Source organism: Portunus trituberculatus, chromosome 37 (assembly GCF_017591435.1).
Source record: "Portunus trituberculatus isolate SZX2019 chromosome 37, ASM1759143v1, whole genome shotgun sequence".
Lineage (NCBI taxonomy): Eukaryota > Metazoa > Arthropoda > Malacostraca > Decapoda > Portunidae > Portunus > Portunus trituberculatus.
Genome location: NC_059291.1, coordinates 20141101 through 20213189, shown reverse-complemented (window position 1 = coordinate 20213189; position 72089 = coordinate 20141101). Strand labels below are relative to the sequence as shown.

The 72089-nt window shown below is 38.6% G+C and overlaps 2 protein-coding genes across 2 annotated transcripts in view; one reads left to right on the top strand and one right to left on the bottom strand.

Annotated features, from left to right (window-relative positions):
* The window catches only part of LOC123514378 (trafficking protein particle complex subunit 12-like), a gene marked incomplete in the record, with an annotated part of 139140 nt that extends 136508 nt beyond the window's left edge, over positions 1-2632 (top strand). Inside the window, 1 exon segment of the mRNA XM_045272261.1 lies at positions 1207-2632. Within this exon segment, the coding sequence (XP_045128196.1) occupies positions 1207-1455 (249 nt within the window).
* A 10027-nt stretch (positions 2633-12659) lies between these two features.
* Positions 12660-51098, bottom strand: LOC123514377 (H/ACA ribonucleoprotein complex subunit 2-like protein). The gene is made up of 3 exons (XM_045272260.1): positions 50892-51098; positions 35521-35593; positions 12660-12953 (listed from the first exon to the last, which is right to left on the bottom strand). The coding sequence occupies exons 1-3, from the start codon at positions 51028-51030 to the stop codon at positions 12722-12724; spliced, it is 444 nt and encodes a 147-aa protein (XP_045128195.1). The 5' UTR covers positions 51031-51098; the 3' UTR covers positions 12660-12721.
* Between the last annotated feature and the right edge of the window lie 20991 nt (positions 51099-72089).

Below are 72089 nucleotides of genomic sequence, written 5' to 3'. Positions count from 1 at the left end.
TGTGGCACCATTATTACATTGGCTGACTACATTAACAAATAGCAGGTTAATTATCACTGCTCATGAATAACAGTGACAGTAATGCATTCACGGTTACCACAGTTTTCTTTTAAAAGTGTAATCATTATCATTCTGACATACTGATCAAGTCTGAAATTATGCAGATCACAGCAAAAAAGATGAAGTCTCAGACACTGTATATGCCAGACTATAAGATGACCTTCAATTTTTTAAGGAAAAGTTTAGGTTTTGAGCTGTTACCAGTGTATAAGACAATCCCCTTAATGGTGAAGGGGGCATCAGTGATGAAGGGCTTACATGACCATCGGTTGGTTCTCTCACTTAAGTACATTAGTATCATGGAAAAATTCACTCCGAAATGGCAGGAATATGCATTACTTTCTTTTCTTGATGACTACGGTAATAATTGTCACAGGGTTATTGCTGCTGCCTCACAGACCCCTGGGGAACTGTAATATGGCTATTCCCTCACTACCACTGCTGCTAGTTTAAAAATACAGCCATCCTTGGTTTATTAATCCAACAATTAGCTCACAAACAAGTACATGTAGGTATCAATAGTTGAAGAAATTAAGAAAGCCATGATTGGATTAACACAAACAGTTTTTATCTACTTCATGGTTTCTGTAAGCCTAGCTAATCGGCAACTGATGATTATTATTATGGCATGGCTGGGTGCACCAACACGTGATGCTGTCAGTAAACATTCAACATCCTTAGAGACTAGTTCACCCTGTCATGGAGCCAATAAATTGTGTATCTGCAAAATATATGTATATTTATATATATATATATATATATATATATATATATATATATATATATATATATATATATATATATATATATATATATATATGCAGGAGGTAATGTACACAGATGTGTGTGGCTGCAGAATGTATTCCAAGATACTGTGGCACTTAATGTTCACTAAGGGATCAAAGTATTGTGTTTTAATCTTGGTATATAAGACAATCCCATGATTTAGGAGCCTCAAAATTGGCAAAAAAAAATTCTTATACTCTGGTGTATATACGGTACATGCTTCAAAACCAAGCAAAATTAGATTAAGAGATTTGCAACATAATTAATGCATGAATATTATTCTAATAAGAGATTATATCCCAGCTACTTTAAGTAGAAATATTGAGTCATTTCCTGGTACTGATAAGAATTTCCTTACAGGTTATCAACAACTATGGTGTGTGTCTCATGTACACTGGCCGAGTGAGTGAGGCCATTGCACTTGTTGAGGGTGCAGTCTTCTCACAGCCAGAACGCTTCCTTCATGAGGCTATTGTTCTAAATTTGGCCACTATGTATGAATTGGAATCATCCAATGCTCACCAGAAAAAACTCAAGATACTTTCTTTAATTGCCCAACACAAAGGGGATTCTTTCAATGTAGCAGCATTAAAACTTCAACCTCAGTGAACATTTGCACTATTTATGGCTTAACTAATAAACCTGCTCCTCATGTATGTGTGAAAATTAAGTTTCAGTTTTGTATCCCAAGACTGTATCATAGAATAAATTTCAACGTATGCCAAGACAACTTTTACTTACAAGTGAAATGTAGTATATATTTTATGAGTTATCATTGTATCATTATATTCAAGAAGTACTATTATATAATTACTTTTTAGATTATTGTACATAATGACTTCTTAATAATAATACTTCTTCCCTACAAAATATTATTTTAATCTTACAAATATATATGCTGATGGTATACCATTAAACATGCAGTGATAGAAGTGATTCACAATTTGCTTGTCCACAATAGGCTGGAAATAATTGCACCTTGTATGTCACTAAAACAACTGATAGGAATATTTTGAATATTTCAAGTCACATCATTAAGCAGAACAAGAAATGAGGCAAAAAAAAAAAAAAAAAAAAAAGCTAATTAAGTGTAGTATTTCAATTTTGGAATGTATTATAGATTTGGAATGGATGGTGCTTTGTTCCCATCTATATATAGTAAATCCCAGTTAAGGTTTGACCCAAGTAACTGGATATTGGGCAAGTTGGGCACTTTCAGGAATTTGTTTATTTTATTCTTTTCTTTTCCTATTTATTTATTGATTTATTTTATTATTATATATATTTTTTCACATTCTGTCTATAGCGCATTGGTAGGCATTTACTTCCCCTTTGAGTCAGTTAATGTTAAGCCATTACGCTGATTTTATTCCTTTAAGGAATACAAAGATCTGATTCTCATGAGTCCTGGAGTAGTCTTGTGACAGTATCACAGGTGTGGCAGGTGGCTGGTAACAATATCCACATGATTGATGATACACAGTATAAAATGTTAAATATTAACTAAATACTTGCAACTAAGTTCTTAGTGTTTTTGTATTATTTCTAGTCTCCAGCTACATATTTACTCTGAAACTTATGTTTTATCTGGTGGTTAACTGTAAAAATCATTGAGAAAAAATTAAAAGAATTACTTGTGTTGCAGAGATATTTTGATGACAAAGTATGACACACATACACACAAAACAATAAAGAAATAAATAAAATATGTGATATGGGAGTTACAAGTTTGGAGTAATGTTACAAAATCCAAAATTACAAATATATAATGAAGGAAGACACAAGGTGTGATTGTTTCTTTCACATACAGTGGTACCTCAACATACAATTTTAATTCATTCCGTGACGATCGTTGTATATAAAAAAAATTGTATATCAAATAAATTTTTCCCATAGAAATTAATGGAAATAGAATTAATTCATTCTTGTGATAAGAATTTATCGCCCCCCACACAAAAAAAAAATCAACATGTTTTAAATACCAACCAAATATAGATTCAATATAACATAAATCCAATGTTTATTGTATGCATGATATAAATGTACTATATTGCCCAAAATAACAACTTAACTCGCAAAACTCGGGACACATCAATAGACGTTCATCATGCAAGACTGGGGGCACGTCGATAGACGTTTAGGTTTTTTACGGTTATATCTTGGCTCTTTTCTTCCCGTTTTCTTTGCTTGTGAGCTGGCAACACTCATCAGGAGTAAACATATGCTCTATATCACAGTGTCATCAGCGATGAATGGCGGGAGCGACAGTGATTTCACTGTCTCTGATTCCGCCACCTCTCTCGCGCGTCTTACTTCTATACCTTGGGTCTCTTGCCATGTTACGGGGAGACAACTTTTGAATGAGAGTGGTATCAGAACAAGCAACAGGAGAGAGAGAGAGAGAGGATACAAGGGGCTCGTTTTCTCTCGCTCTAGCCAAGGCCGCTGAACTCGATCGGACGCAAGGCCACATAAACCGATGATACTACCTCATTCAACCTATGATATTTTGGTAACCATGACATCTAGAGACTTCTGGTTTTTTGCATTGCAAAGAGGAAGAATTGCTTGTGGGCAGAACACCATTTGTACTCACTTGTTTATTGAATTTCTAAGTGTAATCAGTATGTGAATACGGGCTATTTTGTGTGTTTCTTGCCAAACTTTTACTTTTGGGACCCATGATCACAAGGTCTTGAGTCCACAAAACTTAAGAAAAAATACACACTGCCGAGGATCACAGACACACACGTGCACAAAAGATGGACAACGATACCGATACCGATGGCTATTCGTATCTTAAAAATATTGTTGTATTTCAAGGCGTAAATTATATGAAATTTTTCGTCGTATATAAAAAAAAAATTGTACGTTGGGGCAATCGTATCTCGAGGTATTACTGTATATAGTTCCAGGATTTCTAGAATTTAATGTTATTGTATAATTTAAGTGAATAAACTAAACTTACATATAGAGAAAACATCCTTTCTAACGTGACAATACATCTCATACATGCCTAATATTTAGTTCATCTGTCTGACTTTCTGGTTGATGGTGGTAACTGAAAACTTTTTTTTTCCAAGACAGCTGGTTAATCTTGAGTTTTTCCTGCCCTATTAAAAAAGGCTGCAATATTTTTTTGCTGAAGGATCAATCTTTTCACACTTATTCCTTCATACACTAGTGTGTTCAAGTGCCATCTTTAGGAGATGGTCAGGTAGGTTACAGTATAATCAAATATGCACAAGCCATAGCACTGTAGTTTGCAGTAGAATCACACAAGCACATAAATATCATAAGAATTTATGTTTTGCTGCATTTTGTCAGAAAATCCTATTTAGTTTTTATCAATTAACATTTAGTTATGTCCAAGGTTTTGACTTGATTGATCCAAAGGTTCTCTGCTCTCTTGTGTACCATATTTCTCAATATGCTATATGACAAATAATCATTAAATACAGTAAAATCTCATTGCCATAAACAGAGATTAGTCTTTATTAAAAGATTTTTCAAAATTCCATGTGAAATATAACTAAAACTTTGGAAACTTTCCTTCAGGGATTTTTTATGTATACATGTATACGTATATGCTGTAAATTTTCAACAAATATGCACTACTTGTACATGAGATTATGGCCAACCAACAGCCCAATACGTGCAGGCCATGCAAGGCAAAGTTTGTCTGAGTTTGGAAAAACTTATCATTCTGCTCTTGGCAGTTATTGAAAATTTTTCTTTTTATGTAAGAGGGGATATCTGGCCAAGGGCAACATAAAACAAAAAAAGGCCCTCTTAGTTGCCAGTTTCCTTGCAGGTCTGAGAGATAGCCAAAAGAAAGGGGCAAAGGTCTTGAAATTTACCTTTTTTAAAATTAAGTCGAGTCAGAGGAAGTTAAAAATACAAAAGCAGGTAGGGAGTTCTTGAGTTTATCAGAGAAAGGTATGAATGACAGAGTACTGACTAACTCTTGCATTAGAGAGTTGGACACAGTAGGGATGAGAGGAAGAAGAAAAAGCCTTGTCCAGTGAGGCTGCAGGATGAGGGGAGGCATGCTGTTAGCAAGATCAAAAGAGCAATCAGCATGAAAATAGCAGTAGAAGATAGCAAGAGATGCAACATTCCAGTGGTGAGAAAGAGGCTGAAGACAGTCAGTCAGAAAAGGAGATTTGATAAAATGAAAAGCTCTTGATTCTACCCTATCTAATAAAACTGTGCAGGTGGAATCCCTTATACATGCGAAGAATATTCCATACATGGGTGGATAAGATCCTTGTACAGAGTTAGCAGGTGGGAGGGAGGGGGTGAGAAAAATTGGCGGAGATACTTCAGAATGCCTAACTTCATAGAAGCTGTTTTAGCAAGAGATGAGATGTGAATTTTCCAATGACACTTAACTGTCTCCCTCTTCTACACTGAATATCCTCAGTCTATCCTTTACTCATAATCTTAAGGGCATGCTGTGGTCGAGATTTAGTAAATTATGACGAAATTTTTTTTTTCAATTCCTGCAGATTGTTGTATGAAAAATATTCAGAATTCATATGGTATATGAACCATGGGCCTATGCATACAGCAACACTCATTCTGACACATTTAAAGGGACATGAGTGGCGTACATCATAAGGTGGGCATGACACAATAAACTCTCTCTAAGCATCGTAGTATACTGGCTGTTTTTCCTTGTCATTTTACCATTAATATTGGTCTCTGTGGTGAGGCTCCACCCCTCAAATCATTTGCCTTCTTCCCGCCTTGCCATACACCACCCTGCCAGTACGGCAAAGAAAGGTGAAGAGAGGGGTTATGTCACTCTTGCTTTGCAGGCTCTCTCTCTCTTTTTTTTGCTGATCTTCCTACTGCAACATGAGGAATAAACAAAATAGGCTGCAGCAGCTGAAGAAGATTCAAGATTCACCTCGGTCGCCTGCTGGTCACCCAGCCAGTCTTCCCCATTACAGAGCGAGCTCAAAGCTTATAGACTGATCTTCGGGTAGGACTGAGACCACATAACACACCACACACCGGGAAAGCGAGGCCACAACCCCTCAAGTTACATCCCATACCTATTTACTGCTAGGTGATCAGGGGCCACACATTAAGAGGCTTGCCCATTTGCCTCACTGTTTACCGGGACTCGAACCCGGCCCTCTCAATTGTGAGTCGAGCGTGCTAACCACTACACTACGCGGAGATAAATGAGAAGTGGAAAGAGATGATGGCTCCATGGCAGGTGAAGCTGAGGCACTTGGTATGGCAGGGAAGGAGATTTTGTAGGAAAGGGACAGGAAGAGGATCTCAATTTCAATAGCAAAAGCTAAGATGAAATTAAGAAAACAATATAGAAAAATACATGAGGAGGAGAAGAGGAAAGCAGAGGGAGAAACGTACATACCTGGAGGTGCCGATCTTGATTAGGACCAAAAAATTTACCTAGAGAGGATTGTCTCATGGAGAACAGGGAAGGTGGCTACTGACAGTTAAAATATGCCAAACCAAGGAGCAACGAAAAGCAAACCCAACTGATGCTGAAAAGAAAAAACAACACTGAGCCAGTGAAAGCGCTGAGCCAAAGATAACGTGTAAGCCCTGTGACAGCAAAGACGCAAATGAAGGGAATCAGCCTGATGGGTGGTACCTGACAGTAGAAAACAGGCTTGGTGTCTTCTCAAAGAAAACGAGAAAGGGCACCTCAAGTATTTCTTTTGTTTCTATTTCTTGAGCTGTCAGACATGGTGTAAGTTTGCTGTGAGAATGGGGGTTTAAGCAATAACTAATAATTATGGGTAGAAGTATGTGTAATAACAAACATGATTTTTTGATATATAAAAAAAATTGTCTAAAATCAACCATTATACATGCTGCCTTGAAACTTGGTGTGCTTATTGACAGTGATAGGGATAACATTTTGTCAGACCGGTTTTTTCCTAAAATGATTAGAAAGTTTTTAATGAGGCAAAATAACAGCTTTTCATGCTGTTTTGATGATGTCATGAAATGCAAAAACTTTAAAAACCATATCTCATAATGTATGGAGAAATTGAAAAAGAACCGTTCTCTATATTTTTTTAAGCATATTTCAAATATGTCCATGCCAAAGCACATTTAAAAAAAAAATTGAAATAAGGCCTGTTCGACATTTTGAGTGCAACTCTATGCATGACGTCATGAAGTCATTACTCTATCACATTCATATTCATACACATCAATGATAACCAGTAGCTAATAATATTCTGAAAATTTGAAGTCATAAATCCTGAAACTTTTTAAAATTAATTTTTCAAATCTCGACCGCAGCATGCCCTTAACTGGAAACTTCACATCTCATCTCGGTAAAAAAGCTATGAAGTTAGGCATTCTGAGGCATCTCTGCCAGTTTTTCTCGCCCCTACAACTGCTAACTCTGTGCGAGGGCCTTATCTGTCCTTGTATAGATTACTCTTCACTTTATTAAAAAGGATGGAATCAAAAGCTTTTCATCTCATCAACTCCCCTCCTCTAACTGACTGTCTTCAGCCTCTTTCTCACCACCGAAATGCTGCATCTCTTTCTAACTTTTATTGGTATTTTCATGCTAACTGTTCTACTGATCTTGCTAACTGCATACCTCCCAACCTCCTGCAGCCTTGCTGCACAAGGCTTTCTTCTTCATGTCATCCCTATTTTGTCCAACTCTCTAATACAAGAGTTAACCAGTACTCTCAATCATTCATACCTTTCTCCGATAAATTCAAACTCCCTGCCTGCTTCTGTATTTCCATCTTCCTACGACTTGACTTCTTTTAAGAGAGAGGTATCAAGACATTTTTCCCTGTCTTTTGGATATTTCTTAATTTCCTTAAGGGAACTGGCAATCCATTGGGCCTTTTTTTATATTGTTTGTTGCCTTTGGCCAGTTTCTCCTCATGTATAAAAAAAAGTTTAGATTTTAAGCAAAGGACAGACCAAGGATATTCAATGTAGAAGATGGGGACAGTTGATAGTCGTTGAAGAGGGGATAATTGTCTGGAAGGTTGTGTCAAGTTGATAGATGAAGGAATTAAGTTTTTGAGGAATTGAACACTAAGTTTTCTCTAATAACATGGCTTTCTCTGCAATCAACACAGTTTTTGCATCATTTCTTTGCTTTGCTGAATCCATAATTGGGCTATACTGTAGCAAATACATTAAATGAGAAGAAATGCCTGTCAATTGTTGCAAGCAGGACCAAACACATGATTTTGTAGTGCAGGTCCATCACAATGTAAACAGTGCCTCCAGAAAAGAATGGTACCCCACTGTGGTAAATTAAAAACTCACTCCAACAGTAATGCCAGAAAACTTATGTTTCCAGAATATCGATTGTCAGATTTTTCAGTCAACAACTATCTAACCAGAGAACACCCAATGTCATTCACAGGTGACACATTTTTGCTCATATATCTCACATTGCTGAAATTTACCGTTTTTTTTTTTTCCAGAACCTCCATTATCTATATTTCATATTGTCTGAATAATATTCTATTTACTTTTGTTCCAGTACTCTTTGAAAAAGCATGAAGGACTAATTTTTCACTCCTTTTCTGTTACTTTCTTACATAAAAAATTCAGTAATATTTTCTCTGTTTTTTAATAGTTGAATGTCTAACCAAAATCCAATGTAGTGGATGCAAAACTCCTATGAGCATTTGTTATCAAGTGGTAATCACATTAAAAGACACATCTAAAGATGAGGTTGGACGCATTGCAACCATCAGTATATTTTTCCACAAACTCTATATATCTGCATTTACAGGTGCACTTGATATACTGAGCCTTCTTTATAAGGTACCAATGGAAATTTAACTTTACAGCTTGATTTTGATAATTTCTTCATTGGTTTACCTTTTGTTGACACTTTGTTAGTAATAAGATTTTCAGGAACTAAAATTATTAGAGAAAATTACACTGAGAAATATTCTCACTTGTTCAAAAGCAAATGAAGATGAAAAAAATGGTACTGAGAACTTCAGGAATCATGGGAGTTATCCAGTGGAATGATAGCAATATGGTTACACTAAATTCTATTTCTCATCCTGTTACCAAAGTGGATCAGATTGCAGTAGTGAATAAAAACAATGAAAATCACTGTAACATGTCCATAAACTGCTTCAGAATGTATGTACCAAAAATAAATAAATAAATAATTAAAGGGATACATAGATTTGATGAAGATCTTCATGGACAGAGAATTGTTTGAGGGAAAATGGTGATTTCCTTTTGGACTGGATGGTGTACCACAATGTGCAAAACTGCAAAAAAAAGCTGTTCCAGTTGTGGTGCAGTAGAAAACAAAGTGCATCACATACCATATTTTATGGCTTGCAAGATGCTGCATCTTGGAAGACTCACCCTAATATTTGAAAGAAATTTCTAAGAAAAAAAAAGTCATTCTCATACAAGAACACAATAACATAAGAAGCAAGGAGTTTACAGTAAACAGTTCAGAAGCATATTATGATGCATGACAATATTGGAATTGTTATTGGTTAAGATAAGAGTGTGTAGTGCTGGCTTGATGGAGTCAACTGAAGGAGGATGTGCTGATGCTGGATCATGGTCAAGATGGGCCCTGACCACAACGGCAACCCCTTGACGGCCTCATGTTTACCACGACAGCCAAACACTACAGAAAACGGCAGCCTCAGTTTCTTTTTTACCCATAAGATGGTTTTAAATTATACTTGTTAATAGAGCATCTTATACTAAGACAGATTGTATTAATAAATCAGTTGCTCCCCACTCCCCCATCCCTCCCCATCCTTCCTCACCCAGTGATAGGTATATGTGTATATATATTTTCTGCTTAGAAATGCATGTTCTCTTACCTCTTTCAATATTTACAGAAAGTCGTGTTACACCCTGGATACATACATGCACTATATGCGCAAGGTACAGTACACCGGTGTACCAATACGTTATTGTTTTTAACGCTCCATACTACAAAACACTATCTCAAGAACGCTGAGTTGCCATCCGTGGTTAACGTGTTAACATAATGAAAGAAATAAGAGGACAATAACCTAAAATTTGATGTGGGGTTGTCACGGTAAACACAGGGCTGTTGGGGAGGGCTGTCGTGTTCAGGGGCTGTCTTGACCAGGAAACGTTGACGCTTGTTTCTGACCGCCAAGAAGTTTAATTTTCATATTACAATTTGCTTACTTCCCTGATTTATTTTCCATAATGAATGCAGTATATCAAAGAAAAAAACTTATTGGCTTATATAAGAGTGTGTGGTGCTGGCCTGATGGAGTCACATGAGGATGTAGTGACGCTTGTTTCTGACCACGAGAAGTTGAAATTTCATTATATTACATTTTGCTTACTTTCCTGCTTTATTTTCTTATCTTTTATAGTTATAGCATAATAGCAGTAGTATATATAGTAATAGTATTCAAAAAGTAAGAAATTAGGTGGAAAATAAATTTTTTTTGGTCTTGGGAGGTGGTTTGGAACGAATTATAATTACTTCCATAAGAATACATGTATTTTGATGCTTTGGAGTAAGAACATTTTGGAGTAAGAAAAAATTTTGAACGGATTAAGTTCATATTCCAAGGCACCACTGTATTTAAATCAAGTGATTTAAATTGATTTAAATAAGAGTAAAAAAAATAATCATTTAAATAAAAATTAAATACAGGCAACCCCCGTTTAATGAAGGTTCACACAACAAAATTTCGCTACAACGAAGGTTTCATTTTACTACCATCTGCTCGTTTAAAGAACACCAAACTCGCTTTAACGAAGTTTTATCCAGGTAATTTTTTTCCAAATTTGAAAGCCTCACCATATCACGCAAGCTGACAACAGGCTTTTGAATACACCAGGAGCTGCTGGTACTAAGGCCTGCCTCAGGAGAAATCCTGAGACACCTGTAGAATACAGATCAAGATCAAGATCAAGTATCTCGTGGACAACACGTGCAACACTCACTCCCCAGTCAAAACATAACAGCGTCAGAAGCAGCTTGTCTTCCCTAGCTCAACTTACCACCAAAACGCCCTGCAATTGGCCTAGTGTTCATAAGAAGACCAGGAAGTCTCTTACTCTCCAAGTGAGGCTGGATATTATTCACAGACACAGCCAGAAAACTATAGCAGTGCTGACCACCATCTTGACTCCATATTATAGTGTCTCTATTTTCAAGTCAGCAGACTCTATTAAGAAGGCTGGTGAGACCGTATCTTCCTTGCAAGCTAAAAGAACCACCTGAACTCGTGACTCTACAATGGATAAAAAGAAAAGCCTTGTGGAAATGTGGTACATAAGTTTTGTATGCAGTACAATGATGCGCACTTTGTTTATATTCCACAGGTTACCGGTTAGTGTCTTTCCCGTTTCACTCTTCCTCCCTTCATAAAGTTAAGATCATCAACATTATAAAGTTACGTACGTAAATACTTTAGTGTACATTATAATGACTTAAATTAAACTACCTAAATGTTTAACTTCATAATTTCTACTTTCATTAAACCTTTCACTTTACTATGATGCACTCTCGCTTTGCTCACTCTCAATGGAAGTTCAAATCAGGGGTTAAACTTGTTATAATCGGTTCGCTTAACAAAGTTTCGCTTAACGAAGTGTTTTTTTAGGAACGTTACGTAACCCCTTCGTTAAACGGGGGTTGCCTGTATCCTGTATTAGAAAATATAATCTACTTGTACAGGACAAGCATCAACTCTGCTTTCCCTGTCCAGGTCCTGTAGTAAGTTAGGCACCAGTGAGTTATTGCCTTCTTTTACAAGACAAATATTCAAAGGCATAAATAAGGAAAATAAATATATCAATAATAAATAAATATATCAATAATAACAGCAGATGCAAATCTGAAGTTCAAGGAGTGTATTTTTAAATGAACAAAAAAATTATGAAGTATAATTTTTCACTAATATGAATCCAAATCTGACATAAAAAGATAAGTTGGCAACCTTAATCAGTTTTAAATAGACAGGGATGGAGCCTGCTCACTGCTGCCTGAGTATAGTAACCTCACCAATCCTATGCCAAGGATTGCTGGTATGTGGCCTCTTCACAGTTCACATTGAAATTATATTACTTTGTTTTATAGTAGATTGTTCATGATTTATTGTTATTTGAAATACAATAATGCCAAATGGACACTGTAGAATGAGTGACTGGGAGAAAAAGACACCCAATGTGTCTATCATTTGATAGAATTCCTAAAGGCAAAGGATTTACGGCAAAATGTAGAAAATGCAAACAAGAAATTCAAGGGATAGTGACAAAAATGAAGAAACATGCAGAGGCTTTGCTGGTAAGATAAGAAGATAAAATAATTAATCTTACTTATGATTTTCAAGGGAAAACTCATATCAAGTAATGCATAACACTAAGCTATGATTTCATTTAACATTGGTGGCAAAAAAAAAAAAAATAAATAAATAAAAAATAAATAAATAAATAAATAAAATAGATAAATAAATAAATAAAACAAAATAAATAATAAAAAATACTTATTTTATTTATCTTTTGTATTATTACTATTACAAAATCATAATTTTTTCCAACCCTGGATGTCCAATAATTGGGTGTGATAGGGAAAATACATAAGAGGAGCCTTGTTCCAGATCAAACTGTCCAAGCTGTGTGACTGATCACCATAAAGGCAGGAGTTAGTTTCTCTTTTCCATCAGATGCCAAGAGGCTATTGGAGTGGCGTGATCATTGTATGCCTTACCTTGGGTAGCCCCTTTTTGAGGGTATGTGTGTGTATGTATGTATCACTAGTATGTACCATACAGCTAATATGTAATTTTCAGACTATGTTAATCTTTTGAAACCTTTATTAAAATAACAGAATGGTACTTAAAAATATTTTCATGACAGAAATCTAGTAAACTCTAGGTACTTTGTTGATATCCTCAAGAACTTTGTCATATGATTCCTGGTATTCATCGTTTTTCTGAATAAGAATAACAAGACAACCCCTTCTGGTACCCAAGGCAGCACCTAAATCTTCTCTGGATGGTGTATATATGTAAGGAATCTCCTTTTCCTCACACACAGCAGGGAGATGGCACATCACTTCAATAGGCGAAGCATTCCCAGCAAGGATGACAATTCTGCAAGAAAATAATTTAGGTTAAAACTAAGTCACTAGTGCTCTCTTAGTAGTATTAATAAAGTATGTCTGAATTCTAATCAAATCTTCTTCAACAGATGCAATATAAGCCATCACTTTCTGATGCCTCTAACTATCTTCCCTGCCATAACTTTTTTCAAACAAAACAACAGCTTATACAACAGCATAACATTTCAAAACTCCTACAGTAAGTGAAAATCTGCAAAGTAGAAACAGAACAGTAATATATTTTTCTTTAATTTTACAATTTTGTATATATCTATTTTATCTTTTTATTTTATCATCTATTCATTATCACTTATTTATTCTGTTATCTATTTACAATTTATTCAAGCTATTACACACTCTCCTCACACTATTATAAACCTTTTCTGCACTCTTAAACACCACCCTTTTCACTGTCTTGTTTAAAGTAACTTTTGCAGTCATCCCTACAATATATTTTGGTAGATAAAATAACTTTCAGATGAGAGGTTCACTACATTTTTGTTTGAATTGAATGGTTTTAACAGATAATGGTAGTATAGGGAGACACCCAGCCAAATCATCCATCTGTGAAAAAGTTATAGTCAGGAAGCACCAGACAAATGAGACTGTGATACACAAGGAACAAAATACCAGAGGTGGGCAAGAGCACTCTTACTTCCGGTCCTCCAATCTGCTCTGAGCGGACTTCCAAATCGCGAGCGGAGGCATGTGAGCATCAGACGTTCGAAATAAGAGCAGAGGAGCGGGGAGCGGATACTTCAAAGTCAAAGTCCACTCTTCCACTACCGGATACTTCAAAGTCAAAGACCACTCTTCCACTACCGCTCTTTTTTTTCGCATCCTCTGCTCACACAGTCCACTCCTCCACTCGAGTTCTTTTTTCTCATTCTCTGCTTGCACTTCCGCTTGTGCTCCCTCTGTGCACTTGCGCTCTCCACTCCCCGCTCGCGCTATTCGCTCCTGTTCTCTACTCGCAAGGGTTAGGTGATGATGGTGAAGAGGAGAAGGAGAAGGAGGAGGTGGAGGAGATTTAACTTCCTGTGTATTAATTTACTAACCTTGTTTATCCAATAAATTAAAATGAGGGAAAAAAACTAATTCAAATTTCCCTCCCTCCCTCCCTCTCTCTCTCTCTCTCATACTGTGTGTGTGTGTGTGTGTGTGTGTGTGTGTGTGTGTGTGTGTGTGTGTGTGTGTGTGTGTGTGTGTGTGTGTGTGTGTGTGTGTGTGTGTGTATTTACCTACTTGTATTTACCTAGTTGTAGTTTTACAGGGCCTGGACTTTATGCTCGTGTGGCCCCGTCTCCATATCTACACTTATCCAATCTTACTTTAAAAGTGTGCACACTCGTTCCAGACACTACTTCTTCATCTAAACTGTTCCACGTCTCAATACATCTCTGGAAACTATATTTTTTAATATCTCTCAGACATCTTCCCTTTCTCAGCTTTTTACTATGCGATCTTTTGCTTCGGATGTCATATTCTTCTCTCAAGATCAGTTTCTCATTATCCACTTGGTCCATTCCGTTGATCAATTTATAGACTTGTATCAGGTCTCCTCTCTCCTTCTTTGTTCCAAGGTTGGTAGATCCATAGCCTTTAGTCTCTCCTCATATGTCATCCCTTCAAGTTCTGGGACCATTCTTGTAGCCATTTTTTGTAGCCTCTCCAATTTTCTTATGTGTTTCTTTTTATGAGGGGTCCACACTACTCCTGCATATTCCAATCTAGGTCTTATTATAGAATTTATCAATTTCTTCATCATTTCTTTGTCCATGTAGTGAAATGCTACTCCAATATTCCTCAGCAAATTATATGTTTCTCTAAAAATTCTATCAATATGGCTTACTGGTTGATTGTTTTCTTCCATCGTCACTCCTAAGTCCTTTTCCTTTTTTACTTTCTCCAGTTCTACACCATCTCCCATCTTATAGATTCCCACAGGTCGTCTTTCACTCTTTCCCATTTCCATGACATGGCTTTTGTTCACATTGAATTCCATTTCCCACTTCTTACTCCATTCCCAGATCTTATTTAGGTCTTCTTGCAGTATTTCACAATCCTCCTTTTGCTTTATAACTCTGCACAGTTTCGTATCATCCGCAAACAAATTTATGTAGCTGTTCACTCCTTCTGGCATGTCGTTACTATAAATGAGGAATACTGACCCCTGTGGCACTCCGCTTTCTACTGCTCTCCACTTGGACTTCATATCTTTAACTCCCGTCCTTATTTCTCTCCCCCTCAAATAATTTTCTATCCATCTCAATGTGCTTCCTTTTAAGCCACCCTTCTCCTCTAACTTCCACAGTAATCTTGTGTGTGTGTGTGTGTGTGTGTGTGTGTGTGTGTGTGTGTGTGTGTGTGTGTGTGTGTGTGTGTGTGTGTGTGTGTGTGTGTGTGTGTATTTACCTAGTTGTTATAGTTTTACAGGGCCTGGGCTTTATGCTCGTGTGGCCCCATCTCCATATCTACACTTATCCAATCTTACTTTAAAAGTATGCACACTCGTTGCAGACACTACTTCTTCATTTAAACTGTTCCACATCTCAATACATTTTTGCGGGAAACTATATTTTTTAACATCTCTCAGACATCTTCCTTTTCTCAGCTTTTTACTATGCAATCTTGTGCTTCGGATGTCATATTCTTCTCTCAGGATCAGTTTCTCATTATCCACTTGGTCCATTCCCTTGATCAATTTATAAACTTGTATCAGATCTCCTATCTCCCTTCTTTTTTTCCAGGGTTGGTAGATCCATAGCCTTTAGTCTCTCCTCACATGTCATCCCTTCAAATTCTGGAACCATTCTTGTAGCCATTTTTTGTGTAGCCATTTTGTGTAGTCTCTCCAACTTCCTTATGTGTTTCTTTTTATTAAGGGTCCACACTACTGCATATTCCAATCTGGGTCTTATTATAGTACTTATCAATTTCTTCATCATTTCTTTGTCCATGTACTGAAATGCTAATCTATCATAAATATGACTTACCGGTTGATTGTTTTCTTCCATCGTCACTCCCAAGTCTTTTTCCTTTTTTTTTTCTTTTTCTAGTTCTACTCCATCTCCCGTCTTATAGAATCCCACTGGTCGTCTTTCACTTTTTCCCATTTCCATGACATGGCTTCTGTCCACATTGAATTCTATCTCCCATTTTTTACTCCATTTCCAGATCTTGTTTAAGTCTTCCTGTAGTATTTCACAATCCCCTTTTTGTTTTATGACTCTGCACAGTTTTGCATTGTCCACAAACAGATTTATGTAGTTGTTCACTCCCTCTGGCATGTCGTTTATATATATGAGAAAAAGTATTGGCGCCAATACTGACCCCTGTGGCACTCCGCTGTCTACTGCTCTCCACTTGGACTTCATATCTTTAACTACCGTCCTTATTCCTCTCCCCCTCAAGTAATTTTCCATCCATCTCAATGTGCTTCCTTTTAAACCATCCTGCTCCTCTAACTTCCACAGTAATCTTTCATGTGGCACTTTATCAAACGCCTTTTTTAAATCTAAATAAATACAGTCAATCCATTCCTCTCTCTCTTGTTCTTTATCAACTATTCTAGAGTAGACACTCAATAAATTTGTTACACACGACCGACCTTTTCTAAAACCAAATTGGCTATTTTTTTTTTTTTTTTTTTTACATTACAAGGGCACTGGCCAAGGAAAACAAAGTGTTGGAAAAAAAAAATCCCGCTGGTTGCCAGGCCCTGTTAAGAGGAAAGTAGAGAAAAAACAAAAAAATCTAAAAGGAGGGTCCAGTTAACATAAGAGGTGTCTTGACACTCCTCTTTTGAAAGAGTTTAAGTCATAGGCAGGTGGAAATACAGACACAGGTAGAGAGTTCCAGAGTTTACCAGTGTAGGGAATGAAGGAGTGAAGATACTGGTTAACTCTTGCATTAGGAAGATGGACAGAATAGGGATGAGAAGAAGTAGAGAGTCTTGTGCAGCGAGGCCGCAGGAGGGGGAAGGCATGCAGTTAGCAAGTTCAGAAGAGCAGACAGCATGAAAACAGCGGTAGAAGACAGATAAAGATGCAACATTGCGGCGGTGACTTAAAGAATCAAGACAGTCAGTTAGAGGAGAAGAGTTGATAAGACGAAAAGCTTTAGATTCCACCTTGTTTAGTAAAGCTGTGTGTGGATCCCCCAGACATGAGAGCCATACTCCATACACGGGCGGATAAGGCCCTTGTACAGAGCAAGCAGCTGGGAGGGAGAGAAAATGGACGAAGACGCCATAGGACACCTAACTTCTTGGAAGCTGATTTAGCAAGAGTAGAGATGTGAAATTTCCAGTTTAGATTTTTAGTGAAGGATAGACCGAGTGTGTTTAATGTAGAGGAGAGGGAAGTTGAGTGTTATTGAAGAAGAGAGGATAGTTGTCTGGAAGGTTATGTCGAGTAGATAGTTGTAGAAATTGAGTTTTTGAGGCATTGAACAAAACCAGGTTTTCTCTGCCCCAATCAGAAACAAGTGAAAGATCAGAAGTTAGGCGTCCTATAGCATCTCGCCTTGAGTCATTTAATTGTTGTTGGGTTGGGCGTCTGTTGAACGCTGTTGAATAATGCAGGTGGTATCATCAGCATAGGAGTGGATAGGGCATTGAGTCAGATTTAGGAGATCATTGATGAATAATAGAAAGAGAGTGGGTGATAGGACAGAACCCTGTGGAACACCACTGTTGATAGTTTTAGGGAAGAACAGTGACCGTCTACTACAGCAGCAATAGAACGATCGGAAAGGAAACTGGAGATGAAGGTACAGAGAGAAGGATAGAATCCGTAGGAGGGTAGTTTAGAAATTAAAGATTTGTGCCAGACTCTATCGAAGGCTTTCGATATGTCAAGGCCGACAGCAAAGGTTTCACCGAAGTCCCTAAAAGAGGATGACCAAGATTCAGTTAGGAAAGTAAGAAGATCACCAGTAGATCTGCCTTTACGGAAACCATACTGGCAATCAGAGAGAAGGTTGTGAGCTGATAGATGCCTCATTATCTTCCTATTAAGGATAGACTCAAAGGCTTTAGAAAGGCAGGAAATCAAAGCTATAGGGCGGTAGTTAGAAGGATTGGAGTGGTCACCTTTTTTAGGGACAGGTTGAATGTGAGCAAACTTCCAGCAAGAAGGATAAATAGAAGTAGAGACACAGATGAAAGAGTTTGACCAGGCAGTGAGCGAGTTCGGAAGCACAGTTTTTGAGAACAACAGGAGGGACTCCATCCGGACCGTAAGCCTTCCGAGAATCAAGGCCAGAGAGGGCCAGAAAACGTCTTTATAAAGAATTTTAATTTTAGGGATGAAGTAGTCAGAGGGTGGAGGAGTAGGAGGAATATGCCCAGAATCATCCAAAGTTGAGTTGGTAGCAAAGGTTTGAGCGAAGAGTTCAGCTTTAGAAAAGAAGAGACAGCTGTAGAGCCATCTGGATGAAGTAAAGGAGGAAAGACGAAGAAGTAAAGTTGTTAGAGATATTATTGGCTAGATGCCAGAAATCTCGAGAGGAGTTAGAATTGGAAAGACTTTGACATTTTCTATTGATGAAAGAGTTTTTAGTAAGTTGGAGAATAGATTTGGCATGATTACGGGCAGAAATATATAGGGCATGAGTTTCAGCAGTTGGATGGCTACGGAACCGTTTGTGAGCCGCCTCTATCATTGACAGCACGAGAACAAGCAGAGTTAAACCAAGGCTTTTTAGCTTTAGGGTTAGAGAAAGTATGAGGAATGTATAGCTCCATGCCAGAGATAATCACCTCTGTTATGCGCTCGGCACAAAGAGAAGGATCTCTGACATGAAAACAATAATCATCCCAAGGGAAATCAGAATAGTACTGCCTTAGTTCCTCCCACTTAGCAGAGTTAAAATGCCAGAAGCACCTCCGCTTAGGCGGATAATAATATGTTGTCTTCAAGAAACTCAATCCATTGTTTCTTTATTACACTTTCACACATCTTGCATATTACACTAGTTAGTGATACCGGTCTGTAATTTAAAGGTTCTTCCTTCCGCTCTTATATATGGGAACCACCTCAGCTCTTTTCCATTCTACTGGTACTGTTCCATTCTCTATTGAGAATTTTATGATATTGTATATAGGACTTGCTAGTTCTTCTCTACATTCTTTTAATATTCTGCTTGAGACTTCATCCAGTCCCATTGCCTTCTCTTCATCTAATTCCATCATCAACTCTTTTATTTCAAGCTTGGTACTTTAATCTCTTTCATATGGACAGTTTCTCTATTACCATGTGGTCTTTCAAATTTGGATTCCTTAGTAAAGACCTCCTGAAATTTACTATTTAACAGTTCTGCCATACTTTTTGGATCTTCCACCATCCCGTTTTCTCCTTATAACCTTTCTATTGTTTCTTTTTGCCTTATTTTTCCATTTATGAACCTGTAGAACAATTTTGGTTGTTCCTTACATTTTTCGACAATGTCCTTTTCACAGTTCCTTTCTTCTTCCTTTCTCACCTTAGCATATTAATTTCTTGCTGTTTTGAAGTTTTCCTTATTTTCTCCTCCACCTTTTCCATATTCCTTCTCTTTACTCCTTTGCCCTAGCACACCTTGCATTAAACCAATCTTTCTTTCCTTCTTCTTTTGGTCTATATTTCGGAACATATTTCCTGACTCCTGTTTTGTATACAGTAAGGTCTCGGTTTACGTCAGTTACGTTCCTGAAACATGACGTAAGTCGATTTTGTACGCAACTCGAGTTTTTGTACATTTCAAAGCATATTATGGAGTTTTCAACCAATCATTGTTTATGGTCATTCAGGTAAGTTAAAGGTTATATTGTTATATTATTTACAACTATGTAGGAATATGAAACACAAGCTTGTTTTTGTTGTTGATTAGGGCCACGAACACGAATAACTGCAGGTTGCCGAGAGGGGTGGCCCTGAGGCCGTCAGGAGGGTGGGCAGGTCGAATGTTGTGACACCCAGGGCGGACAGCTGGGAGCGTAGTGCAGTGCGGTGGGAGTAGAAGCGTGGGCAGCGGGGCAGGAAATGCAATAGGAAAGGGCAATAGGGATCAGCAGACAGGCGCAGATGGTGCAAGTGAGCTGTGAGTGTCGTGTGGCCCAGGCGAGGCTCCGGAGTTGTTATTGTTGTGATGGGTGCGCGAACCCTCAAGGTCGTCAACCTCCCCCGTTGTCATGGTAACGGGCTTCCCATTTTCTTCTTCACTCCCTCACACACACAGCTGCTGCCTCCCTTCTCATGTCTTTGATTACGTCCTCTTTTTCTTGTAGCGTAATGGTTTTCCTTTTCTTAGCATCACTGCTGTCACTAAGGAGTTTTCTCTTTGGTGCCATTGAGCAAGATACTAAGAACTTGAGTCAGTAAACGCAGAAGTAGGATAACACTTTTGCCAGGGGCGACGGTGTGGTGGAACTGAGGCAGGGTGTTATTGTATTCAAGCGTGAGGCGGGCGGTGTGACGGGTAACCACCAACAATAACAATAAATCCCGCGCTTTACGATTTATAAATTTTCAATTTTTTTAATCTTAAATTGCCTTATAGTGGACTGAAGTAAATACGAGTTTGACGTAACTCGAGACCGAAGTAACCCGGGACTTTACTGTACTTCCAAAAATAAGATATACAGGCAACCCCAACGCTACAACGAAGGTTTCATTTTACTACCATCTGCTCGTTTAATGAACACCAAACTCGCTTTAGCAAAGTTTTATCCAGGTAATTTTTTCCAAGCAAGCTGACAGGCTTTTGAATACACCAGGAGCCTGAGGAGAAAGATTCCTGAATCTAATGATAGATAATATGATGGTCCAAAGAGTAAAGGAAAACACAAAATTCAGAGGAAACAACGAGCCGGCGAGATTGAACCTAGTTTTTACAAGGGGTATACAAATGAATGATGATATAAGATATAAGTGACCATTTGGAAAAAGCGACCATGTAATATTAGAAATGGATATAGAAGAGGGAAAGGAAGATAGAGACAATTCATACAAAGGAGACCGATTAAATTACAGAAAGGCTGATATTGAGAATCTCAAGAACAATTTTAAAAACGTAAACTGGGAGGAGATGGAAAACTCAGACAGTGCAAGAGAAGTACAGGCAACCCCGCTTAATTCGTTTCTAAAACACTTCGTTTAAACTTCTTTAAGCGAACCGATTATAACAAGTTTAACCCCCGGATTTGAACTTCCATTGAGAGTAAACAATGCAAGAGTGCATCATAGTACAGTGAAAGGTTTAATGTAAGTAAAAATTATGAAGTTAAACATTTAGGTAGTTTAATTTAAGTCATTATAATGTACACTAATGTATGTATGTATGTAACTTTATAATGTTGATAATCTTAACTTTATGAAGGGAGGGAGAGTGAAATGGGAAAGACACTAACTGGCAACCTGTGGAATGTAAATAAAGTGCACATCATGGTACCGCATACAAAACTTATGTACCACATTTCCACAAGGCTTTCCATTTTATCCATTGTAGAGTCACGAGTTCAGGTGGTTCTTTTAGCTTGCAAGGAAGATACAGTCTCACCAGCCTTCTTAATAGAGTCTGCTAACTTGAAAATAGTAGACACTAGATGGAGTCAAGATGGTGGCGAGTAATGTTATTAGTTTTCTGGCCTCTCTCGTGTCTGTGAATAATATCCAGCTTCACTTGAGTAAGACTTCCTGGTCTTCTTACTCCACATTGCAGATGTTTTGGTGGTAAGTTGAGAGACAGCTGCTGCTGATGCTGTTATGTTTTGACTATATGCTGTGTCACGAGACTTGATCTTGATCTTGATCTTTATTCTACAGGCATCTCAGATTTCTCCTGAGGCAGGCCTTACCAGCAGCTGCTAGTAGTAAGGCCTGCCTCAGGAGAAATCCTGAGACACCTGTAGAATAAAGATCAAGATCAAGATCAAGTCTCTCTACACACCACTCACTCCCCAGTGAAAACATAACAGCGTCAGCAGCAGCTTGTCTTCCCTAGCTCAACTTACTACCAAAACGCCCTGCAATGTGGCCTAGCGTTCCTAAGAAGACCAGGAAGTCTCTTACTCTCCAAGTGAAGCTTATATCATCGTTCATTTGTATACCCCTTGTAAATACTAGGTTCAATCTCGCCGGCTCGTAGTTTCCTCTGAATCTTGTGTTTTCCTTTACTCTTTGGACCATCATATTATCTATCATTAGATTCAGGAATCTTTCTCCCCAGGCTTCTTCCCCCATACCACTTTCATAATTTTCCCAGTCCATCTCCTTACAGTTGAAATCTCCTACTAATATCACTTTTCTCCTTTCTTTAATGATTCTCGTTAGACTCCTTATTGTGTCATCTATCATGTCTTTATATTATTGATTGGTTCATGAATTTGTTTTTGGTGGCACATATGTTCCAATGATTCTTAACTCCTTTTTATTAATATGTATCTTAACCCTTATGTTCCGGTGATTAAACTATTTTCCAATATCCCATGACGGGTAAAAGTGGTAAACCTAGAAATTGTCAGACGACTGTTTTTTTTTTATACCATGTTGGATACTACTAATTATTTTCTCTTTGTTATTCTGAATACAATGATGTACATTCTAGCTCAATGTGACCGAAAGTTTAGTTATTGCCTTATCAAGGATTCCTCCTCCGGCCGCTGTGTGATCCGTCAAGCAGAATTAGTTCAGTGAGCGATGACACCGCGCAAACACACACACACTCACACTCACTCACTCTCACTCTCACTCTCTCTCATCTTGGAAGAGAAATTGTACACTTCCAATGAGAGAGAGAGAGAGAGAGAGAGAGAGAGAGAGAGAGAGAGAGAGAGAGAGAGAGAGAGAGAGAGAGAGAGAGAGAGAGAGAGAGAGAGAGAGAGTATTCTTTCACCCCTTTCATATCAAGTTTCAAGCAAATTACATGTAGGTATCCTCTCTCTCTCTCTCTCTCTCACACACACACACACACACACAGTACACTCCCTTGATCGTCTTCCCAGAACACGAGGCACGCCTGCATCTCCGTGAGCCACTCTGGGTTATCAATACGATGTTTGGAGTCTGTTCTCCATCACCACTATCTCTGTCTTCTCTCTGTTCTGAGAAAACAGGTGGATCCTCTGAATCATTTTCCGAGTCTTCACTACTGCTGCCTTCGCTTTCTTCAGTTTCTTCTTCATAATCACTGTCACTGTAGTCAGGGTCAGAAGCACTGCTAAATAAAAATTATATGTCTTGTTCCATAGTGAGTTATGAACTGAGACGTCCCTTCGCTCTTATCAGGGTGCTTTCAACACTCGCTTTGCCAAGTGTCGATCTCAGAATGGGAGAATAGCTTCGTTACCCCTAAATATACAGAGCTAGTGGCAACACTACGGGTGGAAAAAGAAGCCAGATACTTCCACTTGCCATCTGACTCGAGAAACCGCGCGTGGAGCTCAAACATGAGGCGCGAAAATTCTTGATTACGGGAATGATCGCCGTCGCTATAGACGCACTGATGCAATCGTTCATATATGATCGCCGGAACATAAGGGTTAATATACAGAATTTCTGATTTTCCTTCCCCAAACTCCACTTGATTTACCACCATCTCTTTCCTTAACATCATCATGACGCCTCCTTCTTTACCCACTCTCTCTCTCCTCCATATATTATACCTTTTATCTATGTCTATTTTCATTGCCTCATTAAACTTTGTTTCCACCAGGCATACAATATCTGGTTCTTCTTTCTTTAAGTAATCTCTTAAATCTAATTTACTTGATAAAACCCCATCTATGTTCGTATACATAATTTTTAATCTCGTTCTTATCATTTTTAATTAAACTTGCTCCATTTTTTTTTCTTCCTTCTCTTTTATACTCGTATACCATTTCCTTATCCTGTCTCCTATAATTCTCCAAAAAAATGCTTTCTTCTCTTCCTCGGACCTTTTATTATTTTTTCCCTTGCTTCTGCCACCAGTTCATTATGTCTCTTCCTTTCCTCCTCATTTCTTTCCTTTATATATATATATATATATATATATATATATATATATATATATATATATATATATATATATATATATATATATATATATATATTTTTTTTTATGGTAAGGCCTATAGCGCCTGTAGGCACACTTGAAGAGTGTATGGGAAGCGCTGTTCAGCTTCCGCCCATTAGTGGCACAGGCAATTTTATTTATAGTGGTACCCATATTAGGGCCCATATCACCGCCCAAGCTCATCTTGAGTGTAACCACCTAGAACCTGGGTATTATGGTGATATGTAGGTAACTTTAAACCACTCGCTGGGTATTATGGTGATATGTAGGTAACTTTAAACCACTCGACAAATGGCAAAGTGTTTTAACCCCTTCACTACGGTGACGCCTATGTGGGTGTCATGAAGCCCCAGTAGCAAATACGGTGACGCCTACGTAGACGTCATATTTCTTTTCTGAGCTTTCTTCAGTTCAGTTGTCCCGTATAGTGTGTTGGATACCAACTACACACGCCGTATGCTGTCCTTGAAATCCTAGTGCTCCTCCCACCATCCTTGTCTCCACCAATCACTAAAGATAAGCTACATGCGTCCGCCTTGTGTCTAAAATTACCCAATGGCATAGACTGTTCCCATCTCTCTCTCTCTCTCTCTCTCTCTTTTCTCCCTTTCCTCCTCCTCTCTCCCTCTCGAAGATAAGTTACATCGTCCGCCTTGTAACATTCGTCACACACACACACACGCACACACACACAAATACAAAACAACAAATTTTCTAATCTCTCTCTCTCTCTCCCTTGTTTCCTCTCCTTCCCTCCCTCCCCTCTTCCTCTCGAAGATAAGCTACGTCCCGCTTGTGTCTAAAATATTAGCAAATGTCACACTCTCTCTCTCTCTTTTTCTCCGAAGAGAGAAGCGTCCACTTTCCTCTTCAAGGCGATATAGTGACTAAAAATAGCAGCATAATACACAAAACGACAAATATGACAAGCTTGCACGAGTTTCCGCTCAGGCGCGCACTACCACCATATATCATACAGGCGGGCTTTTTAACATCCAGCGAATTAAGGCTGTCGTGGTATTGAACCTCTGGACGTCTGCCCGATCCCACGCTCACCACCTTATCCACTATGCCACCTTTGCAACCTTCAGTTTCTCTGAGTTTTGTTGTTCTATATATTATTTCTTCTGTTGCTGCTTGTGATTTTAGTAGTATCTTAATTGGTCTCACTGATCCTTCTTGATATGGTCCCATTTTGTGGATTTCTTCTACTTCCTCTTCTAAATTCTGTCTATCCTCATCATTTAGATTTTTAGTAGGTCTTTTACTGATTTCATTTCCTCTTTTTCCCTTTTTGGTCTATATTTAACATTCTTTTTCTTTCAGGCCAAAAGTAATTACTCTTTTTTTCCAGCAATTTCTCTTACTAAATTTTCTTTTTTTCTTAAGGACTCCTATAATTTTGTTTGTCATATTCTCATCTCTTTCTTTTACCTGTTCTTGAAATACTTCCTAAAATGTCTCCTTGTCTTTTTTATCTTGGATTCTCCATGCCTGTACTTCTTTTTTAATCATGTCTTGTACTCTTTCCTCTTCTTTGTTCACTAGATCTTTTAGCTTCTCTTTTTTTTTTCTCGACTTTACCGAGTCCTTCTTCCATCTGCTTCTTGTAGTTAGCTACTTCCTTTTTTAATTCCTCATTTTCTGCTCTTAGCCTAGCTGTTTTCTTCTATTCTTTTTATCCTTTCTTTCAATTTCTGGAGCTCTTTTTCCTGTTCTTCGTTCTCTTTAATTCCCAAACTCTCTTTCATCCATTTATCTAATTTACGTTCAATAGTCAACACACTATTAAATAGTGAAGTATTTGCCGTATCAAAACCTATGAATGTCCTTTCACCCTCACCAACATAATCATCATCTTTCATTCTTTCCCGGGTCTCATACCTGCTAAAATTTAGATAGAATCTCTTCCTTACTCATGATTCTCTAACACTGTATTCATGAAAACGAGTCTACACTACTCGCCCAGGCCACTGCAAACCCAAAACAACAGGTAGTGGAGATCAGCTGATTCTCGGAGCGAGGGCACTGTGTCCTACCTCAACCAAGTCTCATCTCGTGTATTTACCTAGTTGTAGTTTTACAGGGCCTGGGCTTTATGCCCGTGTGGCTCTGTCTCCATATCTACACTTATCCAATTTTTCATTAAAGCTATGCACACTCATTGCTGACACCACTTCTTCACTCAAACTGTTCCAAGTCTCAACACATCTTTGTGGGAAACTATATTTTTTAACATCTCTCAGACATCTTCCCTTTCTCATCTTTTTACTATGCGATCTTGTGCTTTGAATGTCATATTCTTCTCTCAGGATCAGTTTCTCATTATCCACTTGGTCCATTCTGTTGATCAATTTATAAACTTGTATCAGATCCCCTCTCTTCCTTCTCTGTTCCAGGGTTTAGTCTCTCTTCATATGTCATCCCTTCAAATTCTGGAACCATTCTTGTAGCCATTTTTTGAACTCTCTCCAACTTCCTTATGGGTTTCTTTTTATGAGGGGTCCACACTACTCCTGCATATTCCAATCTGGGTCTTATTATAGTACTTATCAATTTCTTCATCATTTCTTTGTCCATGTAGTGAAATGCTAATCCAATATTCCTTCGCAAATTATGTGTCTCTGAAAATTCTATCAATATGGCTTACCGGTTGATTGTTTTCTTCCATCGTCACTCCTAAGTCCTTTTCTTTTTTTACTTTCTCCAGTTCTACTCCATCTCCCATCTTCTAGATTCCCACGGGTCGTCTTTCACTCTTTCCCATTTCCATGACATGGCTTTTGTCCACATTGAATTCCATCTCCCACTTTTTACTCCATTTCCAGATCTTATTTTGGTCTTCCTGCAGTATTTCATAATCCTCTTTTTGCTTTATAACTCTGCACAGTTACGTATCATCTGCAAACAGATTTATGTAGCTGTTCACTCCTTCTGGCATGTCGTTAATATAAATGAGGAAAAGTATTGGTGCCAATACTGACCCCTGTGGCACTCCGCTTTCTACTGCTCTCCATTTGGACTTCATATCTTTAACAAACATCCTTATTTCTCTTCCCCTCAAATAATTTTCCATCCATCTCAATGTGCTTCCTTTTAAGCCACTCTTCTCTAACTTACATAGTAATCTTGCATGTGGCACTTTGTCAAACGCCTTTTTTAAATCCAAATAAATACAGTCAACCCATCCCTCTCTCTCTTACACACTATCAACTATTCTAGAGTAGAAACTCCGTAAATTAGTTACACACGACCGTCTTTTTCCAAAACCAAATTGGCTATTTGATATTAATTTGTTGTCTTCAAGGAACTCGATCCATTGCTTCTTTATTATTCTTTCACACATCTTACATATTACGCTAGTTAGTGATACCAGTCTGTAATTTAAAGGTTCTTCCTTCCTTTCGCTCATAAATATGGGAACCACCTCAGCTCTTTTCCATTCTACTGGTACTGTTCCATTTTCTATTGAGCATTTTATGATGTTGTATATAGGACTTGCTAGTTCTTCCCTACATTCTTTCAGTATTCTGCCTGAGACTTCATCCGGTCCCATTGCCTTCCCTTCATCCAATTCCTTTATTAACTCATTTCCAGATCTTATTTTGGTCTTCCTGCAGTATTTCATAATCCTCTTTTTGCTTTATAACTCTGCACAGTTACGTATCATCTGCAAACAGATTTATGTAGCTGTTCACTCCTTCTGGCATGTCGTTAATATAAATGAGGAAAAGTATTGGTGCCAATACTGACCCCTGTGGCACTCCGCTTTCTACTGCTCTCCATTTGGACTTCATATCTTTAACAAACATCCTTATTTCTCTTCCCCTCAAATAATTTTCCATCCATCTCAATGTGCTTCCTTTTAAGCCACTCTTCTCTAACTTACATAGTAATCTTGCATGTGGCACTTTGTCAAACGCCTTTTTTAAATCCAAATAAATACAGTCAACCCATCACTCTCTCTCTCTTACACACTACACTCAACCCTCGATTTGCCGGACTAAAAGGGGGGAAGGCTTGTCCGGGAATGGCAAATGTCCGGCAATGGAAAATGTCCGGGTCTACCTTGCCGGACTTTACCCTATACAGGTTGAACCCGCTTTAACGCACGCGATTTACGAATCCCGTGTTTAACGGCAAAAATTTCCGGTGGGAACATAGTGTTGTCTTTAACGGCATTTCGGCACCTGCACCAGCTGTACCAGGAAGTTGGAAAATAAAATCAGGCGTTTTTGTTCAGAAAAACAAAACTGAGGAGAAGAAAGAGACTGTGCACCAGATGTGAAGACAAGAGAAAGAAAAATAAAAGAAAGGCAGGATCAGGAAGAATAGAAGTAACAGGAGGTGCCGAGGCAAAGGCAAAACCTCCGGCGACCATCATCATCATCATCATCATCATCTCACCACGTGGGGCGTAACACATGCCAATGCCGCCGACACACATCTGTACTGTTTTTTATTAGCATTTACCTTACTGTAGATATATTGATGGTAGCACAACACTCGTGTGACGCGGCAGACTTGTTTACAGTCCAGTACTAGACGCCCGCGCTGCCATCTATAGTGCCCGATTTGCGAACTTTGTCTGGCGCGGTAATTTGAAATCGACTTGTCCCGGACTTTTTTTTTTTTTTTTTTCCACAGACTCTTGTCCGGCAAATCCGAAATCCGGCAAATGGAGGTCCGGCAAATCGAGGGTTGAGTGTATCAACTATTCTAGAGTAGAAACTCCGTAAATTAGTTACACACGACCGTCTTTTTCCAAAACCAAATTGGCTATTTGATATTAATTTGTTGTCTTCAAGGAACTCGATCCATTGCTTCTTTATTATTCTTTCACACATCTTACATATTACGCTAGTTAGTGATACCAGTCTGTAATTTAAAGGTTCTTCCTTCCTTTCGCTCTTAAATATGGGAACCACCTCAGCTCTTTTCCATTCTACTGGTACTGTTCCATTTTCTATTGAGCATTTTATGATGTTGTATATAGGACTTGCTAGTTCTTCCCTACATTCTTTCAGTATTCTGCCTGAGACTTCATCTGGTCCCATTGCCTTCCCTTCATCCAATTCCTTTATTAACTCTTTTACTTCAAGCTTGGTTACTTTAACCTCTTTCATATATGACTGTCTCTCTATTACCCTGTGGCCTTTCAAATTTGGATTCCTTAGTAAAGACTTCCTGGAATTTATTATTTAATAGTTCTGCCATACTTTTGGGTCTTCCACCATCCCGTTCTCTCCTTTTAACCTTTCTATCGTTTCTTTTTGCCTTATTTTTCCATTTATGAATCTGTAGAACAATTTTAGTTGCTCCTTACATTTTTCGACAATGTCTTTTTCATAGTTTCTTTCCTCATCCTTCCTCACCTTAGCATATTCAATTCTTGCTGCCTTGAAGTTTTCCTATTTACTGGATTTCTATTTCTCCTTCACCTTTTTCATGCTCCATCTCTTTTCTCCTTTGCCCTGGCACACCTTGCGTTAAACCAATCTTTCTTTCCTTCTTCTTTAGGTCTATATTTTGGGATATGTTCCCTGACTCCTGTTTTGTATATTTCCAAAAATAAGTTATACTTCTCTTGCACTGTCTCTGAGTTTTCCATCTCCTCCCAGTTAACGTATTTGAAGTAGTTCTTGAGATTCTCAATATCAGCCTTTCTGTAATTTAATTGGTCTTCTTTGTATGAATCGTCTCTATCTTCCTTTCCCTCTTCTATATCCATTTTTAATATTACATGGTCACTCTTTCCCAATGGGCACTTATATCATCGTTCATTTGTATACCCCTTGTAAAAACTAGGTTCAATCTCACCAGCTCGTCGTTGCCTCTGAATCTTGTGTTTTCCTTTACTTTTTGGTCCATCATATTATCTATCATTAGGTTCAGGAATCTTTCTCCCCAGGCTTCTTCCCCTATACCACTTTCATAATTTTCCCAGTCCACTTCTTTACAGTTGAAATCTCCTACTAATATCACTTTTCTCCTTTCCTTAATGATTCTCGTTAGACTCCTTATTGTGTCATCTATCATATCTTTATATTCTTGATTGGTCCATGACTGTTTTTGATGGCACATATGTTACAGTGATTGTAATTCTTTTTTATTAATGTACATCTTAACATACAGTACTTCTGCTTTTTCTTCCCCACATTCCACTTGCTTTACCACCATCTCCTTCCTTAACATTATCATGACTCCTCCTCCTCCTTTACCCCCTCTGTCTCTCCTCCATACATTATACGTACCTATTATCCAAGTCTATTTTGATTGCCTCATTTAGTTTTGTTTCAGCCAGACATACAATATCCGGTTCTTCTTTCTTTATGTAATCTCTTAATTCTAATTTACTTGATAAAACCCCTTTATCACTTTTAGTTAAACTTGTTCCACTTTTTCCTCTTCCTTCTCATTTATATACCATTTCCTTATCCTGTCTCCTAGAATTCTCCAAAAAAATACCTCTTTTTCCTCTTCTGACCTTTTATTATTTTTTTCCCTTACTGCTGCCGCTAGTTCGTTGTACTGTATCTCTTCCTTTCTTCCTCATTTCTATTTTTCTTTATATATATCCTTGCAACCTTCTGCTTCTCTAAGTTTAATTGTTCTATATAATATTTCTTCTGTTGCTGCTTGTGATTTTAGTACTAGATATAGAAGAGGGAAAGGAAGATAGAGACGATTCACACCACGCTAATCCGGCCCAGGTGTGGAACTACCTAAGCCGGGCCAGGTGCAGTGACCTGACCCCAGCTGGACGGTGTGAGGTCACGGGCTGGATGCTCAGCCAAGGACTCCCCAGTCAGCACCGAAACTCCGCAACACACGCACCGCTCGACTCATCTCCGCTTGCTTTTGTGTATACTAATAAACAGCAGTAATGTACATCTCTAGTTTACCTCTCCATCCGTGTCTTGGCTAGTCAGAGAATACTACAAAGCTTATTGAGACATATCTGAACATAGCCAGTGGCAACTCAGTGGGTGGAAAATGTTACTAGATACTTACACTCTCTCTCTGACTTGAGGAGGCGTGTAGGCAATACAAACAAGTGGCGTGAAAAACCGTGATTACCAGAACGATCACCGTCTTACCAGATGTAGTGATACAATCATTCATGAACAATCTCCAGAAGGTAAGGGGTAATGAATATTAAAGAGAGTGGATAACAGGACAGAGCTCTTAGGAACATCACTGTTAATAGATTTAGAAGAACTGTGGCCGTCTACCACAGCTACAATAGAATGCTCAGAAAAGAAACTTGAGATAAAGTTACAGAGACAAGGATAGAATCTGTAGGAGGACATTTTTTAAATCAAAGCCTCGTGTCATACTCTATCAAAAGCTTTTGATATGTCAAACACAAAAGCAAAAGTTTCACCAAAATCTCTAAAAGAGGATGATCAAGACTCAGTAAGGAAAGCCAAGAGGATCACCAGTAGAGCAGCCTTGACAAAACCCATAATAGAGACAAGACAGATGATTATGAAGTGAGTGTTAAGAATCTTCCTATTGAGGATAAATTCAAAACCTACAGAGATTAAAGCTATAGGATAGTAGTTTGAGGGATTAGAACAGTCACCTTTTTTAGGAACAGGCTGAATGCAGGCAAATTTCCAGTAAGAAGGAAAGGTAGAAGTCAATAGACAGAGTTGAAAGAGTTTGGCCAGGCAAGGTGCAAGCACAGAAGCAGAGTTTTTGATGTTATAGTTTGTGTCTTGATTTTCTTTATTTTCTTGTCTATATATTATTATTATGTTTATGGTGAGTGAATTTAAATGTAGAATAAGAAGTAATGTCTTTGCGCAAGGCTATGCGTTTTTGTTGCCCCCGTTGCATTGGGGGAGCCTGCACTCCTTTTGTTTACCTCTTCCTCAGCAGGGCCTCCTGGGATGGATGTTTTGATGGTGTTGGAGAAATTTTGTGGTGATGTCGTGGGTATAAAGTGTGTTGATTGTTTGTGCTCGGTCCTAAAGGTTGGTGGTGTTGTCTGTGATGTTTATGTGGTGTTTATAAGGTCTGTTGAGACCAGCTGTGGTGAAAACAAGTAGTGACGTGGAGTGGCGTTTAAGCGGGAATGACTGCATAGTGGTATTGGTGACTATAAGTGGATCTTGGAGATTTTCATGGGTTGTGTGGTGTTTTCTTGTTGGTGACGAGTCTTTAGGAGGTCGTGGCGTCAACTGAGGGAGAGCACGAGTGGGGTATGTGGTTAAGTGTGATGGAGTATGATTTTGGGGACATTTTGCTTTTGCTCATACTGTGTTGAATTAGGAGTGTAGATGGGATGTTACTATGGCATTTCTTGATATGTGGAGTTAATTATTAATTTTGAGAGGATTGATTGATTGCAGTCCATGCATCCAGCTGTGACCTTGGATCTTATATCAGTTGAGATTTGTGGGGACCCCTGGTCTGGAGTAGTGTTGTCCCTAGGGTTAATTCTTATGAAATTAATATTTTTCTATGATTTGTATGTTTACCATTGATATGTTATTTTTGTATTATTTCATGCATTGCCTATATTTTCTTTATGTAATATACCTATGTTTATTTATGTCTTGCTTTTGAATTATTCCAATTATTGATGTAACTGATCATAACACCAGAGTGAAGCCTTGGGAGACTGTTGGATGTAAGCAGAGTTATAACTGTGTTGTGCAGTGAGTAGAGGCCACGGACGGCTGGGTAGGGTGAGATTTTCTCTTAATATCCAGACCCTTAACCGGTACAGCGTCAGCAGATCTGAGACTTTGTGATTTCGCCAGTGCTGGCCACATCATGGATTTTTTTTTTTTTTGTTAAACCAGTCTTAAATGATGTGAAACAAATGAAAATGACAGTCATTCCTCCCAGAATTGACTGGAAGTGGTATTAATTGGTGCGAGATGTTTTGCGCTAAGGTTAGCGACTTAGCAAAGCCTTATGTGACTAGTTTATTCGCTTCCTTGTTTCTCACCAGTCTATCCCCGAGTTGGACACATGCATAATATCGTTCCTGAGTTGAAAGAAAAACAACATGTCATGTTTTGCTGTTTGGGAGTGCTTGTGGATAAAAATACACACAAGATATCGCGAGGGAGTGTTGCCTTTCGTGGTGCAAATATTTTTCCGAGTAATATGTACTTGTTTTTCCTTATAACAAAGCGATTGGAAAATTCTTATTTATGTTGTACAAAGTTTTCACTACCACAATATAACAGTTACCAAAAACATCTGAAATGGTGAGAGTAAGTAATGGAAATTACGCTTCATTCATATTAGCGGAGTTGAGGCGTCAGTTTCCCGCTACACCGAGCTGACCGCAGCAGAAACTGCTAAAGTTCAGATATGTAATAAATAAATACAGGAAGCATTCATGTTAGCAGGGACGAGGAGGCAGTATGAGCAATGTCTACAGTGCATGATGGCAGTATAATGGTAAGTTTTGAGGACGCAATACCTCCGAAAACACGAGGAAGCTCGCCGACGTATCTCATACGTCTCTGACGCCCGGTTCACTCAGAGTAGCCGACGTATCTCGTACGTCTCTGACGCTGTACGGGTTAAAACTCCTGAGACAGGGATAACATAATCTCGTCTTTGGGAGCAAACCGACCGTGAGTGAAAGCCTTGACATTGAGAACAATAGATGGGACCCCATCAGGTCCATAAGCCTTCCAAGGGTTTAGGCCAGCAAGGGCATGGAAAACATCATTGCGAAGAACTTCAATAGAAGGCATGAAATAGTCAGAGGGAGGAGGAGAGGGACAAGCCCAGAATCATACAAGGTGCAATTGTTAACAAAGGTTTGAGAGAAAAGTTCAGCTTTAGAGACAGAAGATATGGCAGTGATGCCATCAGGATGAAACGAAGGACAGAAAGATGATGAAGTAAAATTTTCGAGATGTTTTTTGCCAAATGCCAGAAGTCACGAGGGGAGTTGGAGTTTGAAAGAATTTGACATTTTCTATTTAAGAAGGAGTGCTTGGCAAGTTGAAGAACAGACTTGTATGATTCCAGGCAGAAATATAAAGTGCATGAGATTCAGGTGATGGAGGGCTCAAGTGCCTTTTGTGGGCAACCTCTACATCATGTATAGTACGAGAACAAGATGTGTTAAACCAAGGTTTAGAAGGTTTAGGTTGAGAAAAAGTGAGGAATGTATACCTCCATGCCAGACACTGTCACCTCTGTTATGCACTCAGCACACAGAGATGGTGCTCTGACACAGAAACAGTAATCCTTCCCGGGAAAATTCAGCATAATACCTTCTCAGGTCGCCCCAACTAGAAGAGGCAAACTGCCAGAGGCTCCTCCACTTTAGAGGATCCTGAGGAGGGATTGGAGAAATAGGTGAAGATTCAGAAATGAAATTGTGATTGGAGAAGACCAACAGAGAAAATAGGGTAACAGCATAAGCAGAAGGATTAGAGGTAAGGAAAAGGTCAAGAATATTGGGCGTATATCCAAGAAGGTCAGGAATACGAGTAGGGTGTTGCACCAGTTGCTCTAGGTCATGGAGGATAGCAAAGTTGAAGGCTTGTTCACCAGGATGGTCAGTGAAGGGAGAGGAAAGCCAAAGCTGGTGGTGAACATTGAAATCTTCAAGGATAGATATCCACAAAAGGATAGTAATAGTATGTGCTCCACTTTATAAGTTAAATAGTCAAAGAATTTCTTATAGTCAGAGGAGTTAGGGAAGAGAGAGACAGCACAGATAAATTTTGTAAGAGAGTGACTTTTGAGTTAAAATGAGATGGTGGAAAACTTGGAAGATTAAAGAACTTGGGCAAGAGAGCAAGTCACACAGTTGTGCACATAGATGCAACATCCAGCTTTTAAATGAAAATGAGAAAAGAGAAAGTAGGAAGGAAAATAAAAGGGGTGACTGTCAGTTGCTTCAGACACCTGTGTTTCAGTGAGGAAAAGAAGATGAGGAACACTGAAGAAGGTGTCAAGACATTTTGAGTCAATACCAAGAGAACAGTCTGACCTCGGGACATTTATAGTCCTTTCTCCAGAAGAGGACTGAGGTAGTGGTTTTCAACCTGTGGTACATATACCAGTCTTCCAGGTGATACATGAGCACTTTCGGGACATTAAGCAATGTATTTAGTTAAATCTAATTCATTTCTCAGAAAAATTATTATTGCCTTAAAGAAGATAATCTGGCAATAATCAATGGTGAAAAAACAGCTGTATCCCTCACATTAAGTTAAGTTGTGTTCCTAGATTTTAGTTAATTTGTGTATTCTACTTGTGAATAAATTCATATTTGCTGGAATTGAGTTTTTCTGGAACCAGTTGGTACACGAGGACTGTATGGAGCCTCCAAGTGGTACTCACTCAGGAGAGTTTGGAAGCCACTGCTTTACGGAGTACCTAATAATGTTCCATTATAATCCTAGTTTAGCTGAAAAGTTCAGCAATTTACAAAAATTTTTAAACAAAAGTACATTTACTCTACCAACATCTCACATTTCTGAATAGCATCCTTTGAGATAAGACACTATCTATAATAGAATGATTCTTACCCTGTTTCTCCTCTCCTGATCCTTGCTTGTACATCCTTTAATCCATCTCTCACACATAACTTATGTTTGGAGGCTGAAAGAACAAGAAAATCATTAAATATTTGCTTCTTGCTACAAAATTTATAAGAATCTTTAATATGCATACTGTTGCCTGCCATAAATTGGAAAATTTACTTAATTACATACAACTCACTCCAATTTGATATAGAAATATTTCTAGCGTAGCAAATGAAATTATACATCTAATTCAAATTTACATTGTTACATACTATGTCAATTTATGAATATTACCAAACCTAACCTAACCTACCTACCATATGCAAACTCTTATTCTCTCCCTCTAAAATCTATAAATAAATCTATTAATTAATCATATAAAATCAAGTAGTCTAATGGAATCCATGTTGAAGTGAGGAAGATGACAAACAAAGATGTATAACATGCATTATGAAAAAATAAAATTCAGATTTACATTCTTTTGAGATACAGGTTAAGAACGGATTCTGATCAAAGTAATAATTGAGTAGCAAAATACAATGTAGACATCTTTTGCATTATTCATAGCTATAATAATAACTAACCTGATCAATTTAAACATAGGTGAACTAAAAAAGAAAATAGAAAAAACTGAGGCTAAATCCTATGAGCTCCTTGTACATCCATCATCTTGATTGCCTACTGTAGGAAATTACCAATTCAAATGTTTGAAATGGCAGGATCTGTGACATAATTTCTACAAACTTTACATTCTTCCATGTCTGGCTAACCAAACATAACCAAGTAGTTGCACATTGATTCTTTAGAACAGGAGTCTCCAACTCAAGGCCCGCCAAGCAATTTTCAACAGCCCGCTATCTCCAAGGAGAGAGAAAAAAGAAAAAACATCATTGTCATCTGTTGTTGAGAAATAAATATGCTGCCTTTGCTTGTGAATAAAATTCTGGCATCCTAGTTTATAATCAAATATTAGGGGAATGGGAAACAGCATTAAGTATAGCTTTTCTTTTAGAGTTCCAAGGAAATGCAAAAAAAAAAAAATGTTGTGGACCTTTAAGATCCCCAATGGCATGAGGTGTGGGGCCTTGAGTCATTTGATTTGGAGGAGATCCCTGCCTTAGAAGCTGTGCTGAGGAGAATGGCTAACATGATTCAGAAACTGAGAAGTTAAATATTATGAAGAGGGTAAATCTTAACACTAGCACCTCTTATACATTATTTGGTCATCCCTCCCCAGCCCCAATAAGCTTGATAGATAGTTGGGAATCAGGGGTTTTGGATGGGGGAAAGCTGTATAATATTATTGATATATGAACTTTGAACAATGTAGGAAAATTTCCCTAGTCAAGGAAATTCCCTAAATGCAGCAATCAGAAACCTATCCTAACCAAGGAGGCTCAGTTCCACTAAGCCACTATTTGAACACAACCTCAAAAATATCCTAAGTATGAAGGCTGTGCCTCCCCCCTGGACCACCCCAAACCTAGGACACCATTCCAACCCAACCTAACCTATCCTAAGCATGCAGAGAGGAGCGTCTGCATCCCCCCCCACCCCCAAACCACCTTAATATAACACTATTCTAAATCTAACCTAACCTAACCATGGGGGTCTGCATTCCTCCCCCAACCACATAACTAAGACACAATTCTCGCCAAACCCAACCTGTTATACCACCAATTCTAAGACACTATCATTAGTTACATTAATGGAATTTACCTATATTTCTCAAACTCTACATATCACACATTCCTCCCTTGAGAGAGAGAGAGAGAGAGAGAGAGAGAGAGAGAGAGAGAGAGAGAGAGAGAGAGAGAGAGAGAGAGAGAGAGAGAGAGAGAGAGAGAGAGAGGATGATATTGTCATACGTTAAACACTTACGCATTATTTGTATATATGCACTATTGCTTCACCCAGCTTGTGGGGCACCTACCAGACTTTGAGAGCCTGTATGGGTCACACTAAGACTATCCCCTACATAAAACATCAAAAAACATATTGTGCATGAATTGAGTGATCTAATTTAATGCTATGTTAGGAGGTGGTATTGATAGGATTATTTATAATGAGATTGTAAAGAAATATGAATGCTGGCAATGAATGGAAGATTAAAGACATTCCCAGCTATTACTTACATACATCATTAATAAACACTGGCTAATATCATTCTGCTTATGGCACACATCTCTACCCATAGTTTCTAGATACCATACACCACAGATAACAGTAGATCATACACATATTGTAGCATTTGCTAAATGTGAGCTGATGTGCCAGCAGTTACAGGCTGTCCACTTAATGCACTTCTTGGATTGACTTAGCAATTGGGTAGACAACCAGCTGGGTGAACCAGGTAAGTGAATGAACTGTTGTTAAGCATCAGATTGATACTTTTTTAACTCTGTCCAGTGTTGACTGTATCAACAGAAATAAAAAATTATGCTGTATCAAAATTGAGGATCCTAACACAAAAGACTCTACTCCAACAAGCTAAGAACCTCAAAACTCCATGATCAGTCACATTTACATAAATAGGTACATCACGTACATACAATGCAAAGAACTAGCCAAGCGTAGAGCTCAACAGAATGGTCCTGGCAATCCTCAGACTCATGAACCTGCCCCTGACATTAATACCCAAGCAATGAATTCAAACTAGTTCTTCTTTGTCCAGTTTCCAGTCCAGTTCATGTCCCATACAGTTCATTAATTTTCTTTTTATGCAATGTTAAAAACTAACCTACCAAACAAGCTTTATCTCATATCTGACATGCTGGTAGAACACAATATTGATATATTTGTAATTACAGAGACATGATTATTTCCTTCAATTACAGATGCCATACTTTCTATACAAGGTTATTGCATTGTTTACACAGACACTACAGGTTCCACATTCTCATTCTGATTTACAATGTACAGGGCACCACATTTGGTGCATAATCTCCATATTTTCTGGTTGGTTGGTGAGAGAAGGGACCTGAGTGTGGAAGGAAAAGAAGAAATTCAAGTGTGTCTGTTAGTGTTGAGAGGTGTTGTAATTATATTTGTTTAGAGAAAGTGTCTATTGTACAGATGTCTAAAATACAGTGGGGAAGCCTGTTCCAGTCCTTTATGGGATGTAGAAAGTATGAGTGCTTGGTTGTATCTGTGTTAATATGATATGTTTGGTATGCTTGGTTGTGTGTTGCGAGCATGTTCATTGTTTGTGCCATGTAGATATGTATGTGGATCAATGCCAATGGGATTATTTGTGATTTTTTACATAAGTGCAAGTCTGTGTGGTTGTCAGCACATATGAAGAGAATCCAAATTTATTTTTTGCTTTAAATGTATTGTAATGTCAGGCATTCAACTATAATACTTTATAATGAACCTAGCCACCTTAGTGTTAATTTTAATTTGCTCTAACTAATCAATGTTTGTGTGTGTGTGTGTATTTACCTAGTTGTAGTTTTACAGGGCCTGGGCTTTATGCTCGTGTGGTCCCGTCTCCATATCTACACTTATCCAATTTTTCTTTAAAACTATGCACTCTTTGCTAACACCACTTCCTCACTCAAACTGTTCCAAGTCTCAACACATCTTTACGGGAAACAAAATTTTTTAACATCTCTCAGACATCGTCCCTTCCTTAGTTTCTTACTATGCGATCTTGTGCTTCTAAAGTCATATTCTTCTCTCAGGATCAGTTTCTCATTATCCACTTCATCCATTCCATTAATCAATTTATAAACTTGTATCAGATCCCCTCTCTCTCTTCTCTGCTCCAAGGTTGGTAGATCCATTGCTTTTAGTCTCTCCTCATATGCCATCCCTTTAAATTCTGGAACCATTCTTGTAGCCATTTTTGTAGTCTCTCTAATTTTCTTATGTGTTTCTTTTATGGGAGTCCACACAACTCCTGCATATTCCAATCTAGGTCTTATTTTAGTACTTATCAATTTCTTCATCATTTCCTTGTCCATATAGTGAAATGCTACTCCAATATTCCTTAGCAAATTATCGTCTCTCTGAAAATTCTATCAATATGGCTTACCGGTTGATTATTTTCTTCCATTGTCACTCCCAAGTCCTTTTCCTTTTTTACTTTTTCTAGTTCTGTGTGTGTGTGTGTGTGTGTGTGTGTGTGTGTGTGTGTGTGTGTGTGTGTGTGTGTGTGTGTGTGTGTGTGTGTGTGTGTGTATTTACCTAGTTGTAGTTTTACAGGGCCTGGGCTTTATGCTCGTGTGGTCCCGTCTCCATATCTACACTTATCCAATTTTTCTTTAAAACTATGTACACTCTTTGCTGATACCACTTCCTCACTCAAACTGTTCCAAGTCTCAACACATCTTTGCGGGAAACTAAATTTTTAACATCTCTCAGACATCGTCCCTTCCTTAGTTTCTTACTATGCGATCTTGTGCTTCTAAAGTCATATTCTTCTCTCAGGATCAGTTTCTCATTATCCACTTCATCCATTCCGTTAATCAATTTATAAACTTGTATCAGATCCCCTCTCTCTCTTCTCTGCTCCAAGGTTGGTAGATCCATTGCCTTTAGTCTCTCCTCATATGTGTGTGTGTGTGTGTGTGTGTGTGTGTGTGTGTGTGTGTGTGTGTGTGTGTGTGTGTGTGTGTGTAAGTGTGCAGATCCCACACTGTAAAACAGTATTCAAGTGTTGATCTGACAAGTGTATTGTATGTTATGTGTTTTATGTCTCATGTACAGCCACTTGAGTTCTTCCTCAAGAACCCCAGCATTTGGTTGGCCTTTAAGCAGATGAAATCTATGCGAGTGTTGAATTTAAGGTCTGTGGAAAAATTAACATCAAGGTATTTATGAGTGTGAACAGATTCTAGTTGTGTACAGTATTATGAAGGGTGTATATGTGATGGATGGAATTGTGTATGTGAAGTGTAAAGGGGGTATCACACTGGCCTATGATACGCAGAATGCAGGCCATGGTTCTTGGTATGAAACCAGGAACATTATCACACACAAGCTGGCCGCGTTCTTGCTATGCTAGGCAAACGGCCCAGCAACCAAGACCAAGTCTAATCAAAATAAACCAGGACAAAACCATGCCGCTTATATCTCAAACTGTGCTTCATTCTGGAATTGCATTTGCACTTCCTCTTATTGAAGAATAGTAATTAAAAAATACTAGAGAAAAACCAAGACGTGCACGACGGCGACTTTGGAGTCAGAGGTGGTTGCCATGAGCCCAAACTATCGACATATATATACAATATACATACAAATGTATTTTTTTTTTTTTTTTTTTTTTTTTTTTACGGTAAGGCCTATAGCGCCTGTAGGCACACTTGAAGAGTGTATGGGAAGCGCTGTTCAGCTTCCACCCATTAGTGGCGCAGGCAATTTTATTTATAGTGGTACCCATATTAGGGCCCATATCACCGCCCAAGCTCATCTTGAGTGTAACCACCTAGAACCTGGGTATCATGGTGATATGTAGGTAACTTTAAACCACTCAACAAATGGCAAAGTGTTTTAAGGCTGTACATGGTGGGATTCGAACCTACGCGTGGACGTCTGCCCGATCCCATATATATACAGGCAACCCCCGTTTAACGAAGGTTCACACAACGAAATTTCGCTACAATGAAGGTTTCATTTTACTACCATCTGCTCGTTTAACGAACACCAAACTCGCTTTAACAAAGTTTTATCCAGGAAATTTTTTTCCAAATTTGAAAGCCCCACCACATCACGCAAGCTGACAGGCTTTTGAATACACCAGGAGCTGCTGGTACTAAGGCCTGCCTCAGGAAAAATCCTGGGACCCCTATAGAATAAAGATCAAGATCAAGATCAAGCCTCTCATGGACAATATGCGCAACATTCACTCCCCAGTCAAAACATAACAGCGTCAGCAGCAGCTTGTCTTCCCTAGCTCAACTTATAACCAAAATGCCCTGCAATTGGCCTAGTGTTCATAAGAAGACCAGGAAGTCTCTTACTCTCCAAATGAAGCTAGATATTATTCACAGATACGAGAGAGGCCAGAAAACTATAGCAGTGCTGGCCACTATCTTGACTCCATATTATACCGTCTCTATTTTCAAGTCAGCTGACTCTATAAAGAAGGCTGGTGAGACCGTATCTTCCTTGCAAGCTAAAAGAACCACCTGAACTCGTGACTCTACAATGGATAAAATGGAAAGCCTTGTGGAAATGTGGTACTTAAGTTTTGTATGCAGTACAATGATGCGCACTTTGTTTATATTCCACAGGTTGCCGGTTAGTGTCTTTCCCGTTTCACTCTTCCTCCCTTCATAAAGTTAAGATCATCAACATTATAAAGTTACATACATACATACATTAGTGTACATTATAATGGCTTAAATTAAACTACCTAAATGTTTAACTTCATAAATTTTACTTTCATTAAACCTTTTACTGTACTATGATGCACTCTCACTTTGCTTACTCTCAATGGAAGTTCAAATCAGGGGTAAAACTTGTTATAATCGGTTCGCTTAATGAAGTTTCGCTTAACGAAGTGTTTTTTAGGAACGTAACCCCTTCGTTAAACGGGGGTTGCCTGTATATATATATATACATATATTTTATCTTTCTAAATTGATGAAATATTATTTGATATTCCAATATGAAAAATTTAGACATGTTCTTTTTAGTTTAAATAAAAGGTTTTTATTACATATACAGTATTATGTTTACTTTTTCATTGGGATAACATACGGAGAATTGGAATGGATATGAAGCCATCCCAACTTGGCTCCGCTAAACCCAAGCAAGTTCCAGCTATCTGGAGCAGATATTCCTCGTTCCGCGTACCATAGGCCAGTATGATAGCCCCTTAACAGTTTACATTTGTCAGGTTGGAAATGCATTTGTCAGGTGCACTCCCACTGCTGAAGGGCATCTAAGTCCTGTTGGAGTCTGTGGTCATCACTGGTCTTTGCTGCTCTGTATAGTAGACTGTTGTCAGCAAATAGTCTTGTACAAGAATTAGGTATTAATAGTGGAATGTCATTGATATACAGTAAGAAAAGAACAGGCCTAGAACAATGCCTTGGGGGACACTGAAAACAGAAACAGCATCAGATGAAGATTTGTCCAGAAGAACAAATTGAGCCCTGTCCATGAAAAATGCTGTGATCCAGTGAAGAAGTGGTCTGGAAATACTGTAGTATTTTACTTTAAGTTTCAATCTTTTGTGAGGGACTTTGTCAAGTGCTTAGCAAAATACAATACTACCGTGTCAATTTGTTTAATGTCACATCAGTTGAGTTGTCCTGTAATGTTGTGGAATATGGTAATGAGCTGTGATTTACATGATCATCAGTGCCAAAAACCATGGTGTGTCTGTGAGGATGTTGTTTGTGTCAAGATGATTCATTGTGCATTTATGTATTATATGTTCAAAAATTGATGTTAACCCATTCAACACAAGGACACATATTTCACTTCCTTGTAGACCTCATAATATATCTGAGGATGCCCACACTGAATCATGACTGCGTTAGGTTAAGATGATGTGGTATTTTTCCCGGATACCTTTCAGAAGTAGGTCGTATATGATATGATGGCTTACTTGTCATTCATCATATTATTACCAAGAAAAGTGCTGATGTGCTCTGCTGGCAATAACTTTTTTTTTTTTTTTTTTTTTTACCAATAGATAAGCTGCTGTAAAAATTAATGTTCTCTGCTGTTTGACATCAGAAAGTGGCCAATAACAGGCAAACTATAATTTTTATTCTCTAAAATTTGAATGGGCTTATTTCATAATGTACGTACCTAGCGTGAAAAATCACTTACTATCATCATTCTTATCTTTGTAGAGGAGAGAGAGAGAGAGAGAGAGAGAGAGAGAGAGAGAGAGAGAGAGAGAGAGAGAGAGAGAGAGAGAGAGAGAGAGAGAGAGAGAGAGTTGCCTTGAGTCAGGTATCCTCCCACCACCTCCCAGCCCAGATTAATTAATCAATCAATTAAAGTTCTTGATGATGTCTTCCATGCCTTCACTGACCTAAACCCTCGGAAGGCTTATGGACTTGATGGGGTCCCTCCTATTGTTCTCAAAAACTATGCTTCCGTGTTTGCACCTTGCCTGGCCAAACTCTTTCATCTATGTCTATCCAATTCTACCTTTTCTTCTTGGTGGAAGTTTGCCTACATTCAGCCTATTCCTAAAAAAGTTGACCATTCTAATCCCTCAAACTACCGTCCTATAGCTTTAATCTCTTGCTTGTCTAAAGTTTTTTAATCTATCCCAAATAGGAAGATTCTGTCACTTCACAATTTTCTATCTGATCACCAGTATGGCTTCCATCAAGGTTGCTCTACTAGTGATCTTCTGGCTCTCTTTACTGAGTCTCGGTCATCCTCTTTTAGAGATTTCAGTGAAACTTTTCCTGTAGCATTAGACATATCAAAAGCTTTTGTTAGAGTCTGACACAAAGCTTTGATTTCCAAACTGCCCTCCTACAGTTTCTATCCTTCTCTTTGCAACTTTATCTCAAATTTCCTTTCCGACTGTTCTATTGCAGCTGTGGTAGATGGCCACTGTTCTTCTCCTAAATCTAATAACAGTGGTGTTCCTCAGGGTTCTGTTCTATCACCCACTCTCTTTCTATTATTCATTAATAATCTTCTAAACCAAACTTCTTGTCCTATTCACTCCTACGCTGATGATGCCACCCTACATCTTTCCAAGTCCTTTCAGGTATGACCAACCCTTCAGAAAATCAACAGATCATGCAGGGATGCCACAGAACGCCTGACTTCTAATCATTCTAAGATTTTTTATTGGGGCAGAGAAAACTTAGTAGTTTTCAATGCCTCAAAATCTCAATTCCTCCATCTATTAACTCGACACAACTTTCCAGATCACTATCCCCTCTTCTTCAATGAAATTCAATGGTCTCCCTTTTCTACACTGAATATCATCAGTCTGTCCTTTACTCATAATCTTAACTGGAAACTTCACATCTCATCTCTTGCTAAAACAGCTTCTATGAAGTTAGCCATTCTGAGGTGTTTCAGCCAGTTTTTCTAGACCCTCCAACTGCTAACTCTGTACAAGGGCCTTAGCTGCCCCAGTATGGAGTACTCTTCGCATGCTTGGGGGAATTCCACTCACACAGCTTTATTAGATAGGGTGGAATCAAAAGCTTTTTGTCTCATCAACTCCCCTCCCCTGACTGACTGTCTTCAGCCTCTTTCTCACTACCGAAACATCTTTCTATCTTTATCACTATTTTCATGCTAACTGCTCTACTGATCTTGCCAACTGCATGCCTCACCTTCTGTGGCCTCACTGCACAAGGCTTTCTTCTTCCTCTCACCCCTATTCTGTCCAATTCTCTAACACAATAGTTAACCAGTACTCTCAATCATTCATACCTTTCTCTGGTAAACACTAGAACTCCCTGCCTGCTTCTGTACTTGTCTTTCTACGACTTGATTTCTTTTAAGAGGGAGGTTTTAAGACATTTGTTCCTTAATTTTGGCTAAATTTTTACAACTCTCTAAGAAAACCAGCACTTCAAGTAGGCCTTTTTTCTTTTTCATTGCCCTTGGCTAGTTTCCCTCCTGCATAAAAAAAAAAAAAAAAAAAAGAGATAAAAGAGATACAAATCAGCACCTGACTATCAGAAAAAATTCCCTAGATTTAGGGATTTTGTAAATACAAAGATTCTTTTTGTTCTATGCACAAACAACAACCAATGATGCATTCTGATTAAACCCTTTAGTATCATGCAGCACTTTCATATTCATCCTGGTTTCTATTTAGCAATTTTATACAGCTTTAGAAACTTATGTGGAGATTAAAAAGGTAAAGACTAGCCATTAATCTTTTGACGTCCATATACTATTCTTAATGCAAATAACATTGTCTAATCATACCTCAAATCACGGTAAAAATGCATCTCAGTATTGACAGGGTTAAACCTAACCTAAGCTAAACTCCCAAGGCATTACTAGTTAGCATTTTTCATTAATCTCACTGTTATGAAAAAAAGAGCACATCACTGGAAAGTAGACATCTTTCTAAGACACTTTTCTTTTATACACTTCCCCTTGGATTTGTGTTCAGGCTAATAATTAGATTATGCATAGAGCATGAAAATCCTTGCAATAAATTAGGTTAGGTTTAATCAGAATGCATAAATGGCTTTATGTGCATAAAACGTTAAAATCTTTGCCCATCCAATCCCTACATCTAGGGATTTTTCTAAAACCTAGTGAATTTTAGTATTACTAGTGAAAGCCATCAGTCTCACAGACTCACAGATTTATCATTAATTCCAGTAGGGATAATATAGTGAATAAGACTACAGTCCCAAACTATCAGAAAGGCAATTATGGTAGGTTACGTCAGTTATTAGAAGAGGTAAACTGGGAAGATAGTTTTGGAAATAAAACTGCACAGGAGATGTGGGATATTTTTAAGGTTGTAGTAAAGGGTATAGTGATGCAGTGTATCCCTTACAAAGATACAAGGCAGAGAAACAGGAAGCCATTATGGTGGACTCACAAGATAGGTAGACAGATCAGAGAGAAGAAGAGGGCATATAGAGAGTTGCAGAAAAGTGGGGAAGATGTAGATTTGATTAGGTACAGACAGGTCAGGGATGATTTGAGTGAGGTTATAAAAAAAAAGTAAAAGGCAGGCAGAGATAAAACTAGCTAGAGCTGGGAGTAAAGATCCAAAAAAATTATATAGTTATGATAAAAGAAATAAGGATAGGATTGGACCACTCAGAAAAGATGGTGTAGTAGTGGATCAAAATGAAGACATAGTAGAATTATTGAATGAACAATTTTCTTCAGTAATTACTAAGGAAAGAATAGGAAATCCTGTTACAAACAGTGCAACGAATAGTTTAAGAGCTTTAGAAAATATTGATATAAAACCAGGAATTATTAGGAAATTTATTCTTGAACTAGACGATAGGAAAGCTAGTGGTCCTGATGAGCTACATGCCAGAGTACTTAGGGAGGGTGTAGACAGTATTTCTGAAGCACTTAAGTTAATCTTTGAAAGATCACTTAGGTTTGCTGAGATACCTCAGGACTGGAAGTTAGCTAATGTTACACCAATGTTTAAAAAAGGTAGGAAGGAAGATGCGAATAATCATAGACCCATCAGTTTAACTAGTATAGTATGTAAGATACTAGAGAAAATCATTAAGGGTAGTATTTGGGAGCATTTAAATGAGAATAGATTAATTAGAGATACCCAACATGGCTTTGCTTTAGATCAGGGAGGTCCTGTCTTACAAATTTGTTAGATATCTTAGAATATATTACCAAGGAGTTAGATGATGGAAATAGCATAGATGTTATATATCTAGATTTTAGCAAGGCGTTTGATAAGGTACCGCATAGGAGGCTAGTGTACAAATTGAGACTACATGGGATAGGGGTAGGTTAGTTGATTGGATTAGTGAATGGCTTTCTGATAGGAAACAGAGAGTAGTATTAAATGGGGCAATGTCTGAGTGGAAGGAAGTGGTTAGTGGGTACCCCAAGGATCAGTGCTAGGACCTCTTCTTTTCTTGGTGTACATTAACGATTTAGATATAGGAATTAGTAGCAAAGTATCAAAGTTTGCAGATGATACTAAGATAGCATGTGCAGTACAGGGTGAAAAGGACAATTACAGAATACAACGAGACCTGGACAGGCTGATAGCATGGGCAGACAGGTGGCAGATGGAGTTTAATTCTAAAAAGTGTCAGGTTATGCATTTAGGTAAAGACAACACAAACTTTAGCTATGAGATGGAGGGATGTTGGCTAGAGGCAGTAGAGGAGGGATAGGATTTAGGAGTAGTGATAGACAGGACTATGACATTTTCAAAGCAATGTTTAGAAGCAAGAAATAGGGCAAATAGGATCTTGGGTTTTATAAATAGAAATGTTAGTTATAAAAGTAAGGAAGTGGGGCATAGCTTATATAATTCCTATGTTAGGCCACATTTAGAGTATTGCATACAGGCCTGGTCACCCCATTATAGGCAGGATATCAACATGTTAGAAGCAGTTCAGAGAAGAGCAACTAGGATGATACCAGCATTAAAGCGCCTGGAGTATAGAGATAGATTAAAGGAATTAAACATGTTTTCATTTGAGAGGAGATGTATAAGAGGGGATATGATAGAGTTATTTAAAATGTTCTCAGATACAAACTACATAGATGTGAGATCTTTCTTTACCTTAGAGGAAGGAAGTAGGACTAGAAATCATGGCAGGAAGATTAGAAAGCAAGGCTGCAGGTTAGATATAAGAAAATATTTCTTTAGTCATAGGGTGGTAGACTTCTGGAATGCATTGCCAGAGACGGTTGTAAATAGCACTAGTTTGACAATGTTTAAAAACAGATTAGATAAGCACTTTAATTTATTAGATTTATAATTATGTATAGCACTGCATGATAGTTTTTATAAGAAATTTACTATAGTTAAACAAGACATGATCCCCATGTATGGGGATCACAGATTGTAGAGGAATTCACTGCAGGACTTAGCCCTGTTAATGGGCCAAATATTTAGAATTAGTATATAATGTATTGTGTACTTGTAAGTGTATCTTTAAATACTGATGACGAGGTTGCTGTGCAACTGATACAGGATAACCTAGATGGGCCCTGGTGGCCCTTTGTTATCCTATTATTTATGTTATGTTATATGAAAAATAATGTACTACTGGAAAGTAGACATTTTTCCAAGACACTTGCAAGATACTTATTTAGTGTTAATGCTAATAAATAAATTTTGCGTTGAACACAAAAAATTCATGCAATGTTAGATTAATTAGAATGCATCAATGGTTATATAAGAAACCCAAAAATCCCTGCAACAAGAAAAAATTTTCCCTAATTTTAGGGATTTTTGGCCAATTTGCAGATTCGCCCAGCCAATGTATCTCTAATGTGCTTTATGTTATTCTGGTGAAAAAAGTAGTGAATTGAATTCATTTGATTGATGGTATATTATATATATATATATATATATATATATATATATATATATATATATATATATATATATATATATATATATATATATATATAATTTGTCACAAATTAATATTTTTCAAGTTATGACATTTTTCAACTTAACTTATGCCTACCTTTCATTCCCAAACAATCTTGGGACACCTGTGGGAAACAAGGGTGTTTGGGTGAGGAACATTAAATCAAGTAATGTGCATTGCAAAAGAGGTCAGAAATCAACAAAATTGCATAAATAATTTTTGAAAATACTTTGTTAGTGGCAGCAGCAGCTAGCCATGGTTGTGGCAAGCATTGCTATATTATTGTTGAGCAACATTACCAAAGATTCCCTACCACTGGCTTTGGGTCCGTTGCAAAGGCTGTCTCCCAATATTACATCAGGATCCTCCCCAAAGGGTTACTAACCAAATCCAACATTATAACCTCAATATAATGCTTGTCACTAACCAAATAAAATATCATAACCCTTTAACCAGGGGGGGCTACAACCCCTAGACACCCCCAAAGGTTACTAAACAAACCCAACATTATAACCTCAATTAAATGCACAAAAAAAAAAAAAAAAAAAAAATGTTGGTTGGGAGAAATTGTAATTTGTCCAAAAAATCATTACAAAGCCCTCTCAGAGGTAATAATGTTGGGTCTGGTTAGTAACCCTTGTGGGAGTTTGGAGGGTGTAGAGACACCCTGGCTAGGTTTTAATATTATGGTTTCTTTAGTAGCCCTTTGGGGGGTCCGGAGGATGCAGCCCCGCCAGATAAGTTATAATGTTGCTCTTGGCTAGTTAGCTAAATGTATTGGATACAGCCTGAAACATAGCAAATCATTGGTAACGCTACTCAACAATAACAAAGCAAACCTCGCCACCACCACCTCCGCCATCAAAGTATATTGAAAGATTTTTTGTGATTTTGTTGATTTCCGACCTCTTTTGTGATGCAAATTACTCAATTTAATGCTCCCCATCCAAACACCATGATTTCCCACAAGTCCTCCAAAATCATTGAGAATGAGAGGTAGGCATAAGTTGGAGTTGAAAAAAGTAATGACTCGAAAAGTTTTAATTTACGACTGATATTATACATATTCCATAAATCAATTTACTACATTTCAAACCAGAAAAACATAAGTCAATTTAGAGATAACATGGATGGGTGAAACGGCAAATTGACCGTTTTTTCCCAAAAATCTAGGTAATTTTTTTCCGGCACTCCCACAAAGAAACCATCCCACGTGCTTGCCTCAATTCCCGGCTCCCCCTTCGCAGCTCCTCCACCAAGCTGATTTGACATTTTGACATTACAGAAAGAGAGAGAGACAGAGACAGAGAGAGAGAGGGAGCGAGAGAGAGGGAGAGAGAAAATGGTAACGAATAAGGGGATAAGACACCTCTCTCTCTCATTGACCAATAGCGTGGCTCCATATATGTGATGTCAAATCAGCTGGGTAGAGGAGCTGCGAAGGGGAAAGCTGGGAATCGAGATGAGCACGCGGGACAGTTTCTTTGCGAGATTGCCTTTTTTCCAATGGTCAGGAGTGCTCATTTTGCGGGTAAATTTTCAGTGTCAACCAATATACACTATCTTATATTTCTTTTTCCTTGTGTCTAACACTTGGGGACCTCCTGGGAAAGCAGCATTTTAGGGTGGGAAAACCAAACCTAACCTAACATATATTTCTTTTTCCCTATATCTAACAAGTTTGAGGACATCCTGGAAAAGTGGGGTTTTAGGGTGGGAAAACCAAACCTAGCCTTACCTAAATTCTGTCCTGAAGTTATTATTATTTCCAACAGGGTAAAATGGGGCTAGAAATGCTCGTAGAAGTGTGATCTAGACCGTGAGAATGTGTATAGTTACGTGTGGTGTATTGGTTGAATCTGCAATAATTCCATTTTGCGTTCTAGGCATCAAAATACAACCAATGATGTATTCCTTGTTACTTAATGTCAGACTGGCCCCTTTCTCTATACTTGTTTTTTTTTTTTTCCGACGGTCTGGAGTACTAATTTCGTATTCTAGATATAATATAACAATTGGTGCATTTCTTATTACTCAATGTCAGACAAACGCCTTCCTAGATATTTACCACACATAACCTAGCTTTATGCAGGGATTTTCGTGTTCTACGCAAAACTTGTTATACTAGCATTAATACTAATTGAGTATTTTGCGAGGGAAAGTAGTCTTGGAAAGAAACGTCCACAATAAATACTTCGTCTATAGCTGTGGGTTTACTGACATGTCTACTTTCCAGTTGTGCGCTCCTTTCTATTCGTGTCAGTAAAACTGACGGAAAACTCAGGTAACACAAAGTTAAAGAAAAGTTGTAGACCGATTGTGGAATTATATGAACCCAGCGGGCCACGAGGAAGCTCCCACCTTTCTTGATCAACTTGTATATCCTGCTTGTGAGTTTTTTGGACGCCATGGGCTGAGCGATGACACTGACATATTTGAGTTTCTCTTCATATGTCACCTCTCCCTCCTTCTCCTCCTCTCCTACAATACTTGTGTCCATGACTCGTCCTGATCAATCTGGTGCACGTGCAGATATGCTTTCCAACGTTGGCAGCGTCTGTTTTGATCTTGATCTTGATCTTGATGTTAAAGGTGACTCGGGATCACTCTGGAGTTGGATCGGCAACTCATATATATATATATATATATATATATATATATATATATATATATATATATATATATATATATATATATATATATATATAAAAGAGGGGCAGTATTCTATTCACTAGATTTACCTGACTGAGGCCAATTTAATCAGAGAGTTGTGATTTATGTGTATATATTATGTTATTTATTCTATGTATTTATTCTATATATTTATGTAAATAAAAGTATGAAAGTGTGTATGTTTCCAATTTTGCGTGATCTAATGTGAATGTTTTCCCTTCATGTATATATGCAATACGTAGTGATACTACGTAGCCACCCTGTGTGATTGTGATTTATCCCTCCCTCCCCCATGCCCTGACAAAGGACAATAGTTTTGAGATAGGTATAGGATCCCTGTGTGAATGAAGCGTGCATGAGAATATGTGAAGTCACTTAATGTTAAGATATTAAAAAAAAAAAAATAAATAAATAAAGCCATTAAAAAAAAACTATATGCTTTATTCTAAAACAAATATTAAAAAAAATGTAAAAAAATAAATAAATGGCCTAATACCCAAGACAGGGTGATGGCCATTATTAAAAAAAAAAAAAAAAAATATTCACTAGTTACCCCTATACTTTGCTCGCCATATTCTCTCCAGATACTCCTTCACAGCCTCAATCATTCTTTCACTCGTCCCTTTACACAGTCCCAGCAGCAACACCATCCATTCCCTTCCTGTCTTCTCCACTCTTTCATTCCTATTATGCCCTAATTCAGTCAAAATCACTTGCATCATCTCATGCCTGTCTCTCTCATACTTCTCACACTCCTGTATGACATGCTCCACCGTCTCGTCTTCCCCCATGTCACACATCTGGCACACTTTGCTGCGGGACTCAGACCACTTGTAGTTCCTTGCATTCACATCCATACATTATGCTCTAGCTCGGAAGAGATCACCACCCAGGCTGTCATCATACCACCTTTCATACATCGGGGCTTCCTTCTCCTTATACCATTCCAGAGTACTCTTTCTTTCCATCTCATTCTTCCACATATTTAGTCCCACACACTTCATCTCTGTCTAATTCACTCTTCCATTTCCTCGCATCCCATTCATTTCCTACTCTGCCTTCTCTTGTCACGATCTATTCACCCTCATTTTGATTCCGGAATCCCAGCCATTCTCATCCCCATACAACTTGTAATCCACTCCTCTCCGTCATTCTCATGTACATCATCCTCCATTTACTCCCACTTTCATTCCACAGGTACACCTTTTTCACTATTCTTTCATCATCCATTCGTTCCAACCTAACCTTGTACCTAAGCGTGGCTTTTACTAGTCTTTCCCTAAAATTGCTCCATTACATATCACCTCTCAGAGCTAACTAGGAAGCCACCTCACCACCAATGCCAATGGTGTGCGCTGGAAGGCTTTCCTTGACACCACAGATACAGCTGTACTTACTGGGGGCCGCACACCCACACATGTTCAAGGAGGCAGATTTGATTATGTAGCCCTCATCAATATGCCAATGTATACTGCCCAAACTTATCTTGTCAGGTCATTGCTGAGCGACCACTTCGCCCTGGAGACGACTCTCCCTGTGCAGTCCGCCCCGGCAGTGCCCAGGAAGCGCTTGACGGTGCCACCATCCAGGATGACGGACCTCGTCGTCCATGTGGTGGCGTAGTACGTTACCGTGAAGGGCTCCTTTGCTGATGCAGAGGCACTGTACGACGGACTCCTGCACACCATCGAGGGATTCATCGCGACTCCAAGGGTTCCAGCAGGGCCCATGCTCCACGCCGCTGGACTTACGCTACCGACCCTGTCATACTGAACTGCCAACAGAAGCTCGCTGCCTACCAGAGACGTTGGCAGCTCAACCCAGCAGACACAGAGTCACGGGATGCCATGGTTACCGTGGCTCGACACCTCACGGATCTGCGACAGCAGGAAAGGAAGAAGTACTGGGTCTCCTTCCTGGACAAGGTGGGTAGGACCCGGTCCCTCCGGGAGGTGTGGCACCATGTCAACAGCGTCCGGGGCAAGTCCAGACGGCAGGTGTGTGACCCTGATCCTGCACGCAGGGCACGAGAACTCGTCTTGCAGTAGAAGGAAGCCTCATCCTTCTCTGGCCTTCCTGTGGAACACCAGGAGGCGCTTGATCAGCAAAGACCACGAAGGATGGAGTTGCTTTGCCACAGTGTTCCTCTGCTGGACGACACCTGTGTGCCTATCACATGACAAACTCCTCTCGGCAGTCAAGTTGGGCAAGTCAACAGCTCCTGGCAAGGATGGCATCACCTATGATATTCTCAGTGCTCTCCAGGAAGTAAAGGTAGACAACCCTATCTTGGATTTATTTAACATGTCTTTCACTGCAGGCAAGCTTCCCTGCTCTTGGAAAACAGCCATCGTCATCCCAATACCCAAAGGTGATGGCACGTTTCGCCCTATTTCTCTCACCAGCTGTCTGTGTAAGATGATGGAACGGGTAATATTGAACAGGCTTATATACAAGGTGGGCCATGTACTCTCTGGCAATGTACATGGCTTCCTAAAAGGTCACTCTACAAGTCATTGTTTTGTTGAGTGTCTTATAAATAAGGATGCTACCTGCAGAGCTTTTGTTGATCTCAAGGGTGCCTTTGACAGGGCCAACAAAGATGTTATTATGGAGGAATTCATTCTCAAAGGTGTCAAAGGTAGATTATTAGGATGGATCAGGGACTATTTGTACAATAGAACAGCACAGGTTTGGTTTCAAGGTGCAGTCTCCTCTGATGAAGTTTTTGAGCTTGGAACACCACAGGGTGGAGTCCTTAGTCCAATGCTTTTCAATGTTTTAATGGACAAAATTGCGTGCTGTTCCTTTCCGCAGGGCACCCAGGTCCTCATCTATGCTGATGACATACTCATCCAAAGCCCCACACCCAGGATTTTCCAGGTTGCTTTGTCACAACTGGCAGTGTTGTGTGTCCAAATGGGACTAGTGATTAATGAATGTAAAACAAAATTTCAAGCTAAAGGGAAGGTCTCTCGGCTGCCCACTGTAAATAACATCCCCATCCCTAGAGTTCATATACACAAGTACCTGGGTGTACAGATGAGTTTTAGGAAGTCTCTTCAAGCCGTCCACTATGTTCGAGACCTCTGTCTGCCACGGCTAGCACCACTTCGGCTGCTAGCCAACAGGGGCTTGGGGGCTGGCATTCCAGTCCTAAGAATGTTCTATATATCTGTCATACGGTCCCTTATTGATTATGCCGCCCCTGTTTTAATACAGTTTAGTGCCACTCAACTCCGTCCCCTGGAGCTTGTACAGAATGAAGCCATGCGGATAATCTTGGGATGCCCCAGGACTGCACGGATTGAAGTCCTCAGAGCTGAACTGCACCTGCCGAGTATTATGTGTAGGGTACAGGAAATTACTTGTTGCACAATTAGTCGGATGCTATGCACGGGGTCTGACTCTTTGAAGGGATCACTGACCCCCCTGTATCATGATCCTCACACTCCTACAACACCATACCTCAGGAAGAAGTAGGTGTAGTCGAGGCTTGTATTAACGTTGTTATGTCACCGCTGCAACCCGCCTGGAACCCTCACTGTGTCAGTGTTGATATTCACTCACTGCATCAGCCCAAGAGGGACTGGCTCCCTCATGTGCTGCAAGACATGTTCATGACTAAATTGTCCAAGTACCCACACGTTGAGGCTATTCATGTTTATTGTGATGGGTCAGTCAATGGCAGCAGGTCTGGATGTGGGCTGTTCATTCGTGACTACATCTCTGCCAATCTCTACACTGACACTGAGGTTTCCAGGCGGCTCCCTGCACCCATGTCTTCCACTAGAGCAGAACTGAATGCTGTTCTGGAGGCGCTCCACATTGTGGCGCCTCTCCATAAGAATGTATATTTCATTATTGACAGTCAGGCTGCATTGTACGCCCTTCAATCCACCTCCCCCATGGACTGTGACCTAGTTAATAAGTGTCTTGATCTCATCCACGCCCTTGAAGGTGCTGGTGCCACGGTCCATTTCATCTGGATATCCTCTCATGTGGGTATCCCGCTAAATGAAAAAGCAGACCACCTTGCTCAGTGTGCCCTACAAGATGACACAGTGAACCCTGGCACTGAATACACTCTGGGTTATGTTAAGAGTAGCATTAAGGACTTTGTACAAAGTAGCATTAGTGATCAGTTGGAGCTTTGTTGCCATAGGGGCAGTAGCACTAGTCTTCACTATGCACGTGTCTCCCAGAGCTGTGCTTACACCTACGGGAGACATACTGCATCACATGACAGGGTGGCAATGAGGCTCAGATTAGGCTACAAATACTTTTGGGAAGTCAGTGCTTCTCCTGGTGTGTGCTGTGTGCTGTGTGCTGCACCAAGGGGACACAATCTGCATCACTATATCTTGGAATGTCCTCTCATTGCTAAATTTATGCCACAAGGTCAGTATGATTTGTACAGCCTCATTGACCATCTCCTAGACTCTGCCACCCTCAAGGAAATACTCAGGGAATATCCTCAGTTTGCTCCCAGACTGTAGGATGTCTTAGACAATAAGGTGTGCAATATGTGTATTTATTTATTGAAATACTTGTATTCTTGCTGTGTATACTGTCCAGAGTTATTTTTGTGATACTTTAACCTTAAGTCCTTGCCCAGGGGGTGGGTGGCAAGGTCCATCCTCCTCCTTTGTTGTAATCATTTATTAATTCAACAATAAATGTATCAATCAATCAATCAATCCTCTCAGAGCTTCTACTCGTACTGTTGTGTTCCTCGGTGCATTCAGTGCCATTCTACTTATTATTCTATTCTGTCCCACTTCTAGCTTGTCAATTTTACTTTCATCCATGCAATCACATTCATACCATACATTATAGTAGATACAGCCACACTCTTCCACACTTCTCTCCGCAGATCATAATTATTTACTTGCTCTCATTCTAGCTGCACTCCCCAGTCATCCAAATCACTTGTTCATTAAGCCTATCTTTTCATTCTTTGTCTTATCACACCCACTTGGACTCACCAACATCCCCAAGTACTCCAGCTATGACTGGCTCGTGGATGAGCCAATGGAAGTGGAGCAGGGGTTATAAAAGCCTTTCTCATCTCTCTTCTGTCTCCACGGCACTCAGACCTCAGCGAACGTTCGCGGCGCACGGACGGATCATCGAGATCGTGATTGACTTCACATATATTATTTTCTCTTGCTCTCCGGCTTCGAGTATTGCTGGAGCCTGCATTTGTGTACCGGGGCTCTCCCTCTTGGTAGAGAGCCCGCCCATGTGCAGTGCCTTTTTTTCCTTTTACTATACTTCCTTTTCGGCCTTAGCATCCCCCGGTGGGTGAAGGTGAACCCTGCAGCTCAAAGGGGGCCCTTAGAGGGCTGCTTTAAGCCCACTGGTCAGGTCGGCCAAAAACCTCTTTAGGGCTAGGCGCGAGGCAGGGACATTGCGACGGTTTTTAGCAACCGTGTGTTCAAACTGCTCTGCCTAGGTAGGCTTCTTCAACTTATTGTCTTAGCTGTGTTGTGTGTCGGGCTTCTGTCCCCCTTTTAGGATTCATTGTTTTTGTATTGCTTTTTTAACCTAGACATATGTTGTAACCATGCCTAAGGTAAAAATAAAGCACTCTCAGCCCTCAGGGGCTATCAGATTCAACTGTTGAGGACCCTCTCCGAACAACTAATTTACGCTACAAGGATCATCCCAACACCTATCGTGCATACATCGTGTTAACCAGAACGGACGATGACGCAGATAAAATTCTCTCTCCTACCACCTTGGACATACTTTAACAAGGAAAATTCCAACCATTGCTTCCCCCTGAAATTAGAGCCAAAAGGACAATCATAATAAAAAAAAAAAAAAAAAAAAAAATTACCGACGAACATATCTATAACAACCCTGAAAAGGATATTGAGGATGAACTTCTAAACGAAAACAGCTTTCTGAACGAAGGAATCGAAAACATTTTCAAAATCCCTAAGACAAAAATCATGAAAATTACTCTGAACAGTTCTACAGCGGCCAAAAAAGCAATAGAAAATGGACTTTTAGCTTTTCATATGAGCATCCCCCACTTCAACGTCAGTTTAGATTAATTTATCCCTGTTCTTATATGCTTAAAATGTTACGCAATTGAGGATCATCCTACAAACAAATGCCCAAAAACTAATGATTTCATAATATGCTCAGAATGCTCTAGCACCGAGCACACTTGGAAAAATTGCAAAGCCACTGAAAGGAAATGCATTAACTGCAAGGGAAACCACCACGCATTAGCTAATAGATTTCCACTAAAAAAGAAAGATATTTCAGAGAAAAGAAATGCCAGGAAGCAAAGTAACCCGCAAACCTACAGCCAAATCACAAAACATAACACCGATCAACAACCTACTTTCCAACCAAATACCAACACCCTAAACAAAGACACTCACATCAAAATTCAGACATGCTTAATCCATGCCCACTACCTGAACTCCATTAACCCAGGCAGTTTTAACATTGAGCTCAACAAACTATATAAAGCCAATAATCTATCCACTACAATTACACCAGAAGATCCACCATCTGGAGAAATTTCAAACATAATAACACAAAACATTCCTGCCAAAAACTCAAAATACCATTCACAATCAAGCATCAACACTTGTAATCTCCCATCTCAACCAATCGAAGGAACCCAGGAAAATACCTCTGAGACAAATAACACACCAAAAACAATCTTAAACAACACCCATCCTGAGGAAAAATTTTCTGGCATCCATCTTGGGATGCAAATCATAACAAAGAAAAGCGAAGGATGGCCAAAAGACATATTCAGTCTCAACTACTTAAAATCTGCTTTAGACAGCGGCAGATTTAAATGTAGATTCACTAACATTACATATACCGAACAAGAAAATTTACAATCTTCTCACAAACAACGATATTGACCTCGCTAACTGTTGGTGCATAATGGATGATACTCTCTTTAACAAAATCCGTAGTGGCAAAAATGAGGAGAGAACACCACCCTCAAATAAATCAACAAAAACACGACACAGACACTCCTCTAAGTAAAAAAAAATAAATAAAAAAAAAATATATATATATATATATATATATATATATATATATAAAATATAAATATATATATATATATATATATATATATATATATATATATATATATATATATATATATATATATATATATATATATATATATATATATATATATATATATATATATATATATATATATATATATATATATATATATATATATATATATATATATATATATATATATATAATGTGATACAACAACAAACAGTAAATCAATATCTTTCTTTTACAGCACTGATGAGTGATGAAACACCAGTGTCATGACTGCTGAGATTGGTGTTATTCTCATGTAAGTAGTTTTTTTTTTTTTTTTTCCACTCTCCCATACCTGAAGTACGTAGATTGTAGGTTGAGCATATAGAAACTGCAGTTAATTTTGTGTTAACACTAATATTTGGATGAGTGGTTACAAACAAAAACAAATAGTACATTATTTATATCTTTATTACTGTTTTTTATTTGTTTGTTTCAGGTACTCTAGTTTTTGTGTGTAGTACATGTACTTAGCCTGTTCTGCTTCTTGCTTCCTTTCCTGAGCCGTTATAGATTCTTCAAGGAGTGCAAGCTCAAGCTTCCTTTTCTTCTGCAGGTGGATGATCTCCTCCTCATCCACAAACACCAGTGATATACCAGGCAAGTCTGGCTCCTGTTGGTGCTGCAAGTGGTGTGGCAGGTGCCTCCTCCTCAACACCCACTGTATCAGTCACCACTTCTCTCTGTTGGGCTGCCTCTGCCACTTCCCCAGCATCATCTGCTGCCTGCACACTGCTGGCATCATTAGTTCTAACTTCAGAAACTAAGCTGATAATGTTTTTGGTTTTATTGCTAAGGACAAAAGTAACAGATACCAGTAAATCTAGCTAAGGGTACAATGTGTTTGACTTAAATCCTATTCTGTTTGAAGGAAGCCCATGTCTAAGAAACTGTAAATCCCTAAGACTCGTTATCATTAACACATTCACCCACTACAACACCATATTTATAAGGGGGGAGAAGGGATAGGAATTAAGTTTACTTTATTAGTTTTTTTTTTCTTTTCTTAATACTGTTTTAGCTGTTTGGTTATAGAATAAAAAAAAAAAGAAATTTTCTCAACACTAGATAACAAATTTACCATTGTGTTTAACTAACTAAGTTGTAAACTAAATGGGAACAAGTATTTTGGATTGCAGACATTTGAGACAACACTATGGCCTAATATTGCTATATCTACAAGTGGCTTATCCTTTGTTAAGGAAGGTGCATTCAATGATGCTTGCCTTATTGGTACACCCATGAATAGAGACATTCTTAGGGTCCAAAATCTCAAAGATTAACTCATTGTGCTGGGAGAGAGGAGGGTTGGCAGGAGGTCCACCATCTGGAAAGAATAATATAATCTTATTGCTAATGAATTGCAAATACAAATAAATAATTTATAAAGAACGTGTTTTCATATAACATACATAACTCAGATGTGTGGTTGGAGTAATATTATTTGTCAGAGGTAGACACTGCATCATAATTAGTGTGTGCAATAAATGCATCCACTTCACAAAAAAAAAAAAAAAAAAAAAAATGCAGGAAATGGCTGGCACTTTAATATATTAATCACTAGTACAAAACTTTCAATGTTGTTGCTTCCAAACTTAAAACAGGAACAGTTTACTGAAATTTATTCCTTAAAGTGGTTAGGTTCCATGATCTAAATCTCAAGTGACCTTAACAGTAGACCTGCTGAAACTTAGTATTTACTCAAATACTAGTAAGCTTCCTTGCAAAAAATAAGTAACCATAAATAAATACTTTTCTTTAAGTGAAATTGCCTTACCTATTCAGTGCTTAAAAGGAATAATAAGATAAATCATATCTTTTGTTAGGGTAAAACTAAAATTTCTATCAAGCTCAAAAATATTAGAATCTTGCTGCAATTCACACACAAATATAACAAAAATTAGCTCCCAAATTTACCTGTGGCAGTCATGGCTTCTCTCTGCTTGCGGGTGTTCCGTCTTGCCTCAGATTTTATAATATGCCAATCTTTCTGGCACTTCCTAGTGCGGAGAATGTCTGACACGGCAGACACCTCCGCACTATTGCTCCTCCAAGCAGCATTTCTGGCTTCCTTGGAGCAGCCAGCTGTGGAGAAGTCGCTCCGGAGTATTTTTGCGAGAATTTTGTATAGGTGGGCCACATGAAGGCGTCCAGTTCGTCTTCCTGTTCCTTTTCTTGTCTTGAGTCTCTTGAGTAGCCATGGTGTGCAGTCGAAGTTGGCGCCAAATGATTGTTGTTTTGACAAGATGACAACAGTGGTGGTAAATTTATACCTTCAATTATCAAGGTTAAAATGAAGAGGTGATTGTTGAAAACTAACTAAATAAATATTTTTCTTATTTAGAATATAATTTTTACGTATTTTCACGTTTCTTGCGAAATTCCTCAAAAAACATTACATAACGTCTGCTCATGTTAGCGGTTAGCGATGTAAGCGCTTAAAGACGGTTACTTAACAAAGCATCCTGCTAGGAAAGATTCTTAGCGCTTAAGTCTCGTAGGTTAAGTACTTTTCTAACTAAGACGGCATCTTTGTGGAGTTTTATAAGTACGGCCCCAGGTTCCAAACTTTATTGACACAAGCCATATGATAATAATCTGGAAAAAAATAGATTCAATGTTAAGAAACGCATCACTGAAAACATTTTCATTCAAAGGTTCAGAGAACTTTAAAATTAAGAATTGACAAAAGCATAATTGAAGGTAAAATAGACAAGAAAACAAACAAAGGGTGTGTTAGCCATGACAAAAGGTCAGAAAACAAATGATAAGTGACAACACAGACATAAGCATGCTATTGATGCCATGGTATAACATGCATATATTTGCACCTTTAATATACAATGAAAGCAAAATGCATTAACCTTATGAAGCACAAGGCATATTTTGTTATGCAACGCAGATTTACATTTCCAATGCAGAATAAAATAAAGCAATAGAAGCAGTCAGACACAAGCATGAGTTAGGTAAAGCATCTACCAGTCAGTGCATCATTACTTGTCACATCAAAGAATACTGATTATTATTATTATTATTATCATCATTATCATTATTATATATCGTTTACATTAAGCACAAACAATACTCTAAAGAAAATACAAGCACATGCTAAATTGTTGACAAAATATAAACATAACCAGCTTGCAAAACACTATAAAATGATGTCATGTCTACCTACATGAATCAGAATACTTCCAACACCTGAGAAATTAAATGAACTTTGTTAATACATAGTGGATAAGATGGGTGAGCGTGGGATCGGGCAGACGTCCACGCGTAGGTTCGAATCCCACCACGTACAGCCTTAAACACTGTCATTTGTCGGTGATTTAAAGTTACCTACATTTCACCATGATACCCAGGTTCTAGGTGGTTACACCCAAGATGAGCTTCGTGGGTGATATGGGGCCTAATATGGGTACCACTATAAATAAAATTGTCTGCGCCACTAATGGGCGGAAGCTGAACAGCGCTCCCCATACACTTTTCAAGTGTACAGGCACTATAGGTCTTAACATAAAAAAAAAAAAAAAAAAAAATATATATATATATATATATATATATATATATATATATATATATATATATATATAAATAAATAAATAAATAAATAAATAAATAAATATATATATATATATATATATATATATATATATATATATATATATATATATATATATAATTACTACTTATGTTCATTAAGTATAACCCCAGAGGGGGGGTATTAGATGTAGGCGCCGAACCCCAGAGGGAATACATTACCATTTCGAGGTGCAACATCTGAAAGAAAAAGGTGGTTCTGCACAGAATACCCCTCCAGTGTACCTGAAACGCTGTATCATTATATGTGTACATAGCCATTCAAATTGTAGATTGAAATATGCCACATGAATTCGAACAATGTTTCATATTCCACATGTAAAGGATGAACTTTATTTAAGTTTCACATGCATACATGTACACATGAATCTGAAAAAAACAAAAAACAAAAAATCATAAACATAATAATAAGAATAGGTATGTACCATCCACACCGCCACCAGTCATGGCTCCAAAAATCATAGCAGCAATTACTGGCCTTCACTTCTAACATCGCATCTAAGAAGCAAAGTATCCCATGATAATTTCCCTGAACATACATGCACAGAATATGCTCATAAACTCAGTTCACAACCAAATTTCATAAACGAATTAATAAGATACCATGAAATACATGTAAGTCCATTTATAAGGAAGAAATTTCCTTGTCTGGTCAGGTCAAGGGAGGCCATGTGGTCAACGAGCGGTGAGACAAAACTTTTCCGCTCCATCACCAGGAAGTTTTACGTTCTTCACATGAACAATATAGTTTCCCTGGCTATCCACGGGAAAGGACGTGAAGGTGTGCTCCTCATGGATGGCCTCAGCACTCCTCTTCTTCGCAGGGACTTTGTAGATACAGAATGGAGTGAGGAAAATGCACACCCGCCAGCCACGGGTCGTGGATGATAACTGTTCTTTCTACTTTACTGATATTTTTTTTTCTTCGCAAATGAGTACATATGAGTCAAGCAAAGCGTATTTAATCATTGCTAAAAATTTCCTAATTCAAGATATTAGCTATTTAAAGACTTATAAATGAAGGTTTTTATTTATTTACATTGCGCAACTTGTTTCGCCTATTTTTAGTCCATGTGATGGTGACGTCCTCTTGTGTTGGACGAAATAACTACATCAGAGTAAGCAATTAGCGTTTTCTTCACCTAATTTTTGTGCTTTCCAGTCTTTCTTTTTTAGAATCTTTGATCTGGACCATGAGTCCGACCTTTGCTGACCCCCCACGAGACAAGGGGGACACTCTCTTCCCAAAATGCCCTGCCTTGCCAAACCCAGCCTGCTACTCCGAAGATCACTTCTCTTGTCACAAAAGAGGAGACTTAAAGACATAGGGTGAAACTTAATATAAATTATATAGTTCCCTTCTGTCTAATAATCTGTCATGGATTCTCGGCTAAGACATCATCGGTGCAGATATGCTCGGTGTAGACCAACGGTAAATCCTTCATGAGGGAAGCTAGCAGGACCTTATAAAGAACCCCATCGTCTGACGACAAGTTTCTCAAGAAGAAAGAAGTCTTTCCAAGAGACAGACAATTAATTCAACGTGTTAGTTCACCGGACTGAAGTCGTGAGTACAACATTTAGTGGTAAACTACAGAAATATTAAATTTAATACTTGCAACGCACTCATTGTTAGAGTTTGGGTATCACCTAAAAATTTCTGCAGTGAGATGACGCCACGTGTATATAGATAAAACTAATTTAGTTTTACCTCTCAGGTGCCATTTTCTTTCCAGCCTAGAAGAAGCACGTCTTTCCATTTTCTTTTGAATGTCGAAAGGGCAACTCGGACAAGTCTGTTCCTGCGTTTTCAACTTAAACATTTATCATTTTTCATATAACTAACAATACTAATAAACATTCATTTCGGATAAATAACGCCTTTGAACGTTAGAAATATACTGAAATGTGTAATTACTACTTAATTAAGAGGAATTGTTAATACTTTAAAGGAAAAAAGCTGAAGAATTAGCTGAACTTTATGAACTTGAGTATCAATGCCAGGAAGACTATAATGACAATAGTTCATCAAAGGAATTATCAACGGAAAGTAGACGGAACACAGAGGTAGACCCTCAGTCTTTTAAGAACGAAAACATGTTAACTATCAGCTTTGGGAATAAATATCTCTTTTACAGCAACAACCATGGCTAACGCTAATGCCAATGCTTCTACTTCTAACAGTTGTGGTTTTAATGCCATGCAAGCAACTTCTAGAGTTAAGGTACTTCCTATTTTGATTCAATCATACCATTTCGTGGAGAAAGTCCACATGAACGAGCGCATGACTTCATCCCTTCGTGTGAGGTTGTCATGCAAGGGTCTAACACCGTCAAGGCTGAGGACAAGATTTCCTTTGTTAGATCAAAACTGTCAGGGGAAGCCAAGTGTACAGCAATAAACAAAATCTGCTAAGCCACACAAATGCACATGACGCTAAAGCAGCATATACATCTGACATGTCAATGTATTTCAGTATAAATGCTGCAATAAAACAGATATAATGGCACAGCTGTACTGATGCAAACATATGCCAGAAGCAAAAACTATGTAACTGCATATGAAAGTCGTGTGCTTGACTCAGCAGTCTAATTATTCCATCACTCACCAGGAAACACTTGCTGTAGTTTTGGCTTTGAAACACTCTAAGGATATTGTCCTTGGTTAGCCAGTTACGGTCTATATGGATCATGCACCCGTAAAAGAACTGTTCAAGGGGAAAAACCTCACTGGAAGAGTGGCAAGATGGTATTGTAGCATGCAAGAATTTGATCAGGAAATCAAATACTTACCCAGGCAGCCCCATGTAGTGTCTGACGCCCTGTCACGAAACGTGACATCCTACAAGGAATCTATACACAGTACAGCATTAATCACATTATATAGTGTTTGAGAAGACAAGAAACTTCCGTATGATTTGTTTGTTGGATGCCCACATTGTTAAATGCCCACATCATAATTCAGAATATGAAAAAAAACAAGAAATAAAGAAATATGGATGTATGATAGTTGGCCAGTACGCTGTGTGTTGTCGTACAACAGTAGTAGTTCTGATTGTTAATTGTCGGCGCCGTATCGAACATCTTATTATTTTTGTTAATTAAAGATAGAAAAAACCTTTGACTGTTTGTGCAACGTCGTGCAACAGCTCAGATCACAACATGCACGACATTGCACAAATTCTCTAGCTACTGGTTACAAACATTCAAAGGTTTTTTCTATCTTTAATTAACAAAAATAATATCTATACATAAGATGTTCGATACGGCGCCGACATATAACAATCACAACTCCTGTTGCCTTCTCCACTGCAAATCATCACAATTTCCATTACAAACATCTATGAGAATTACTTTAATCTCGTACATATTCTCACATCAGAACGGATTCCACCTCTACGTCGTTCACTATATCTTCATAATGTATTACAATATCTGAACACTGTGCTTTATCAGTAAATCTCATACGTAGTAAGTACAACATTTCCCTCTTTCAACCAGCTACCTATATTATAAGAATGACCTTTACTTGGTACATGAATGCAAGCAACCAACATAACACACCACCAAATATATTACCATACACATATACTAGTTACCTTTCTCCGTTCATAAAAATGACAACGTAACACGCCACCGAATATAATGACAAATCTTAATATTTCCACACAAGTAACTTCACTCAACGAATCTTTCTCTTGGTACCCATACATAGAACTACGTTAACTTCGTACACGAATACACACAAATAAATGTTATGTAACTTATTCGTCAGAACAACGCACATGCACATACGTAGGTAGCCGTATACAAATTCCTTTACTCATAAATGAAAACGCAAGTATATAACGATGTCATTTTTAACCAAAGTACAAACACATAAACCATAATAAAATACTACCTCCTTTCATGATTCCTCCTCCATTCTAATTTACCTCCAAAGACTGCATTGCAACTTATAGCTCCACTTACTGGTTATATGAAGTACAAAACGTTCATGCCGCCCTCAGCTATGCAGCCGAGGGTGGCCCGCTTAGAGCCGTGGTTGTCCTCTCTGCTTCCTCTCTTGTCTCTCTCTGACCTAGCCCTCTACAATTTCCCTTCAGGAACTTATGGAGCGTGTTTCGACCCACACAACACGCCCCTCAGATGTACCATTCACCAATCAAGTACAAGCTCACGTGAACCCCACGTGGTATCAACAACATTTAAGAGCGACAACATCACATAATGTTTACCTGACCTGGACTATATATCTGCCCGGGTTGCCCTGGGGCAGCTTTGTGGGCCGCCACCCAAAGGCTTAAAGGGCCACTCCATCCTTCACCACATTCAATTCAATTCAATAGTTTTATTGTTGTTTTACAACAAAGGAAAAAGTCGGATCTTGCCAACTATTCCCTAAACCGTTAGTATTACAATATTGTACAGTACAATTTTAACAAAATAAAGAAAAGTTTACAGAAAATACAAATATTATTGCAGTATCACATTATTTACCATCTATAGGCAAACAGTGGATGTTTTTTAATGATTTTGGGTATGACATTATTATCTATGAAATAAATTATCATATCATAATGGTTCCAGTGTCCCTGCGGTCTGAACTCTTCTATTAGTGGGCAGTATTGTACATAGTGCTGTAGTGAGTGACCTCCCGGCCTTGCACATAAAGCACAAGGCTCAGGTTCAGCTCCTCTACAAACCTCCCAATAATATTTATATCCAAGTCTAAGTCTCATAGTAATTAAGTCCATCATGTGACTGTGTCTGCCATATGTATACTCCTTTGAATTATTTAAGATCTGCTTATAATGCCTACTACTTGCACTCCCCATCTCACAACATTTATCAAGATCATTATCAATGGTAGCAAAAACATTAGTTCTAAGGATTGACCTTAGACGACTATATGTACATTCACTATCAGGTACGCTGTCATTATCTCTAACTGCTCTTTGAGCAAGACTATCTGCTTTTTCATTAAGATATAAGCCTATATGGGATGGAACCCATATAAAATATACATGTATATTGTTTTTCTCCAGATTATGTATAACAGTTAAACACCTGTTTGTAATATCAGTCTGCAGGGGATGAAGACACAAGCTCATACAATGCACTCTGACTATCAATGAAAAAATAAATATTTTTATCCATGCATGAAACAATATCAAGGCCTTCCAGGATAGCATATAGTTCGGTTCTGGTTGATGACAGGTTATTAGGCAATCTCTTTGAAAATTTATAGTCTTTAAGTTCGTCAGGAGTAGAAAATTCCCGTACAAACACCCCACATCCTGTCTTGGTACCCTCAACTGAGCCATCACAATACACATGTACCTTCTATGTGGATACTGCAACAACTTTTCAAGAAAGTGTGCTTTAAGCTCATATTTACACCACTGTTCTTTTGGTTTACTTAGCTTTTCAAAATCAATATTAACATTATATGAACTCCAAGCAGTACAGCAATTTCTTTTTATAAGCACCTTAAATTCATCCATAACATCAAAGTTCTGCAAAACCCTACAAATTTTTCGAAGGTATGGGTTGTTGGTTACATCATCACCATTACATAAAGTCACTATATCTCTTTGGAGAGAGTTTGTACCATTACACACGCTCAATCTTCACACCATTTACAATAGGTTTCCTACACTTCTTCTGTTTTGCTTGAAACTTAGTTTTATTTTCATTTATGACAAGCCCCATGGACACACATAGTTGTTCAAGCTCTTGCTAAGTGTTTTAGGAGAATCACATTGCATAAGTATGTTGTCAGCATAAATGATAACTTTGGTACCCTGTGTAAATTCAAATCTAGCAATCTTATCCATAAGTATATTGTACAACATAGGACTTAAAACACCCCCTTGAGGGGTACCCAACTCAAATGTTTCCTCTTCTGATGATATGCCTTGTAACCAGACTTTACCTTTTCTACAACTCAAGTTAGTCACGTATCCATCCTAATAACTTTCCTTTGACACCCTTTAATACAAGTTCTTCTAGTATGACTTCCTTATTAGCTTTGTCAAATGCACCTTTCAAATCCACATAGACTTGACAAGTAGCACTAGTGTTAGCTAAGCAGTGTACAAAACAGTCACTAGTAGCACGCCCCTTCATAAAGCCATATAAATTTTCAGACATTTTATCACTAACTTTATAAATTAACCTACGTAAGACAATTCTTTCCATCATTTTGCATAAACAGCTGGTAAGAGAGGGGTCTAAATTTTCCATCACTCTTGGGTACAGGTATAATTATGGCTGACTTCCAGGCTGAGGGTAACACACTATTCCTGTATGACATGTTAAACATATCTAGTATGGGATTATCCCCTCAATATTCAATAAAGCATTTATAGTGTCATATGTGAGACCATCCTCACCAGGTGCTGTAGATTTATCTCTTTTGACAGCATATAATAATTCATCCATCGTTATGGGTACACAAGTATCATCATCCAAGTGAACGTTATGATTAACTAATTGTAGCCTTTGTAACCTATGTTCTGCTAGAGAAATTCTGTGCCCTACAGGAAGACTGGACAAAGCAGAAGCAACACTCCATTGTTCAATAAGCTCTTTGACTTTTTTCGTAGGATGAGAATCACTGGTTACAGAGGTTTTCTTACCTTTAACTCTGTTTACATGATACCAGACTTCTTGAATTGATTTGGTGCTACGAATCTTACTCAAAAACTCATCCCAATACTTCGTCCTTAAGCCAGCCTTTAATTCAGACAGATGTTTAGCAGCTGTCACCATAGCTCTCTTGATCTCATAATTATTTGGCTGTGCTTGCCACCTACTCTGTAAGGCTGCCAATGTATCCTGACAATTTGCAATAAGAGGGTCATGGGCATACGACCTCCTTCGATTACAAGTGTGCTTCTGCTTAGTGTGTCTGTCACCTACATAGTCATTAATTACACCAAGTAAACCTTGATATATATCATTTACATCCTGCAGATCAACACTGTTACCACTATACCACCTCTTCACACTAACCAAAAGCCCAGGTAATTTAGTTGAGGGGATGTTTAATCTCTTTCTTTGGACTGTACTGGCAGTGGAAAGGGGGATACATGTCTTAAGAGCAAAATGGTCACTGAGAAGAGATAGAACAACAGTAGTTTCACATGTACAAAAGGCATATTAAATAAAGTAACATAATCCAGTCTTCCTCCCTGGACATGAGTAGGAACATTAGCACCAGTAATTTGTACATTGTTATTAGCCTTAATAAATGCTACCCACCTTACCCCATTAATATTAGAAGTTCTATAGCTACCTAGGTCTACATGCCTAGCATTAAGATCACCCAAAAGGATTGTACTCTCTTGCAGTATATGTGGAGGAAAATTATCAATGCACAGCGCACCAGAATGAACATACATATTAGTAATATACACATAATCATTTGGTAAATGAAGGCACACTGTAATGTATTCTATCCCTTCATTGACCCCCTTCTCCACCAAGGTAACTGGAAGTCCAGACTTAATATATGTGACCATACCTCTACTACTACCTTCGTCACAGCTAAGAACATGTTGACAATATCCTTTAAGTACAGACACCTCAGGGCCAGTTTCCTGAAGAGCAATAAGGTCAGGACTCTGTAGAAGAATATAAGCATGAATATCAGTTATCCTAGCTCTTAAACCATTTACATTCCAGGATAATAAACTGTAAATTTTACTGTCTATCATTCAGTTTGACCATAACCTCCTTCTGAAGGCATCAAAATTCTCCACCAACTGTTCCATATTTCTAGACAACTGCTCAAAATTACCTTGTCTCTCCTTATCTCTCTTTTCTAAGTTTTCAAGCCTTACCATGATAGACTCAAAACCTGTGCTTGCTGACAATTAACCTTCTGTATTTCTTGACGCACAGTTTCTTGCACTTCTTGATGAAATTTCTGCATGTCTTGATGCACAAATTCCTGCACTTCTTGTCGAATAGCCTGTATGTCTTGTCGCACAAACTCCTGAACTTCTTGACGAACATTCTTCATGTCTTGTTTCACAGATTCTTGTACTTCCTGTTGGACTGTCTGGATGCTTTGTTGCACAATCTCTTTAAATTTAATCTCTGTGTATTCCTTCATCCTCTTTTCAGATCTTACTCTATCTGCTCGTAATTCCTCAATACTGTCATTTAGCATAGTAGTGAGTTTTTCCACTGCCAGACTCAGTCGTACCTGTGCATCAGCCTGTGCATTCACTTTATTTGTTAACTGAGGAAGGGAAAGTGTTTCTACCCTAAAATCCATAGAAGTTGTTGTTTTCTCCTGTTGTAATGAAGGAAAGTCTTCTTGCAATGATGCGATGTTCCAAGCAGGCCTCGTAGGTGGAGGGGCAGGCTGATATACAGTAGTAGGCTTACGAGACACACTTGATGGTTGAGCTTTGTTGTGACGTGGTTTCCTAGGGCAGATTGGAGAACTTGCATTGTGGCACCCTCCACAGTTACAGCACTTTGGCTGTACAGCTACATTTTGTTGTATTTTCTCCAAACACTCCTTAGAAAGATGACCTCCAGCACAGTATCGACAACGCAAAAATGTAGCACGACAACGCCAGCCCTTGTGTCCCCAATTACTACATCGGTCACACAGGTCTGGCTCTGGCACAAAGGGAACAACTTTCTTCCTACCAACTCCAATAAGGAGAACTTCTGAGTCAACAGGTCCCGTTACTGCAGCTAGAAGTTGAGGCCGTGGGTATTTCCCTACCATTCGTCGTTTCAGCCACTGGAATCCTGGAGGACATTGCAACAAATTTACATTGATATATGTTGGGACGTCAAAAATGATCACAGTACGACGCAAATCAGTCATGGGTTTCATAACTTGTCCCTGAAAACCATCCGTTATCAGTTTTTTATAATGCTGTCCTTGATTTAGAGTTATATATGGGGCATTTCTTCCCTCCTTAAAAAGAGGTTTACATTCAGGGTGTTGCCTTAATAGCGCCATGTACCAGGTGTACTTTTGTTCCAATGAAAGGTTGCAATTTTTTGGGAATACCAACATGACTCTTTCCATACCTGCATCACCATCGTCCTCGCCTACCACATCACGGTTCACATCAGCTGCCTCATCACCTGCACTGCTACTGTCTTCAATCATCATATCCTGCTCCATACCAGCAGCTTCCATGGCAGTCATTATAGGATCCCTCATGGTAGTAGCTTTGGCTTGGCTAACTTTCATCCTCTTGGCACGTGGGCCGGTATTGTTATTGTTGACATTCAGGTCCTCAGCAGTCTCGGCCCAGTCCTTCTCCCCCAACGCTAGGTCATTCTCCAGGCTAGAGTCAACACCAACGGCTGGGCACTCCATCAGGGCAGGAGGCGAACAAGCTATTCTTCTCACAACACGTCAAGGTGAAGGAATAGTTGTAATGGTGAAATTTTAGCTTTTTTCAGACGCCACACGGTCCACACAGCTGGTCATGACGCCGTCGTGAGCATCCTTCACCACAAGGGATGGTAAATCTAAACAACTGGGGCAGGTGGCCTGGGTCATTAACTGTTTCCTTTTGACCCTCCTGCCCTTCCTTATCTCTTTTATGGCTGGGTACGACAACACACAGCGTACTGGCCAACTATCATACATCCATATTATTTCTTGTTTCTTCATATTCTGAATTATGATGTGGGCATTTAACAATGTGGGCATCCAACATGTTGGCAAGTCCACAAATCCCAGTCTACAACGTAGACGACTATGTTAAGCAATATATGCATGTTTTCAAAGATATTCATGCTAAAGTCCAAACTCTCACCAAAGTTAGCGGTCCACGTTTGGTAGTTCGCCAGTTACATGATAACAAATATGAAGTGCATGACCCTCTTCTCAACACCGTTGAGGTAATCCACAGCGATCGGCTGGTGAAGACAAATGCTCAAATCCTGATCACGTTACAAACCATAATGTTATTAACGCTACAAATAGGTACGCATGGGTATAAACTACGCTCAGGCAGCTAAATAACTAACTACAATCCTTATTTGCTGATGAAATACATGGAATGAATTTTTCAGTGTAGCTGGAAAATTTTCAGTGTAGCTGCGGTGGCGAGTGGATGTGTTGTGTGCGCGCTCCGTTTTTGGCTGTGGTTTTTATAGTTAGCGAGTGGTGTTTGTGCTTGGTGTCTGT

What these genes read in the sequence shown, in the direction of transcription:
- LOC123514377 (XM_045272260.1), bottom strand. Translation starts at nt 51,030, where the DNA reads ATGGACACAAGTATTGTAGGAGAGGAGGAGAAGGAGGGAGAGGTGACA. An exon ending in ATACAAGTTGATCAAGAAAG is followed by an intron (nt 35,594 to 50,891) that starts GTGGGAGCTTCC and finishes TTGTTCTTTCAG; the next exon opens with CCTCCAAACATAAGTTATGT. An exon ending in ATCAGGAGAGGAGAAACAGG is followed by an intron (nt 12,954 to 35,520) that starts GTAAGAATCATT and finishes ATTTTCTTGCAG; the next exon opens with AATTGTCATCCTTGCTGGGA.